This window comes from Pocillopora damicornis, chromosome 11, assembly GCF_964200805.1.
Source record: "Pocillopora damicornis chromosome 11, jaPocDami1.2, whole genome shotgun sequence".
NCBI lineage: Eukaryota > Metazoa > Cnidaria > Anthozoa > Scleractinia > Pocilloporidae > Pocillopora > Pocillopora damicornis.
In genome coordinates, this window is record NC_142680.1 from 8,270,055 (window position 1) to 8,322,974 (window position 52,920).

Genomic DNA, 52,920 nt, shown 5'->3' on the forward strand with positions numbered 1-52,920 from the left:
TCACAAAATATACACCGAAACAATGAAAGGAACGTAAAATAGAGGTAACATCACTATAGATGCAAGTCAAATTATTGCGTTTGATGTGTGGTCGCGAGGGAAACAGTTGTCAATGATGTTTTACCAGCGGATTCTAGGCAAATTCTAGCAAGGCCACTTGATCACTAATCAGCCAATCACAAAGGTAGTAAAAGCAGGGGATATGGAAGATTCGACTCTACTGGGTGAATTTTACATTGCTTATCACCTCCAAGCCCTGAACTGATAAGAACACGCGAAAATCACTATTCACTAAATATGTGGTGTTACTTATCTTACGGAAAGTTCTAAGAAAGTCTAGTGGTCGAATTTTCATCTCAGTCGTGGGAGCGCTTCCTTTAGCACTGGTAAGAACTAATTCTCCCCAATGAATATCGGCCAAGGTTTCATTTCCACAACGTGGGAAAACACCGTTGAGATTTGAACGAACAGCTCAATCTTTCCCAATGCCATAGCACCAGCCTCCGCCTCTTTTTCGAGCACAATTATCAGGATCTCTATCCCAAGTACCAAAAATGAGATCTCTCTGAGGAATAAGGTAATCAAAGAGAACAGTCGCATCTGTTCCAAGAAAAAATAAATTTGCATAATTCCAATATCAAGATAACTTCTTTGGAGCTTCAAGCCTGATGTTTGTCGCAAAAAAGAAAACAGCCAAACAAGCAAAGAGACAGAACAAAACTCAGTTTAAACATAGCGATATGCTGTTTCAATGAGATCGGAATTTCTCTTAGTGAAATAAAGGTGTTCAATTTTGTGGGCATGCTCGAAAACAAGGGTTGAATATATGGATTTCCCTATCCCACCTAACGAAGCATCTGTTAATGTCTATCATGGGAAAAATAGAGGATATTACATGGCCGCACGGGGATACGAATTTCATCTTCGAGTGAGAGATACTTTCAGCACGAGAAAATGAAATTTGTATCCCCAAGCGACCATGTAATGATCTGTTTATTTTAGAGATACTAATGAAATTCCTACATAAAAGACAACATTTTTTTTTATTCGTTTTCAATGAGTTTTTCAACATCACTTTCCAAGACTTCGGCAAATCTTCCTGAATGTTCTCCAAGCTCGGAAAAAATTATCGATGGGAAAATTTGGCAGCTCATCGAGAAAGTCACCGGTAACTTTACCGTCTCCGCACCTCTAAGCCATTTTGTAAATGAAATTTCAAAAGAACCGGCCGCGCGCCTGAGCGGGAAGCTCTCTTGTAATTGGCTAATCATGCTAGTAACCATGGCGACACCAATATCCTCAAACGTGCTCACAAGAGAAAATTTTGTCATCTCGAGTCGCAAAATTGATCCTTTAGAACATAAATTGACATCGCCATTCCGCAGAATAACACTCCCGTAATATAGGTTTTTCGTGCGACGAAATTTAATGATTACGAGATGATGGAATGATGAAGACCAGTAAGCAAAGAGAGTCTTACTCTGTTCCGTTTTCTGTGAGAATATTAGCTTTAAATGGAACTTGCGTCAGTTCCTTCATCACTTCTTTCAACCAGACTGCAATGTTTTTTTTGGCAATCTCTTGGGGCTACACGCTTTGATGGTGTGATTTGAAAAATCGCAGAAAGTGCCAGAAACAGCAGAGCAAAACTTAAGTAAAGAGGTCATTATGCGGTATTAAGTCATTCCAGCTATTCTATGTTATGACGCCAAGTTAAGTAATGAAATAATTAATAGGCTGCAAAAGGAAAACAAACAAACAAACAAAAAACCAGAAACAAAAACTACAAGAGAAATAAAAAATATTTTATAATGATGACTATATTTATAATAAAAATAGTTCGCAGAGAAAAAACCCTGCAATTTTGCAATATATAGATTAAACAATTTCTCATAACAAGGAATATCACGACACGGCTAATGAATTCGATTGCGCGAGCGTGCGTCGTAATCTTATTGTGCACAAGTATGACGTCAGCAAAGAAATGCTTCGTGGTTTGAACATTTTAAGATGTCTTTTTTCCGTTCCATCCCGACTTAGATGGACCTTTAAGAGCTCTAAAAGAAAAGAAAATTAATGGAAAGATACTCGATCTGGAAAGCGATGGAAAGCGACGAAAATAACCCTCGAGTGAATACTACAAAGGTTCTCACCAATGCGTTACGAATTAAGGCTGTAAAGTGAAACTGAATTTGCTGACTTAAGTGGGGCTTAGCACTTTCAGACCATTCTTTGGCCAGGTAATATTATTTTTCGATTGTTGTTATATCTTTGAAGTATTGGGCAACAGAAGATTTTGATTCAAATCTTACAACTCTCAGAATTTTCAATACAACACGATGTAATTGTGGGGCCGTGAAGTCTAGCAGCCATCGATTCAAGCGTGTTGATTCTATTGCGAAGTTCCCCATATGCAAGGAACTCAGACTTCTTTCGCTTCTAATATTCGAAATATTTCTTTATCATTTTTGCCCTTCTCTGCAGTTGTAGTTTTCGGTTAGCACGTCGTTATTTGGTGAACCTGACATCTGTGTACGTCTACTTTGAAATCCGATCGCTCTGTGATTTTTATCTAAAATTTTCATTTCTGAGTACATTTCACCCAAAATTATCATCTTTTCAGGTTGAGAATAGGTTGTTGCACTGCCCCTAGTTGAATATATCTTGAAGACGATTTATATGGGATGCATTGTGCGCTGTCTTTCTCTGAAGTTTTAAATTTTGAGAAAGGAACATCGGGACAACTGCGATGACAATGTTATAACACAGTTAGTTCTTACGTTGGCTATTCATTCATCGAGATATGAAGCACACGCCGTGGGAAAGGTTGGAGAGAACTCAAGAAGCTAAAGTTGCTTTCGGTTACGGATTTTAGAACACCACCACAAACTGGATATCAGTAAAATGTTATTAAATGCAGATTTTGATGAGATTGCAAAGCTATTTTGATCTTTCTTCTTTCAAGGCGAAGGAAGTCGGTAAACAGAACCATAACCAAATGCCATTCCGTCGATTCATCGGGTATCAAAAGTAGCTCTTGCTATTAGGGGCCTTAAGCAAACCACGACGGCGAGGGAGAAGAGGACATGGAAAAACAAAAGATCTAATTGGCCGTGCGTTTTAAAACTTTGTACATTTCTTAGCCGTCCAATGCAAAACAACAACGTGAAATCAACACAATTTACGTCGTCTGCGAACCGAAACTGCGATGACAAATTAGTTTAATTTCAATTTGGAGCTCAACGCTTCTTTTATACGTTACGCTGAAGTTGAAGTGTCGCGCCGTATGAGGCGGTAAACACATGCAGCCATTTTCGAAATTCCAATTAAAGGCAGAAATTCATTTTTTAATCGAAGTCTTCATTGCTGTTGCCGTTCTGACTGCTAAAGGTCCCTAATCTTTCATGTTATCCCGACTTCTCGCGTGCTTCATATGTCTATGAAAGCATGCCGACATATGAACCAATTGTTCATTTTCATCGAAAAAAGATGATATGAACTCAAGATTAACAATGTTTGCAATTGCAATGAAAACTTTCCTTAAAAGTAAAACCGCTCATCATAACGAGACTGATATATACATTGTTTGAAGACACAGCTTGCTCAGGCCGGAAAATTTATGAGACAAACCTTCGACATAATTAAAATTAGTCCATCATCATTCAATATACCAAGAATAAGAATTATCAGGAGCCGATATGTATTTCTCTCCAAAGGCATGGACAAACAATTTTTGTGGAAATTTCCGGTCCGATATAATCGAGGTTTACAGCTCGAACAATCGGGCTGAATAAGTAACACTGAGCCGTCACTTCAAAAAGCTTGCATGGTACACAAGCACACGCGACTTCAACAGTAGCCCTTTCAGAGTTAAAGAAATTGCATCTTTGTTCTCAATTACTGAATCAACTTTTATGGGACTTGAGAACGCAACGTGGGCGTCCTTCGGGAAAAAATTCGTACGCACGCCAGTTTCACTAAACACCAAAAAACCAAGCATCAGAAGAAAGCTTGATAAATGTAGTTAACGATAAAAATACAAATTAAGCGACTTTTCCTTTTAGGAAGTGTCAGGAGCCGATAAGGCCTGAAACGACCAAGGATTCTTCTATTGAATATATGGGGTATCTGACGCCTCAGAACAAGCAAAGTGGCTGCACAGCCGTAATCACGAGGCATCAATCAACAAAATGGTGTCGGGCTTTTTTGATATTCTGATTGGTTGTCTAGAGTTGTTGGAGTAGCCAAAAATATACGAGGCGTTTTGCGTAAATGGGCGCCACGAGAGAAATATTTTACATATCAAAATTTTCCGAAATACTTTCGTTTATCATTGTTCCTGGAATGGTTTGGTGAAATTTGACAAAAATCGATCAAATCTTAATACTCTATAAATTCGCTAAAGGTGGATGTTTTCTTGCCAAAATCAAGGGAGAGCTTTCAGCTTATAAGGGTTTGTTAACAACTCGTGCCACGCCAGGAGATTATCCCGCCCCCGACTAAATACATGACACTCAGAAATTGTTCGCAGAATTTTCAACAAGAAGTTCTTTCAAACATTCTGAGGTTACCAAAGATAAAAATGTTGTTGATTTTTTAAGATAAGGAATGTGCAAGCTTTGGTATCCTTTATCAGATCACTACAGAAGTATAGCACGTGTACTGAGGCTACAAAAGTGATATTCAAAGGCTCCATCAAGATATATATTAACGAAAAAAAGTTATTCAAGGAGTAGACCTATTTTTACTTAGTTTCACGAAGTTTCTAATTTAACAAAAACTGTCTATTGATTACCTTTGCCAAGAACTCAAGTGGCTTATCACCTTAATATGTGGCGAGAAAAGAAACGGTTCTTCCTTTTTTCTTTCACCCGGTATCCGCTGCAAACATGTTTTCCCGGATTAACAAATACTCTGTCTCCCCTGGAAACTTTTTAGGATCAAACAAAAAAATGTTCTAATAGCTTTAGTGCATTTCTCCACGCGTTTGGCCACAATCCAATCGACCTTTTGAAAGAATCTTTCTTATAGGACAGTAATTAAAGCTATCTTTGGGTAGGATGCACACCGTGAAAAATCGATGACATCTGCACCAATCCTTATGTCAATGATAGACTTCAATAAAACACCAGATCGTCGCCACGTGAATGACTTTAAACGTTAGACAGCGGTTCAAGGGTTCTTTTTACTCTCCAAAGTCTGAAGACTGCATTTAATTAAATGAAAGCTATTAATGAACATGTTCAGACCCCCGAGTATCGTGGACAACGAACTTTTAATTGCCATTTATAGACGTATCCTAGTTCTACTGTCTACTGACATCTCTTTTACCGGTAAAGCCCCTCGTTCTCCGCGCTTGGAAATGGCTAGGATAACTTTTTGAAAATGTATGTCGCCCAGCACAGGAAAAGTCAAGTATATATGATGTAAAATTCTCGCCCAGGTTTAAGAATGAATTAACATTTTTTCTTTATCTCCACAATTGTACTCTGTATCAGTGCAATCGTGGGATGATTTTTAGCTCGAAATAAATCTTGGTAATGGGCCAGAATTAGCGTCGCAATTTTTGAGGCATTTGAAAACGAGAAAAATTGGACCGCTTTTGAAAAAGGTGTCATTTTCAATTTGACACTTTTATCATTCTCTGTTCCGTAGCATTTGTCTCTTAAAGAATTGCGTGTATAACAGATACGTCTCGTCCGATAGTCGAGGAACGTCATTTTTCTAATAGTGGTGTTATCCGCATTAAAGACTGCATGCACGATAAGAAAGTAATAAGAATAGTGTGGATAATAAACAGGCCAGCAATAATGTATACGACAGGTGTATCTCAGTAGCTTGAAGCAGTATCGTATCAGAAAGCGTACAATTTTAAATAAGTTAGCATCTCGTTTCCGATGATATGCGTTAAAAATCATGCACGTTCACTGGTCCACAAATGTGATGTTTGATGTAGATAACATACCCATGGATCTATCGATTGAATGACTGATGGTGGGATTGCTTGGCCGTCTGACCGTCACTGCAGTCAAATGCATTTCATTCCCTGCTCCATAACAATATGATTACTTGTGACATATATAGTCACTAGATGTGCGCTCTTGCTTTATCAAACCTAATTTATAATCGAATGATGTGGCGTTAAGTTTCTTTAAGGTTTCTTCAAAACCAATTACGAGATTCTCAAAGAGCTTTTGCCATCTGCTTAATATTGCATTGGTGAAGGCATTCTGTTTAATTTACAGAATGTAAATCGTAATAACTGACAATTATATTTTACAATGGGGCGAGTCAAAATGAATTGTGTAAACAGATCTCTTGTCGTGTTTTTACGACCCCTGGGAAAACTTATTTATGTTGGGTAAATTTAATGGAGCACGTACGCAAATAAAACAATTTGTACTGAGCCAGACGTCTATGTTTTCGGCGTCGGTATGAATACCATCGTAACCGCATCGGCCACAAGACAAGGCACTTAACAATGTGAAGTTTTAACAATGTCAGAATGAAACATCGTGGTTTGGTAAAACTTTTCGGTTAAACTTTTTTACCGTGAACTGTTAGGATTAGTCAATTTTTACGCCTAACGGGTAACTTTTTGCCGTTTTACAGCTAACAGTCAACTCCATTGAAATCATCTGGACAGTTTCAGATTCGACAGCCTCATTAGCAAATTTTCTCTCATAAGGAGAAACTGCTGGATGACACCCTTAAGCTATGTACATGTATCTTCTTTTGTGACGTAAAATCAATGAAAATCGAACTTTTGCAATTCAAACCCCTTGCTGCCATGAAACTTATTAGGGATGGTGGGTCAATCAGACTTGTTGGAAAGTAAGGGTTGGCAGACATCACATTATAAATCTCAGAGGTTGGCATCTCTGCAATTATATTGCCGACTCGCGGAAAGCGTACTCCGACATCTGTCAGAAGGAGGTCATCTCGGGTAGATTTCTGTTTACGAAATCCGAGCTCGCCCGATGTTGTCTTCGCGATGAAGGCCCTATTTAGCATATAATTATTAGACCCGCAAAACAGAGTAGAAACGAACATGTGCTTCGTTTTCGCTCATAACTTCGTATTAGCGTCGAGATATTTGCATTTTTTTCCGTTGCTTACCTATATTACAGACTCCCAAAAATTTTTGCGGTGCCTCCTTTTGACGGATGGCCGATTACAACTACAACATAGTGACACCTCCACGAAATCTGTCAAAAGGAGGATGTTAAAACACCAGAGGTCATCTCGGGTAGATTTCTGATGACGAAATCCGAGCCAAATCCAAAATAGAGTAGAAAGGAACACTTACTTCGTTTTGGCTCATGACTTTGTATTAGCGTTAAGATATTTGCATTTTTTTCCGTTGCTAACCTATATGACAGATTCCACAAAATACATTTGACGCCTCCTTTTCACGGATGGTCGATCACAACTACAACGTAATGACATCTTCACGAAGTCTGTCAAAAGGAGGATTTTAAAACACCGGAAATCTTCTGGATTTCTGATGAAATAAATTTAACGCAGTTACCTTCAGAGTTTAGGCGATATATTGTTATTTCTAATATGGTAATTGATTAAAAAATTGTACATTACCTCGATTGGACGGAGATTAAGTTTGAATATAATGTAGCAAGCGATATTACTTTTGTCAACAAGGATAATCCGTGACTTGTCTCACCTATAACATTTTCTCTATCTGCGTTGTGCCATGATCATCATTGAAAACATTCTACGATAATATTTTTTACAATATTTAGATGAGAATTTTCAATTCTTAACGCAAGAGCGTACTTAGGGAAAGATCTACAAGAAGCAGTTTCTCATGAATACATATTAAAAATTCTTTTAGCTGACTTCTACATAGATAAAAATTACTACATAGATATATTTCACTTCGACGATTATCTTAATAAACAATTAACGGGAAGTTCTGCGAATCAGTTTTTTTTCAGTTTTGACAGATTTCGTGGAGGTGTTACTATGTTGTAGTTGTAATCGGCCATCCGTGAAAAGGAGGCATCGCAGAAATTTTGTGGAGTCTGTAATAAAGGTAAGCAACGAAAAAAAAAAGCAAATATGTTACGGCTAATACGAAGTCATGAGCGAAAACGAAGCACGTGTTCGTTTCTACTCTGTTCTGCGGGTCTAATATGCTAAATAGGGCCTTCATCACGAAGACAACATCGGGCGAGCTCGGATTTCGTAATCGGAAATCTACCCGAGATGACCTCCTTCTGACGGATGTCGGAGTACGCTTTCCCCGACTCGCTTGCCTTTAAGCGAGTCGGCATTGAAAAGAGCTGTTTTCAAAAGATTTCCGGTTGTCATTCGCTAAAGCACTAAAAACAATGCCCGTGAAAGCGCGGCGTGTGTTTGTCATCCGTATTTAAGAGTTTGTAATCCTTATTTGTAAGATAACAAACAGGATATTTTCAGTTATGGTCAACTTTAATCAATAAGACGGTTGTTTGGCTTAATCAAGAAAGGAATGTGTTTTCATAGCGATATTCATAGTTTTTCATGCAACTTAAAAAATGGTATTTATCACTTTTAATATGCAATGACTATCAAAACCATTCAAGAATGAGAATTCGTGACTAGCTGAGAATACGTCTCAGTGATTCAACATTTTAGATTCCAGTTTGTGAAATATTAACCAAAATTTCACTACCAATTCTCACGGACTCTTCGATCAAAGGTCAACCCTTAAAAGTTGTAGTTATCCAGTGAAGAATGTCATCTTTTGCTGCTGCGGAAGTGCGGTGAAAGTTTCTAGTTAGTTTCCAGTTGCGAATGTTGAAGAATGAAAACTATTCAAATTTAACCGCGTTTAGGTTCAGTCTGGATATGAAACATTTACTACAGCTTCTTGATGTTCTTTTCGGTCGTTAGCAAACATTACCCTTTGGCATCGTGGTGCATGCATCACCCGGAGAATTCGACAAGGAATAGGTACGTTATATCCAGCTATTAGCTTTAATAAAAATGGTGCTTGAACCCGCTTCTTACCTCAAGTTTAAAACTTCTCATGAGGCATTTATGTCATTCTATACTACTAACAGCATTTCAACTTGAAGAGGGTGAGAGTTGAACCGATCAATAAGCAAAGGAGTTTGTATGCAATGTATCAAATCTTGCAAACAAGAAGAACTCTGAAAAAGCCTAGTCTATGATACCAATGTCATTGCAAGTAAGATAGGTCGCACTCCAAACGTTTCGGAATGTCTTTCGATGCTGGTTCAGAATTAAAATAAAGTCAATTTATCGTACTCGGTCGAACTTTCACGCGCATGGTAGTCGATTGATTTCCACACTTGTTCGGCCTATTCAATCGCTTCATTTGAAAGTTTGAAAGAAGAACCTTTTTTTTTTTTCGCTTCTGCCTTGGAAATGGCAAGTCAATGTCCAGTCGTTGGGCAGTTAAATCAACGATTTTTGAAAATGGCTTCCCTAACAAGTATCATTACAATATTTACTTGATACATCGTCTTTCCTGACAAATTTTGTCTGTTCTTAGATTTAAGAAAGTATATTCCGTCATTTACAATCCGGCTATTTTTTAAAATACAAAGAATACTTGAATTTTTTGTTTGGGAGTGGTTTGATTCAGTTAGATATGAGAATTATCTTCAGCCATTTCATTACGAAAACGTGGGTAAAGTGCCTTAGATGGCAGATCTTTAGTAAACCATAAGGTCTGAAGAGAACAACGATCAGAATGCTGGTCTAAATACACTGATATCCAATGACAGTGCCATTAGTATTACCTTTAATCTACTTAAAACGAGTATCTCAAAGAAACTGACAGCAGTAGGAACAATGAGGTCGGGTTGCCCCTTGTTAAGGAAACAGTCTCATGCATCACGTAACCGCTACAAACTCAGGCCTTTTTCTATCAGTTTTATAAAATACGACTTTACATGGACGTTTCTTTCCTTTCCTTTGAATGTCTGTGGATTTAAGTCTGAGTTCCAGAAAGCAGTTAAATGCACCATGTTTTACCGTGAACTACAGGAAGCCTCAAACACAGACTCAATTGTCAAAATTAACACTAAATCCAGACCTACCACTATCCCTAAACATTTCCTTCGTATCCTTATATTTGTTGAACTAATCCTTGCCTCACGAAATGCAATCAGAAAGGTTAGAGTCATTTTAGTTGATCTGGTGGAAACTTACGAGCAAGAGTATTTGAATCAATTGATTGTAACATATGTTTCATAGCTATTACAAAATTAGTTTGTCTCATTCTACGAAGGAATCTAACAATTTGTCATCACAGAATTATTTCACTCTCAAAAAGGAAGTCGAAATCAATGTAAATCACGTTCGTCGATGAAATCAAACCCTTCGTGAAAGTAAAACTGCCACGTTACGATCATAGATTGTAAATTCACTGCGTTGTGAAACTATCATGTTTTCGAAACAGGAGAAATACCGCTATTCATCAATAATGTAAATTCTCTTTTAGATTTGAAGCATGCTGAAACCTGAAGAAAGCTGATCTGGCCATCCGAATACATTACTTTACGATATTGCACGATATACGGGTCAGCCACGCAGTTGTCTTTTGCAGTTGATCAAGTTTGCTTGCTGTGAAACGAGGATCTATAGAGGGCTACTTCCATCTTCATGTTTTGCGTGACGATGCAAACATATGGTTTGTGAATGTAAGATTCTCGGAGGAGAAGATGTCGGATCTCGGCTGAGAATTGCGTGAATTTTATCCGGAAAAACTGAAACTGATCAAATGGCCTGGAACAGGCTTAGTAGCAGTGGTATGATTCTGGTTTCTCGTTTTTTAGTTCGCTCATTACAGTCACGGTCAACATCAAGTGACGTTTTGAAATAATTTGAGTAGCGACAAAAATTTCTGGTATTCTATTCTTTCATAAAATTCATGATTAAGTCTGTTTTAAATGATAGTCGAGATTTCACCAGTCTTAATTGGCGTTCGCTGTACCCAAAAATAGCTTTCATGCCTCTACTGGGATATCCTGTATTCAGATTATTGCGAAACACTTGAATTCCAATTTACCTTTCTATCTTAACCCTTATGAGTTTTCAGGGGAGACTGAATATATTTGCGGTTGCAGGGACAATGGTGTCATCAAGCACTTTTGAAGTGTCAAACATCGATAGATAACACAGTTTGAGCGCTCTCGTCTTTTGAAATAAATATATCGGAGAGAATTTCTCAATGTATTGTATCCCATTTAACACATGATGGATACTGTAGTGTAACTTGAACCGAGGTATCTCTAATACGATACTGAAGCAAGCCGCTGGGATACAGGTATCGAAAACGAGATTCCTGGGAGGACCGAGTGAAGCAAAGGTCGCAGTCTCATCTGTTCCAAAACAAAACAAAACAAAACAAAAATGAATCAGCATGAGGATGATGCTAACACCCATGTTTTTGATAAAACAAACAAGCGAAAAAACAGACACCAAACAAAGCGAACAACAACACAAGCAGAACAAAACTCAATTTAAACAGTAGCAACATGCTGCTTCGATGAAATAGATTTCTCTCAGCATAAAAGTCATGAATTTTCAATCCCAGATGACGATAATTAACCAGTATTCGACGAAGCAGGGTAAAATACAGTGACTATGTTATAGCGGGCAAGTCAGATAGTAAACAAAACTGATATTTTTCTAGAGCTGAGTTGAGTAACTATATCATCATTCAATTAATTTAATTGCATACCCCAAAGCAAACTACCATTTTTAACAGAGGAACTTGGACTTGACCCTGCATGAGTGGAATAATAAAAAAAATAGGTGAACAAACCTTTATTGTTATTTTACACTTGATCGGAACACCGCTGTTCTTTGAACGGATATGTACAGCACAGTTTTTAGTTGTTAAAAATAATAACGATAATGATAATGATAATGATAATAATAATAATAATAATAATAATAATAATAATAATAATAATGATAGGAAGAAGGAGAATAAGAAGAATAAGAACAATACATGAAAATGAGGAAGGGGTGTCAACACCCGAACGAGAATAGACAATCTTACTTACACGTCTCCGGTGTCCTGTTATATGTCATTTCTTTCGCTACCTCTTCTTCCTCTGCTTCTTTCAAGTGGACAACAGTACTAGTGTTCTTTTGGAAATTTATTGAGGCTGCACGCCTTGGTGGTAGAATATCAAAAGTCAACGAAAGTGTCAGAAACAGTAGAGCTGAACCTGAAGGAAAGAAATCATTATGCGGTGTCAAGTCACTCCACCTATGATATGTTATAATGCTAAGTTACAGACTAAAATAAACAAGAGATTGGGAAAAAAAACTGCAAACATGATCCAATAAAACAATGGCATCAAAAGGCTGAAACAACTTAGTAAGAATATTACAGAGCCTTTTGGGGGGATCAGGGAATTGTTATCATGACTCAATTAACATCCTTGCTTTTCTAAATCGCATAAGGTCAAAAAGGCTAAGTGACGTTGTGAACTTGTGCACTGAGTTCTACCAGTTTAACACTTGTGGGTGTCAAATCTTTCTTTTTCCCTATCAGAGAAAAGGCGCGAATTTGTAACCATATTTGTCTTGTAATTATTCCGCACATATTATGTTGCTTTCAATTCCTTTGCATTTTCTTTCCTTAATATGTTTATGACAATGTTTTTTTCAGCATGAGCAGAGGTGCTGTGGAGGACGTGATATAGCTAGCATCAAGACAATTTTCAGAAGGCAATTCCAACACAAGCATGAAAGTTGAAAGTATAGCTAGGTTCGTTTGTCATAGAAAGTACGTGCAACATAATCACAGGAACGAGATGTTTTCGGCCTGTTTTCGGCCTGTTGCAAAATACTTTTCCATTCGACACACGAAATGTTTTACAGATTCCAAACCGGAATCTTCGGTCGAATGGAACTTGCATAGGATACCAAAGAGGATCATCAGTTCATAAGTTTATGACGCACTGTTGTTTAAGAAATCGTTTTATCAACTGATACGAATCACTGTTGTTTTGTCTGTTGTCTCACGAAAAATCCCTGTTTGAGGGCTGCTTGTCAAGCCGCTTCATTCTTTGAAAACAACTTACATTCTTCTGTACACATCAAGATCTCTCAGCAGTTTCTGTCAAATTGTGCGGGCTTACTCGATCTGTAGTAAACATCCCTTAATTTGATGTACGGACTGAAAAGGTCCGATGGAAACACAACTCTGTCATTTCTACAGACTCTCTTCAGTTTGATGTATAAATTAATTTGTGCGCATTTTGAACTCGCTCAGTTCTAAAACTCATTTCTAGTTGTGTTGTGTGCACTTATCCGGTCGGTTGTAGCGATGATACCCTGAAAAATAGCTAACTTTCTCTGAAAATGGTCAAAAATTTGTATTGTAGTTTTTCTGAAAGATAAGCAAAGAAAAAACAAGCAATTAGCAATGTCGGGTTTACTTTATTACGTATTTTGTTCATCATCCGTAAGGATATTAGGTCAACGAAGCTCATTCTCAGAAAAAATAAAACAAACAACAACAAAAACAAAAAAGAAAAAACAACAATAAAACAAAGAATTGAGGAATCCTTCAGCTTGATGTATTAAAATTTCACTCCCATGAGTGACCAGTACTGAATTTCACCTTACCAAATCAATACAGTATCAAGTAAAAGTGAGAAAAACAGAGAAAAATATCTGTCGGAGAATCATCTGTTGATCTATTACAAAATTCTTTGAAGTAACGTCGAAGAATTATATGCCAGGGAAAACACTTATGAGATCTTGGAAGTGAAATGGTTGAAAGTGAAAGCTGACAGCTCTACGGTTCAAGTCCTCAATATCTCGCGTTGGCTTTTTCCCAAAGTATTCTTTTCTAAATGAAAAATATCTAATCAAATCTGACCAAGAGATCATATGGCGTCTTGATCAGGCTGATTAAATTAAACCAAGACGACGAAGAGCTTTTTTAAAATGGACACTTGCCGCTTTAGATTAGTTCAAGAAATATAAACAGAAAGCCATTTTGGCATTGAAAAGGATTAGAAATGAATAGTTGGGAATAGCGGTAGTGTAGATTTAGAGTTAGTTTTGGCAACTGAGTCTGCTCAGTTTCAACTTTACATTTCAAATGAAACCATGATCCTCGTAGATGAACGGAAATTCTTAGCAAATACGTACCTCTAAGATACTAGGTAAGCGTCACTACCAACGCAGCCACGAAACTACGCGTTGGGAGCTAAAATAATGAGTTTTATACCATTACCAGTTGTGACATATTCCACCACGGGAAAGAAAGAACCCCCTAAATGTGTGGTTTCGTGTGGCTTCGTGTCTTTTTTCAGGATTGTCGTTTACAATTACCATCAAAATTGCAGAGGTCCGGTGATTTCAACACGTTCATTAATAGCTGATGTTTTGTCAAATGCAGTCTTCAGACTTTGGAGAGCGGAAAGAATCAATTAAACCGCTCTGAGAACTTTAAAGTCAATTACGTTGTGTTGATTTAGGGCTGTTTCTCTCTTCCGTTGTTAAAAAAAAAAAAGAAAAAAAAAAGAAAGAAAAACCGCAAAAAGTCTTATGCTTCAATCCATGTGAGCTTTAAACTTTCAATGGTCAAAACAACATTTTCTGGTATTTTACTCAAGTCCATTGCTGATATGAAACGATGGTCAACGTATCAGCTGACCAATCGTAGTGTTTCACAGTATTGCACACAAAAATGTGTTTGCTTCAATCTAAAATAGAAATATTCAAAGTATCGTTTGTATGGTATTCAAACGCGTGAAAAAGTGTACTGAAACTATTTGACCATTTTTCTTTCGATACAAATTAGTTTCCAGGGGAGTAAGAAATTTTTGAACCAGACAAAAATGTTTTGTGACAGATGCCAAATGGACGAGACAGGAGGAGTCGCTGCGCTTAGGGGTGATAAGCCACTTGAGTTCTCTAGCCAAAAAACTGTTATTGAGTTAGAAACATCTTGAACCTAGGTAAAAATAGTTTAACTTGTGAATAACTTGAACTTCTTGATACATAACTTGGGCGGAGCCATTGAATATCATGTTTGTGACCTTTATGCGCGTGCTATATCTCAAACGATATAGGAAATCCAAGGTCGCATATCTCGTAAACTCTAGAAATAAACATTGTTTCTGGAATCCCTCAAAATCACTAAACTTTGATACTTTCAAGAAGTTCAAAAGAACAATTATGAAATTTGGCCAAACATTTCCGGCTGCCGGCCAATTAATCCATTCAAGACCGTACTTGGCTCCGGGTATGTGGCCACGGCGTGGTGTGTAATGATTACTGCAATGTGACTGAAATTTTGATATCATTTCTCTTACGATATTGCTGCGAACTGCAAGCCTTCATTCTTCGTCGGTAACCTAAATAATATTACGCATGTTGTTCTAATTATCCTATTTACGTTCTCATCTCTAGACCAGAGAACAATACATATTATTAGCGACATGCTGTTCCTCAAATACCACACCAGAAATATCTTTAGTATACGCAGTACCTTAAAGGATCAATACTATAGCACAGAGAGTGATAACGGTTTCAGTCAAAATGAGGGCAAACGAAGCGATCGTAATAATGAGAAGTTGTAGTAAACATTCGTAGTAAACTTCACAAAACTAACTCTGACATTCATCATGAACTGAAACAGGAAAATACTGTAGTTATGTAGTCTGCGTCACAGCTCTGAGGATTGACTGACATTTTCACCATGTAATATTTAATGCCATTAATAACCTATTACTCTTCACCATAAACAATTCTCATGAATTTGCATTTGGGAGCCAATGATGCACTCTGCAACTACTACAAAACTCGACAGTTTAAACAACAAGAAAAATCTTCTTTTTTTGTTTCTTAGCTCTGAAGACCAAGTAGCTAAAATGTTACTATTTAATAACGGATGCCATGTGAATACGTGAGAGATACTGTATCTCTGAAATACGGTATCACGAAGTTACTGGGATAGAGATGCGATTGTGTGTTGAACTGTCTCATTCCCAAATCGTAATCCTTGATCTTCTTTTCATTCTCGTTCCGCCTTAGGGAGCCATCGTAAATGTAGATAACACGACTATTTGAAATAAATTGTGTTCGTAAGCCACATGACTCGAGTGAAAGATATCCCCGGATGAAAAAGTAAGCTCATCAAATACTTTGACATAAAACAGTTTATCGGTACATGTTGTACATGGATTTATCGATTTATGATGTGATTGCTTAGCCCTCTCCATTGCATGCTTTGCTCCGCAATAACATGAGTATGCCACTGATGGCATATATAGTCACAAGATATCTTTCAAAACTAATATTTAAATGGAGAGGATTGAGGGTTCTTTTGAAACAAAGCACCGGAAGAAAACTCTCTAGTATCAAACAGAAGATCTTCAGCATCTTATGGCATCTGCTCGATGGCAGATAGGGGAAGACATGTTATTGAATTAATTTATTTGTTAATGATTTAATGGATAGTTTTGATAGACTTTTCAGATTCCGGCATATGAGAGATTAACTTCTTTTCATTATTTTATCACAATTGTTACGATTGACATCCATTCGCGAAAAGGTCATCCCTAAAAAGATGTTGCAATCTATTTTAGAATCTCGTCTTTCATTCCCTTGAAGAGTGGTGTCTGTTCAAACAAAACGTCAGTTACCCCCGCTAACGTTTAATTCTCACGAACTCGCACGTACTGAAAGGAAGGTCGGCCTTAAAAAAGTGTTCCAGTTAATTATAATATCCTTCTAAAAAACCACAAATTTCCCTAGCTTCCTTTTAAGAGAGGATTCGCCGAAACGGTAATCAATTTAACGGGTAACTCTCGACCATCATTCCCGAAAAACTTAATATAATTAGTGTTGTCTCTGACGATCGCTGAGGCACTTGACTCTCTCGACTTGGAGAGGCATTGATGCATGGAACATGTGCGCGCGCAGCTCCATCAAGCTTCTTATAACTCAGTAGAGAGTCGAGTCCAATCAGTTTTGACAAAACCTCACCATCATCCATTTTTTGGCAGCATTTCTGAGTGATACTGCATGCAACACCAAAAGAATTACAATGAGAGGTATTCAACAACAAACGGGTATGTGAAGTCTAGCTCTTTGATGAAGAATTTGCATCTTAAAGAGACTCGTCCACAACTGAAGCAGTGATTAGGTGCAATGCTTACTCTTTAAAATATGAGATTGTTTGCACATCTATGACATTTATAACTAATTTCTAATCCATGGTATGTGACTCTTAATCTTGCAAACAGGAAAAACTTTCGAAAAGTTCACTCTGTATTATCAAACGTAAGAAACAGAGGTCGAACTGTAAACATTTTGGAATTTCTTTCGATGGTGGATTTGAATAAAGAATAGTCGGATTGTCTGACATAGTAGAACAGTCGAACTTTCGTGCTCGTGGAGGCCTATTCAGTCCTATAATTTTCGTTTTCTGAGCCTATGACAATTCTGTTTTCCAGCTCAATCGTACATTCGTTCTATCGAAAATATCCTTTCAGTTTTAAGTCTGTTTCTACCTTTGGAATGGCTATTCAAGGTCTAGTCAATGTCAAGATGGATAACTATGATCATTTTTTGAAAATGACTTTCCCATATAACAAGTATCATGCGAATATTCATCATCTGATTCGTCGAATTTCGCACGGTCTAAGATTTAAGTCCTTTCCATCTAGCTGGAAAGGACTGCAGTCCTTTGTTCCTTTAAAGTTTACTTGCGTTCATGTTGCTTCTGAAAACATGCTGATGATTACGGTCCTGAAATCGCTGCGTTGCTTTTTGTACGGGAACGTCAAGGCGTAAAGTTTATCTGGTGCAGTAATATTTAAGGATTCTCTGACGGAATTTTGCTAAAGAACAAGGCTTCAGGCGCCTTCTCCTTCTTTCATTCAATATTGCTCTCTGCCGCCTTTTCTTGTCTCTCCAAAGAATTAATGCACTTATTCTGTTCCTCAAGTTCGTCTGGCTCAAATTTTTGGCGACGGCTTTTCTCAACAAACTTGAATGTTGATCTGGCTTAAAAGATGAAACAGAAACGTTAAACTGCCACGTTGATAAATGCGGTGATATATCTTGATATTTTTTTGTATGTGAAGTGCATGAATGGTGCTTTCCTTGGGTGCAGGGAAACCGGAGAAATTCAGTTTTTTCATAAATGAACAAAATCTAGTTGTTGCAGATCGCCGGTTTAAGGAAATTGGCGAAGGATTTTCAGCCCTTCAGTTAGGCCAAGCAAGTGTTCCGAATCATTGAAGTTCCCCTGCATTGATCGTTCAGTCAAGTAATTTACAATCAATCGCCCAACGGAGTGAAAATTGACCTCTCCGAAAGAAAACTTATCGCCAAAGTAACGTAAAAAGAGAAATTTATCGTCACCGAATCCCGACCTAAAAGACTGAAAATTTCCCGATTTGATTCTTCGATTTAACTTTTCCGTATCAGTACTTTCGTAGGAATGACTCTGAATTAAATTCATTCCACGTGGAATCGGTTGGAAGCTTGATTCAGAGATTATGTTAAAGAAAAGAAAACGCACAAGGAGCAACGGCAATCTCCCAATCTTTAAAAACGATGAGTACTCAGTAAGACAAACATCCCATTTATCTCTCACATCCCATGAAAGTTGATTCGGTTTCGAAGAAAAAAGATGCGGCGACTTCATGGCCACACATCCCATATTTAGTGGCAACATAAAGGTGAGTGATATAACAAGACAATCCACGTACCTTAGGGTTTTGTTTTCTCCAAAAAATGAATAACCACAACAGAAAGAAATGCCAGTAACCTTCAAAATTTCGGGATGACAGGCAAAGCTTTCCACAAGATTCCTACGCTCTCCCGGAACTTTTTTTTGCAATTAAAAGTTCATTTATGAAATGACAATACGGTGTTTCTTTTGGAAGTATTATTCCTTGTGGCTTTGAACGTTTCTTGGATTTGAAATAACTGTATTTTGTGAATATTTGGAGATCGGAAGCAGAATTGACTTCTGGTCGTTTGCATTTGAAAAAATTTGAGTACAACAAATTTAATGAGCTCACAAAGTAATGCCGAGGAGCGAAGAATTTAATAAAATTGTTATTCCATTTGCGCTTGATGAATGTGGGATGGTAAATAGGCACTTTGTGTTAGATGAATAATTGTTAATTATTATACTCTGGCAGTTTCCCTTGCTCTACACCCGATTGTCATTGACTGATAATAAACACATGACCCTGCATAAATTTAAATCCCGAATACATTTATGAAGTATGATCAATGTTTAGGTTTTGCACTTGATCAGAGCATGGCTACGGTGGGTGGTGTGATTGTGGCGCGATGTTTTTAAGTGCTCTTATCGGGAAATTCCTGTCTATTTTAAAAAATAATGACTCGTAACTTGCTCACAGATTATTCTTGAAAATGTTATAGAGAAGCCTGTGGCTGAAAAAAGTAGCTTTTGTTTACTTTATCAAAAGACGAAATAGAAAACTGGTGGAGCAGAAGGCCTCCAAAACTATGGTTCTTTAAAGGAACATCTTGAGTTTTACTAAGAAAACAAGTTATAGTGTTATAAACGCACAACTTTTGGTCTTTTTACTTTGTGCAATTTCCGAATCAAAAGTACTCGTTGATTGTTAAGTTCTCTCGGTTGTTCAACTCATTCTGTAAAGTGCGTAGCACTGACCATAAAATATTTCAGCTGGAATGACTTCACACCGCTAAATGACTTCTACTCTTCAGGTTCAGCTTTGCTGCTTTTGGCACTTTTTGTGAATTCTCAGTTTATACCATCAACAAGTGCAGCCCCAATAGATTGCCAGAGGAACACTGCTGTCTGCTTAGAAGAAATCATGAAGGAACTGACTCAAATTCAATTTGAGGTTAAAATTCTCACAGAGAACAGAACATTGGTGCGATGTACGTGCACTTTTTTTTAATTGTACTGGTTATTCCATTTTATCTTTATCATTATACAGTGTATCACGAAAAAGGTGGTCTTATGCAGGGCGATTTCCATTTATTTTCAGAGGAATAATTTTTTGCGAATCGAGATGACAAAATTTTCAGCATGCTTGGAGCTCTTATCTTTAGCAACTCTTTGTTCAAGCTGCTGTGTAGCTGAACATTGACAACAGCATAATTTAAATGTTCCAAACTTTCGAATTTTGGTCATTTGTCAAGTTTTTTCAAAATAATTTTTATTCTCATCTTATGATTTGATGCGCTTTAAAAAAATAAAAGATATATGAAGAATCCAAGTCCGTAGTCTTCTCTCCAAGACAGGTACTTTTTCGGATGATATAAGCACATTCATACCAAACCCCCTCTTTGAGAGCATGCCCAAAACGTCAAGCATCTTTATTTTATCTACAACAGCCAAGAACTGTGCTGAGCTGTACAAATCTGGACGAAGGATTAGTGGTGTTTACACTATCGACCCAGATGGTTCAGGCGCTTTTGATGTATATTGTGACCAAACTACAGCCAACGGGGGATGGACGGTGATCCAGAAGAGAATGGATGGCTCCGTTGATTTTAACCGCACCTGGAACCAATACAAACATGGCTTCGGTAACTTGGTCGGTGAGTTTTGGCTCGGACTGGACAAGATAAACCGCCTGACTCGAAACAAGACAAAGAACAAGCTTCGGGTAGATCTGGGGGTAACTACTGGCAAAACTGTTCACCCTGAGTATGACTGGTTTGGGATTGGGAACGAGACAGCTAAGTATCGGCTATATATTGGCAATATTACAAGTAAGTTTACGGTTTTTTTTTTCAGCATTTATCATTCGATTTATATGTATTGCTGGTTTTCAGTGTCACGCCATTCAAAATAGATCAAAATAAAAAATAAAAACCGTTCAATCGATTTAGTCTAGAATCTGGAAATAGAAAGAAGCTAGATATGTAAAGACTCTCGCCAAGATTCAGGTCACAGCAATTTTTCTTACGGAAGATATGAGGAGAAACGTTTTTCCCAAATTTATAGAGATTTGTATGGAGCCGCCATGCTGGTGCCCACCTAGATGGGCACCAACATGGCGGCCAGAAACCAGCAGAAACATCTGTCACTGAGTTTTGCTACAAAAGCGTGAATTTATCTCTCTAAGAACTCATAAACGTAACAATAATACTTTATTCTAATACAAGAACTGTTCAGATAGCTGAATTTCCCTAAATAAGTCACCTTTTAAACCAACATAACAGCTCTCTCGCTCGTCATGTGAAGGCCACGTCACGCAAAAGCTTAGAAATTCAAGAGTAGTCTATCACTAAACCAAGAACCCATTTGGAGTGAAAATTTGTCTGAATATTAGTTTTTAGCTGCTCTAATACATCATGAAAGTAAAATCTCAGGAGGATCAATAGTTCTGAAGTCTGAAATTTAGTGACGTCACGTGAAAACCAGCAATTAATTCACTCTCATTTAAATCTCAATATTTTACTCTACTTGGTCGAATAATGGTATTATAAGTTGGCAAGGTAGTCCTGAGGTAAACCTGAATGCCTGATTGGTTCTTACTCGGTCTGGAGCTAGGTCTTTGTGCCACGTAAGGAACTCACTTCTTACTAACCTTCATTTTTTCCTTTATTTCCTTTTTTGCGGAAAACAACAAGTTATTCGCGGGAAAAAGGCGTTATACAGATCCTAGAATTATGCGAATTTCTTTTGTTCTGTTTTGAAACAGATGCCACCGTTTCCTCTGATTCCCTCGGTCCCCACAGGAATCTCGTTTTTGGTACCTGGGATAGAGAACCTGTTGATTGTGCTCGAAGAGGTGGCAGAGGCTGGTGGTATGGCAACGGTATTAAATGTGCTGTTTTGTCAAATCTCAATGGTATTTATCCGCGTTGTGGAAGGAAAACTTCTGCAAATATTCACTGGGCAGAGTTAGATCGAACCAGTGCCGAAGGCAGCGCTCCTTCATCAACTGAAATGAAAATTAGACCGGTGGACTTTTAAAAACTTTCTTAGAGATAAGTACACAGCACATAAGAAGATAGTGATTTTTTAGCGTGCTCTGATAATATCCACCTCTGAGCAACTAAGGCGACGAAATCGCGCGTCAAAGTTTAATTTAGGTTATGAATTGGTATATTGTCAGAAACAAACAATCTTTTTGGTTTCTTTGTAGCAAAAATTCCAACATTGGCTTTTGGTAAATACGCCCCATTGCAAACGTGCCCCCCTACCTTCTTCACGGGTTCGTCAGAAAACGTAAAACAAGTTCGCCTGCGTATTTACCAGTTACCCCAAATCTTTCGACTCGTTTCCTACCACAGATTGTGTTAAAGTTTTGTCAAAATCAAAATATTTTGGCGACTATCCCCTGAATATCTACAACCTCGATTTATATCTCGAAATGTTATTACTTCGTATTGACTAAAGAATCCTGCGTACAAATTGGCTATTCTACTACCGAAACCAGCTATTTGAAGAGGAGTTTTTCCTTTAGGGGTGCCATGCTATGGAACATACTTTGGCGAGAACTCTGCTCAACAGTTTCTTTAAGCGAATTAAAAACTACGTCATTATAGATTTTAAATGAGACACAGTATCTTAGAAAAACAGCTTTCATGATATAATGGGTTTTTAAACTTTTAATGCTGTATTAATCATTAGTAAGTAAGCAGAATTTTTATATTTTATACTCCTAGATTGTGTTGACGAATTTTACCGTGTAGAAATAAAGTTGTCTATCAATCTTTCTATCTATCTGACAAGCGCTGCCCTTTCACGTGTTAACGTGGAAAGTTATCGAGATAAACAACAACACTGAAGTGGATTCATTTTCCATTTTTTTCGAGTAAATTTGCAAATCAGCGTCCAAGTGCAAATTTTTACCTTGCTTTACTTATATAGGAAAAGATTATGAGCGATTTTTGAGTAAGAAGAGGACGATGTTGGATTCCGAAGCTAGATTTCAACGTACACGCGGTTTCTTCTTGCATATGTGAAAGAATCGCTGCCAGAAACAACTAACTTTAATTTAACTGCTGCCAGAAACAACTAACTTTAATTTAACTGCTTCGCAGCATGCGCACCGTTCGCAAAGAGACCGAAAGTTGAAGGCAGACAATCCTCTTGGCCCAAGTCCATTAAGATAGTGCACCTGGTCTTCTAAGAGAGCGTTAACGGGCGGCACAATAAATATAGTGACCAGTTTATTCCAGTGAAGCGAGGCGATCGATCACTTGCGCTGCTTGATATATTAAAGATTTTCCATAGCCACTTGATAACGAAACGGAGACTCCTTTACCTTCGAAAAACATATTAGTGTCATCAATTGCAAAATGCTTCCATTCGATAGAAAAAATTTCCGGAAATTCCAGTAGAAAATCGAATGTAGAAGAAAGTTTCCGGACGGCAGAAAGCTATTTTGGATACAATGTACGCCATGAATGGATTACTGGACCCTTGACCAACCTTTTATGTTAATGATAATCTTTGATAAAATACCAGGACTCCTTTGTTCAAAGGGCAGATAATGCTATCCAACGGATAAATCGTTATTAAGCGCTTAAGCGTTAACAAAACGTACTGTGTTATCACAGGCGGCCCAAGCTCACGTCTCGAGAAAAAGCCAACGATGAATTCATGAACGCGTCACGCGTTGTGTGACTCGGTGTTAAGTTACGGGAGGAACCGTTGAAAATTTGAACACGTTATAAGGAATAGTATGGGGAACGAAATATGGTCGATTTACAACGATGAATATTTCGAAATATGAATATTTTACGCGTAAAATCAATAAAACTTACTCATGCCCTGTGTATCCGTCGTAGTTTCTGGCGATTTCTGCCGTTTTAAGCTTGCTTTACCATCACTGTTATCCATGTCAAAAGACGAAGTCAAGGCTGCACACTCAGATTTCGACCGTGGTCCACGCGGAGGTGGTTTCCTCCCGATCGGCATTTTTCTCGGCCACACTTTACGATCTAAGATCACTGCACCCTGGGACATGTCTCAATACCAAAAATTCGCGCGCATTTCCCTGGAAACGAGCGTTTTCTACCTGAATTTCCAAGTTCGCTTCTTTCTGGCTATGCTTTGAACACGCAGACTGGACACGGCCGCGAAAGAGACTAGGTACGAGGTCTATTTTCTCTCTACCGCGAGTGGTGCGGTCGATTAATATACAATACTTACCCCATCCCCACAGAGACACCTCGCCTTAACTACCAAACTACTCTACTGAATATTACAAAGAACGAATTTTCACAGGAAGGAAAATTATGAACACTAACACAATGAACTTCATTTGACAATCTGCCTGCTCACAATGGGCTGAGCTAATCGAAATTTTATTTTAAAATGGATTTCCGGTGGCTAAATAGACATTTACTCCCACGTAAATTTGGGGGGTAGATCATGGGTAATTCGGTCGAGTCTTGAGGGTTTTTCCATTTTTCCATAACTTTAGTGACATCAACTGGCAAAACATTGTAGTTTGATAGGCCATGCATGAAAGGGTAGATGCAATCGACGTTAGGACATTATGTGGACAATGGTATTTACATTGCAATATGTAAGACTTCACACACAACGTTCGCTTTAATTAAAGTCAATTTCAGGTGGCGAAATATTTCACCTCCATGAATTTCACAAGAAATCTACGCGTAGGAAAAATAATATTCGTCTTTTGACTTGGATAACAGTGATGGTAAAGCAAGCTTAAAACGGCAGAAATCGCCAGAAACTACGACGGACACACAGGGCATGAGTAAGTTTTATTTATTTTACGTGTAAAATATTCATATTTCGAAATATTTATCGTTCTAAATCGACCATATTTCATTCCCCATACTTTTACAATAATTCAAATTTTCAACGGTTCCTCCCGTAACTTAACACCGAGTCACACAACGCGCGACGCGTTCATGAATTCATCGTTGGCTTTTTCTCGAGACGTGAGCTTGGGCCGCCTATGGTGCTTTTTAAAACTTTGTGCATTTCTTAGCCATCCTATGCAAAACAACAACATGAAATCACCACAATTTGCATCGTCTGCAAACTGAAACCGCTACGGCAAATTATTTTAATTTCCATTTGAAACTCAAAGCTTCTTTTACACGTTATGCTGAAGTTGAGGTTGAGGTGTGGGCCGTATAAGACGGTAAACAAATGCAGCCATTTTCGAAATTCTAATTAAAGGCAGAAATTAATTTTTTGATCAAAGTCTTCCTTGGCGTAACATTACTTCCTTACTAACATTGTTTCTAAAGATAAAAATGCATTAAAATTTACTTGGAAGGTAAGTCTTAGTTTAATTTAGTGGTTTCACTTTAAATAACGTTTCGATGTAAGGGAAGATAATAAATCAAGGGGTGACCATAACCGCTCAGTACAGGACGACTCTACGGAGCACTGTATGTTCATTGTCCTAGGTATCACTGCAATTCGCGAGGAATTCTTGGTGGTGTTATCTGCATTGAAAACTGCTTGATAAGGACGGAATTTGAATATTGTGATAGCATACCTAATATTTCTCGACTCAGCGATATTGCATGGTATACCTCTGTAGCAGTATCTCATTAGAAGGTGTATATCATTAATAATCATTAATATCATTATATTTCGAATAATTCGCTCGGAAATCTGCCTCGTTCCCTGAAGCCACAGTGTGATATTCAATGTGGATAATAAACCTTATATTTTTTGGGTCGATAATACTGTATACTGAAAGGTATAACTCAGTAGGTTGTCGCAATATCGTATCAGATGGTACACATCAATCAATAGTCATTATATTTCATATAATACGCACAGAAATCCAGCACGTTCATCGAGGTAACAAAATCTAACCTAAATCCAAGGAACAATGTGCGGAAAATTAGTTATAATATTGATAATAATAGTGATAATAAAGACAATTTTAAGGGGGTTGCGCTGACTAAGGGTAACTGAGTACGCAATTTTTTTTTTCTTTTTTTGTTTCTGTTTTTTTTTCTTTTTTTATCCATCAAAATTATGAAGAGATTAATGATAACTTTGCCGTTTCCGAATATCTAAAACAGCTTCATCGGCAAAAATCAAAATGAGAAATCAGTGTAGGCTTGGAAATCCTCGACAACAGGAGAAGCTCTCCTGGGTTTACCATGGCAACCTTTACGTTAACCAATCAGTCACAGTGATTGAATTTTGTCTCACACCCAAACTATCCGGCCATAGTTTGGGTGTAAGACAAAATTCAATCATTGTGGCTGATTGGTTAACGTATCATTTTATGGTGCAAAAGTATCATGTGCTGGAGTCCGTAATTACTCGATCATTTTATGGGTGATCTGACAAACATGTAAAGGTGTAATTTGGACACCGATCGATCAAACCCAGCCGTCTCCATTGGCTTTTCTTTCGGTTGGACCTTTGATTTTGGGGAAATATTTTGCAGGGGCTTGAGGCGTGCTTTATGCTTAAGAGCCATTAAGTTCACCCCCTTTGTAATCCGTGTCTGATATTACCTGAGAGAAGAGAAGTATGATCAGTTGCATCTTTAAAAACGTTGATATCCCGGAAAATGAATTTGCTTGAATCTGCATCATTCTTTGACGAAGCGCTTATTCTAGAGATGCCTAAGAGTATAACTGCTCTCAGGGCCCGACCTACCGAGAGTAACGTCTGAATGAGTATTTACTTTCGTCTATACGTAAGGGTAAGAAAGCTCGTCCTACACAAAGGCGTTTCAATTATTTTGTTTAACTGTCCACATGAATTCGTTGTCCTCTCATTTTAGGTGCTTAGGTTTTTTTTTTTTTTTGCTGTTAATGTCTATTGTCTGTACAAATACGCTCGAAAGTTGTAGTAAAAGCGATCTTTTTCTTTAAAAGCCTCCATTTATTGTCGTCCCAAAAGACAGAACTTTTTCTTTAGGCTCCTCTTTTGGACCAAAATCTCCATTTCTAACAGAAGTTTTCGTTGTTTTAGAGTTAAAAATAGGTGGACGTGCCCTAAAAGGTATGTGTTTTCAAATAGAAAATCATAGGTGTGGCCTATACCTAAGGCCTGGCACCTTTAAGGAGGAGATCGGACAGCGCTCGCTCTAGTAAATATGGCACTGTATGACACTTGTAAGGGAGCCTTGCGTGTTAAAGTCAGAACATCAATAGTTAGCAATTACTCACCGAAGTGTAATTACATATCCACCACTTTCATCAACACCGAGGTAAATATTTTTTCTACTTTATACCAGTATGACCATTTTCTAATTCTCAATCTTGTTATATGTTTACTTTCTTAGGTAAACCTGAAAAAACTAATCACGAGCATTGTGTTGAAAACATACTTTCTTTATTAATGAATGTAGGGTAGTTGAATTAGACCAATGAAAGGTATCTTTTGACCTATGAATGGTCTACAATAACAAAACAGAAAAATGGCTTTTCAGTCAGTATACCGAGAAAAAGAAGAAAAGAAGTCGACTGGTCTTATTTTCATTTCTGCTGATCTGGGAATGCTTTACTCTGGTACGGTACTCAACTTACTCCAGTAGATTGCGCGCGAGGTTTTATTATCAAAGTAAAGCCCGTTGAGATTTGACCAGACAGCACAGTTACTATCACTATACCACCAGCCTCCGCCTCTCTTTTCATCACAATCACGAGGATACCTATCCCAGGTTCCAAAAACTTGATTCCTGTGAGGACCGAAGGAATCAAAGGTCGCAGTCTCATCTGTTTCAAAAAAAAAAAAAAAAAAAAAAACGAAAAGAATCAGCATTGGGATCATGCTAACGCCTTCGAAGCGTCAAGCTTAATGTTTGTGACAAAACAAACAAACGTTCAAACAGACAAAACAAAACAAAAAACAAAGCAAACTAAAAACAATCAAAACAAAACTCAATTTAACCTGTAGCTACATGCTGCTTCGACGAAATAGATTTCTCTTAGCATAAAAGTCACGAACTTTCAATTGCATATGACGATAACTGATTAACTATTATTCGACGAGGTGGGTAAAATATCCTGATTTTATTAAAAGTGAGCAAGTCGGATGGTTAAACAAACTATGGTATCTTTCTAGAGCTGAGTTCAGTAACTGCATTGTCTTTGAACTGCAGACTCCAAAGCAAACTAACGTTTTCAACAGAGAAGCTAGGACTCAACCCCGCGTGAGTAGAATAGTCAGACGGTTAGAAGAACAAACCATTATTCCTATGTTAATATGGGAAGGGGGAAGGGAGAGGGGATTCTTAACGGATGAGGAAAATAATAGATAAATCTAAACAATGAAAATTAAAAAAATGTTTTACGAACTAGTCTTATTGCCAATGTACAGCTGGTATTTAACCATTTCGTTGCCAATCGCAAACCAGTCATACTTAGCGTGAGCAGTTTTGCCAGTTTTTACTCCCAGATCTACTCGAAGCTTGTTGTTTGTCTTGTTTCGGGTCAGGCGGTTTATTTTGTCCAATCCGAGCCAAAATTCACCGCTAAAGTTACCGAAGCCATATTTGTAGTCATCCTAGGTGCGGTTAAGTCAACAGAGCCATCCATTCTCTTCTGGATCACTGTCCATCCCCCACCAGCTGTCATTTGGTCACAATATATATTAAAGGCGCCTGAACCATCTGGGTCGGTTGTGTAAACACCGCTGATCCTTTGACCGGATTTGTACAGCTCAGCACAGTTTTTGGCTGGTAAAAATAATAATGATAATAGTAATAATAGTGACAACTGTAATCATTATGATAATAATACAAATAAATGAAAATGAATAAGAGGTATCAACACACGTAAGAAAATAGAGACTCACTATTACTTACACGTCTCTGATGTCCTGTTATTTGTTACTTGTTTTGGTACTTCTACTTCCTTCACTCCTTTCAAGTGAACAGTAGTGTAGTTTTGGAAATTCATTGGGGCTGCACACGTTGATGATAGAAGTTCCAAAGTCACAGAAAGTGCCAGAAGCAGCAGAGCTGAGCCTGAAGGAAAGACGTCATTATGCGGTGTGAAGTCACTCAAGCTATGGTATGCTATAAGGCTTAGTTACAGACTTAAATAACCTAGTGATTGGGGGAAAAACTACAAACATGATACACTGAAAGAATAATGACAAAAAGTTCGCAACAACTCAGGGTTGGTGGCGAAGAAGGGGGGAGGGGGGGGAGAGACATAAGAATATTACAGAGCCTTCTTGGGGAATCAGGTAAGTGTTATCGAGACACAACTCCTTCAAACCATTTTCAAACCATTCCCCCCCCCCTTTCCCCCCCCCCCTTTTTCCTTCCCGCTAATGACCGACCAACCGATCAATAGGGGGAGTCTTAAGACTTAAGATCCGTTAGGAAGGACTCCAAAACTGCAATCAACCAATCAGATTGATTTGTTACCGGTCTTTCTAGCGCTAATATGTTCCCATTTTCGGAAAAGGAATTATACCGGGTGTTGTCGTGTGATCAGGGTAAAAAAGAATTTGTCTTTGCTTTTCGAAATCGTGACTGAAGCAGCGCACACAAAAAAGTATGAAGGATCTATCTCTCAGCTCCTTTAATTCTGATTCTCAGCGTGTTAATCGATTGAAACCTGCTCAAATCTATGTAGGTTGTGCTCATTTTCAGTAAAAAGTAAATGAACTCATGAAAGTTGTTCAAACTGCCATAAACACATTATTCTACTCGATTTTATTTTTTCTATTTTGTGTCATACGATTTGTTTGATTTCATAGGTTAAGCCTGGGGATTCTATTTCCGTAAATATTGATTTCCACGAAAATGCATTGATTTTTAGATAAGTAAAGACTTAATCTCGACTTTAAGGGCAACAAACCAGCCAAAAACTATGCACTAACTGATCATTTAGGAGGCCATTTTTTGAAAAAAAAAATTAAATGTGGCTGTCGATCATACCATTGACCAGACACTGACTTGCTATTCCTAAGGGACCAGCGAACTTTATACTGAATGTACTCATAACAAGGAAATATTTTCAATGAAAAGATTGAACAAGCCGATCGAGTTTTGAAATTGAATTGTACAGAACTCAGAAAAAAATAAACAAATAGTGTTATGTGCTACCATTAGCATTAAAAGTAAACTGACTGTTCTTTTTACTGCATGAAGCAGATGGTGAAACATTTTGAGACGTATGTTGATTTTAGTTATATGAAATTCATATATTTGCGATGAGGTAAGAGATGAAATTAAGAGATCCTCGCGGCAGAGAACACTACTGAAACGAGTAGTTGAAAATAGGACCCGAATGAAATTAAAGTCCGTACGGGATTTAAACCCATGACCTCTGCGATACCGGTGCAGCGCTCTACTAATTGAGCTAACTAGCCAACTGGGAACTGGGTCCAAATAAACCATCCGAGTGATGAATGATGATTTTAGATATATTAAATTCATATATTTGCACTGCGGTGAAGAGATGAAATTAAGAGATCCTCGCAGCTAAGAACACTACTGAAACGAGTAGTTGAAAATAGACGTTTTGAGATTTATTCCTTGCCGTCGATTTTTTTAGAGCTCATTCTGATTACTAAATTAAGAGCCGCGTTTAAGCCCCGCTTACAGTCCTTTATTAAAAAAAATAAGCAGTAGATCTTAGCGCGTAAGTCTACACTGAAAATTTTATACCGACCATCCAGATGTTACATACCTATTCCTTGTTGTTTGCTCCTCATTTTAATTCTTCGGGTCTCTCGTTTGCAATGTTATTCACAAAGGCTGCAAAAAAATTTAAAGAATAAAAAATAGAAAATGAAATGGTAATAATGATAATAATGATAATAACAATTTGACAACTTCAAGAAAATTAAGAATCAAACCTTTTCATAAAAAGTATGATGGCAAGGACTGATAGGACTTAACTTATTACCAAGTTCACCTAGACCACTTATCAGTTTTTCTTACCGCACTCTTTCTTGGCGTTCCGTTCAAGAACTGACAAAGTGCGTGCGAATTTTAATTTAAGACATATGCAAAGGAAGCAAGGGGAGATAACCCTCTTTTGTTTCAATTCACGAAAGCTTAGAACTTCCGTTACCACTTAATTAAAAAGAACTTATATTTCTTATCATATTGCGAATTTCTGACACAGGGTTTTAACAAGGCGCACCTTTGTTTTTATAGTTCGTCTCTAGCCAGTCATGTGAGGAGTTCACAAGAACTTGTACGTCTATTATATTACCGGAATCTTACACGGGGTCGGTTCGCCTATTGTCAGGGAATCAGCTAGTCTAACACGATTATCCTAAAGGGCATGTAAACCCAAAAAACGTTCATTTTCTTTTCACATAGATGTTTAGTAAATATATCAAGTACACCAAAGGTACCATTCGTTTTTTCTCAAAAGTCCATTTTCACTTTGTAAAAGCCCTTCCAAATTCGAAACATTCGCCATCTTGAATGGCGCCATCTTTCCTGTGACGTCACGGGTGGATCCTCCAAAGTCTCGTTTTATAATCGCGTGAGGCATGAAGGAGTCTTTTCTACAGCCGTTGTTTGCTGGTCTCGTCATGATTTTTTTTACTTACATTTTGCTTCAATATATTCAATATTTTCGTAATGGTAAAGCGTTGTGTCGTCCAGTTTTGTACTGATTCAAAAAAAACTGGGCATACAATGCAAATATTTCCAAATGACGCAAATTCGAAGCGACAATTTGTGAAATTTGTTCAAGTGAAAATAGCCGATTTCGTCGAGCCGTTCGAACGTTCTGTTGTTTGTAGTAGTCATTTTTCTTCCTGGTGCTGTACCGACGATTCAGGCCTCACCAGAAGCAAATTATTCGGAAGTATAAAAACGACCCATACAGTCGGCAGACGACGAGGATTCGAAAGTGGCCGACCGAACTGAGAAAGAAGTTGAGCTCTTCAAAAGTTAGAGGTCAACAGAGAAAGTACAAAATCGATTTACATGAAAACGTTTTGTTAATTAAACAACAAAAGCTATTGGTTCTCTAAAAACATCTTTTTTCTCATCTAATGAAAGATTATGGGGAAGCCAGTTGTTCGGGAGCCAGCGCTGAGCCCGTAAAAGACACTGACATGTCTGAACCTTCGCCTGAATTCGAAACACGTATCAAAGAAAGAGAATTCGTTGATATCAGTGTGTAATAACGTGATCTGGAATTTTGTCGGTTCGATACAAAGAATTCTATACAGGATCCCATAATCAACCCTTATGTTCTATAAGAAAATCCATGCCAGTCCCACTTGGTGCTTCCTTTGAGAAACCCTGCAGAGAAACAGCAGAAGAATTTGTGTCACGGTTTTCACAGCAGTGAAAATACATTCAAAGGTCAGTAGGACAAAATTCATCATTTTAAGTACAACTTAAAAGATCCTGATTTCAGCTTGCAAAACTATCTTTTCAATATTTTAAATCGAAGCAAACACAAACAGGGTTGGATAATTATGAAGGCCACACAAGGAAATGTACATGATACAACTTGTTTATCGATGGAAATGCTTCTGAGATGAAGGATATTGTTTACCGCACAAGATAGCACAGCGACCCTAAAGTGTTTGCCGAGATATCCCCAACACCAACGAACAAGCTATCTGTAGGCAATTCAGCGAAATTTCATGCCAGGAAAGAAGCGAAAAACAACTAGCTCTAGTACTGTATTATTAAATCAATGGCAGAAACAACTCAAGTAAATCGATCTCAAAATGTAACAAAACAGATGAAACAGAAAATATTTAGCTTATTCGTTTCCGGTGTGATTAGCTGTGCTTTGCTGCTGCCTGTACGCGTAATTGGCCGTCTCCAGCACCCAGAAATCAAGGCAAATTGACTGAAAACCTGGATACTCAGTGGTACAACTTATCTGGGTTTCAGGCCATTTTGCCAAAATTGCCCGATTTCCGTACAACAAACACTTTCATGAGTTGTCGGCATTGGTTGACAAGTTCCACACTCGCACCTTTGATAATTTTATATAAAACACTCTCAGAAGCTCAAGTTTAAAAAAATTCTGTTGCATTCCTTTAGATTGTACCCTCGCTTTATTGCATTTTCATGTTAAATACAAATAAATCACAAAGTAAATTAAATACCAGTCTGAGTTTCCGAGACGGTCGCATCGCTGTCGACATGTTCTGTACTGTCTTCGTGCGGATCGCTTCGGTGAACCCTACGCGGCTCATATTGTTAAGGACGTGGCCCAGACTCTCCTGAAGATTCTGGATTATCCCCAGCGCTGTCATGTACTAAGCTTAAGGCATTCGAGTCGCTATCTTCTGAAATAACATCTTCAGAACTACCGCTACTTACACGAACTCCCACACCAGTTTTACTGGGGAATATGTGTTGCGCAATATTCTGGTTCCACCGCTTACGTCACGACTTCTCGCTATTGTTTTTACCGGAAATGGAATTTCAGTTGAAAATGCCGATTTTCTCCTAAAATAAGTCGAATTGGACAAAACTAATTTCAAATTCGTTTTCTACGCCACTTTTTACATAGTATAAGAAAAACATGTATTTTTGGGTTTACATGCCCTTTAATTTCACCTTGTTTCGACATTTCCTGTTCAACAGGAAATATCTAAAATATGTGAATTTTCATATATCTAAATTCTTCATTCACTTGGATGTTTATTTGTACCCAATTCATTGACCAGCTCCCAGTTGGCTTGTTAGCTCAATTGGTAGAGCGCTGCACCGGTATCGCAGAGGTCATGGGTTCAAATCCCGTACGGGCCTGAATTTTTTTTCAGGTCCTATTTACAACTACTAGTTTCAGTAGTGTTCGTAGCTGCGAGGATCTTCTAATTTCATCTCTCCACCGCAGTGCAAATATGTGAATTTTCATATATCTAAATTCTTCAACCGTCAATATCTTTATCTGATAAATGTGAATTATGTGCTGACATGTAGGTGAAATACTAGTAAAAAGACTATCCACACAGGTGAGCGGCACTTAAAGCAACAGCACAAAAGAAGTTCCACTCGAAGTGGTGCCTTCCAGATACTAATTGGGCCCTAAACGACAGAGCGAGAGGTCGGAAGCGCTCCCAATACCCGGCTTCGAGCAAAACTTACAAAGTGGTCATTACATAATTGGTCAGGGACCCAAAAGTGATGAATATTATTTTGATAGTTGGACCAATAATTCTCAATATCGCACAGCAAAAATATTTCTCCTGATACAGTACTTTACTGAGATGGACGGGAGAAATCGAACCGTTTCATCACTCAAAGTTGACACTTACAAATCTTATTTGTTATCACGCAATTATGGATTACAAACTCTTAAATGTGGATTACAAGCACTGGCTGTGTTTTCACAAGCATTTCTTCAAAAGGCTCAGGGAATGGCTAACGCAAGATCGAAAATTTCGTGAGAACAATTGCTTTTCTAACTCGTGTAAGGTCAAGAAAGCTAAGTTTGCGCACTGAGTTCTTCTACTTTGACAATAGTGGGTGTTAAATCTCTCTTGTTCCCTATCAGAGGAAAGGCGCGAATTTGTAACCATCTTTGTGTTGTAATTTTCCGCTGATGTTATGTTGTTATAGTTTCCTATACATTTTATTTCCTCCGTAACTTGTATTTGATAATGGTTTTTGTTTTGTTTTGGTTTTTTTTGTTTTTTTGTTTTTTTAACATGAGCAATTGCAACCGTGTAATCTGAAGGAAATTCGCCTATTGAAACAAATGAGGGTTTTTTGGCTATAATTCAAAGGCAAGTTGTGATGAAATCTGGGTTTGGTTTTCTTGATGTCACAAATTACAAAATAGTTGTATTCAATAGAAATTTCCGGAAATTCCACGTAAATATCGAATATAACAGGCTCTCAAGGTCGTCTATTTTCGCGGAAATTTGAAAATTCCGACAATGAATTTAAACCTGTAATTTCATAGGTGTTGTGGAAGACGTGATATAGCTAGCATCGATTCAACTTTCGGAAGTCAGTTATACACAAGCGGTAAAAGTGGAAGGATATCTAATTTCTTGTGGGGATGAAACGAGATATTTTCGGCCTGTTTTAAAATACTGTAACTGTAAATAATGAAATGGGGCGTAGTTTCATGTTGCCTTAAGAGCCACTATAGCAGACCACTTATTATAAAATATTTCCAACTATCGAAAGTAGTCGTTGCAAAATACGTTACTGGCTTACGAATGATCCATTTCCTTCCTTTCCTATTGTATAATTTATATCTCCTAATGAGAGAGGATTTACACTTTGGGGAACGGTGAAACACAGAAAACACAGAAATACAGCAGGCGGTCCTTTTCATCGCTACAGCGAAATAAGACGAAAGATTACGCGTTTTACATCTGAGAAGTTTTTCTTCCTAAAATTTTCCATCGCTGAGTGTACCATTCAAGGAGAATTGAGTTTATTTTAAACTTGGAAATGCAAAGTATCATGCTATATTCAAAAACCTTATACTTCTCCCGCCTTAACTGAAGATTGATTTTGCTTTTCTTAAATTACTCTACCGAAAAATTAAATATAATTTCATCTGGCGACGTTAGAAAGACGGCCACTGATTGTTGTTAAACCGATTCAATTATCTCGCACAATTAAAACAACAAATGAGTTACAACTAAATTATTTAAACAGCTTGTCTTCACTGATCCGCCATAAAGTGGACGCCATTAGTTATTTGAGGATCTCGTGTTCGATTCTAGAGAGTTGTCTCCTCATTTGATTATTAGCTTTGATAACACGAGGGCACATAACTTGTGAATGTGTCATAGCATACCCAAATTAAATGCACTGAACTGCAAGGACAGTAAGAGAGCCATGCAATCTCACCATCGACAAATGAATCAATCAATAGATCCATATATTGATCAATTATTGAGGTCAGAGTATTTAATTTTATGAATTCGCGTCCGGAGTTATCTTTCACTTGACAGTTAAGGAACAGGACTGACTCTTTCTAGCGGATCAGTTTTACCTGCGTTTAAGATAGCTCGCTAAGATCAGAATCAAATGGATAAGGACAAATATACAATATGCAGTTATGACAAGAAACAAACCTTTTTTTTCTGTCAAATCGTGGGATAGAAGATATTTTATCGCCAGAGGAAGAGCTAAGGCTTTGTTTTTATCGAAAGTCAGGATAACTTAGATGCTCAATGTTAGGCAGTTGTTGATCAGTCTTAGCAGATTGTTGTTGAACGCATTTCTGCAAAATATATCTTAAGATTCATCTCTTCATTCTAAAACTTAAGCAGGGAAAGCTACCAATTTATTGGAGCAAATCAACTGGCACTGATAAATCCACTCTGAAACATTTATTACATAGAGAATAATACATGGGCGCGCGTAGATATGGAATTTCTCTTCGAATGTTTAACTCGATAGCTCACGAGTGAGCGCAACGAACGAGTGAGATGTCTACACTTTACACGTTTTAGAGCGGTTCCAGCGGATCTTTCCGGTCGCAAGAGTCTGAAGACTACATTTGACAAAATTTAGCCATAAACGAACATGTCAAAACCAACGAATAAAGTAGACATCGACATTTTGGCGTCGGGCAAAACCGATTATTATCATAAAAATTAAAGAAACGTTATGAATTCAAACTAAAGGCAATTTTTAAAGCAAAATTAATCAGGATGAAGCTGAAGCTTTTTAATGGAAGGTCCTTTCTTTGTCATCCTTCAACAGTGCAAGTTCATGCAATAAAATTAAGATGTGCAAAACGCCGGTTTCCGCCACATGGATATGGGTATGCCCTCCGCGGTCAAACTATCATTCAAACTTTTTCAGCTAATGGTGCCAACCTGCGATATATTTAGTGTTGGATTTGATAAAAAACTCAAAAAAGGGGACTCTTATTGTTCTGGTAAATCTACTCATTACTATGCTTGGAAAGTCTACAAAAACCGGCTTATTCACAACAACGACGTTAATTCCATTTCTATTGAGACAGATGGGAAATAAGTGAGATAGTCCGGCGACAATATTAACAAAGGCTGAAATTAAAAAAAAAAAAAAAAAAAAAAAATAACATTGGGAAACTACAATTAGATAAAGGAGGTATGTTTCTGGAGACATTGTTGTGCTGCGTCGGTAGGGGATGCTATCGGATAAATTGAGTTTTATCAAGTGAGTTGATTATGTAAATTAACTCTTTATTACTGCTAGTAATCATTCAAAGATGGCAAGGAATAGCCGAGATGAACGATGATTAACGCTTGTTGTACCCGTAATAGCTAATCGGGCGTCTAAAAAGATATCCACATTCAAATTTTGGCCACTGAAACGCATTGAAAATTACTCTTAGACAACTTTTATAACTTACCTTTTAAGCTTTACGAGTATTTTGGAGAGTTTGATTATTTTCGGGAGTTCAAGAAAAGTTTTTGTGGGAAGAGAAGAATAAGAGACGAGTGGGCTGTTCTCTCTCTTAGTATAAACTTGATAGGCCACGCAAATTTGTGGCGTGAATAATTGGATTAAGATTTTGGATGAGTCAGGAGCATGATGAAATAAGGAAAGAAAGTGCTAATCCGCTAAACTGATAAACCTAACGGATCCATTGCATATTGCATTTGTGGCGTCGAAGAACGTGCTGGAATGCTAATTGTTTCATATGGAATGGAATGATCATCGACTGATGTGCACTTCTTCATACGATATTGCTACAACCTTCAGAGTTGTACCTGTCTTCTACATTATTGCTGACCCAATATCTATAAGGTAAGTTATCCAAAGTGATCAGACTTGTGGTTTCAGTGAATGTGCCGGATTTCCGAGCTCATTATATATCGGAAATATAATTATTACTGGTTGGTATGTCACTTAGCTTCAGATATGATGTTGTTACAACCTACTGAGGTAAACCTGTATTATTCCTTATTGTTGACCCAAGAAATATTATGTATATTACACGTTATTCTAATTGTCTTCTTATCGTGCAGTCTTGCTTGCAAACAACAAAACTTTGAGAGAACTGCTATTCCTCAGCTCTTATATTAGATTTATTTATTGTATTTAGGATTTTTGATTCCTTGATGACTCAATTTTGTAACAAAGAGAGTGATTACCGTGTCAATCAAAATGGGGGAAAGTGAAGATATCGGAAAACTAGTTGTCATAAAACGGGATCACGCGAACAAATGTCGCAAGAATAATTTTGACAAACATCAAGTGAAAAAGTTTTCGGATTGTGTAACGTGTGTGCCTATTTCGGGCCATGGATTGAATACAAAATTATCCGCTCACCATTGATAACTTTGCAACTTTTTGGTGTATTTAGAAGTACACCCTATAATGTAAGAGTCAGGTGCCTTAAAAAACCCCCTCGGGGAAAATCATCCGATTGCAGTGACTGAGCGATCGACTGGTTGCTGTCATTACTCAGCCTCTGATTTTCATAGGTTTTCAAAATAGCCGGCAGAATGCCTCGAAACAGCTGCAAAGTAGTTTCTCCCGACTCAAACATCTGTCGTGAAAAAAAAAAATCGCAGCCGAATGAAAACATCCCTTTTTCTAATCATCATAATTATTCATGACACTGTACATCTTTTAAGGCTGATTCTTACGGCTATCGAGCCATCGAGTGCTTGTAGATGCATTGAAGGCAATTTTTGAGCAACTGGAACATAAATCCAAAATGTGTGTCATCCAGACCTCAATGAATGCCGATCCATGTGGTTGTCGTGTGAAATCGTACTCCATTGTCGCCATGATGTCATTTTAATGATGCTTTACGTTTTCTCTTCAACTTAATCGCCCATCAATATCCTGTTCTCCCTTTGAGCGATCATAAGGCAAATTCATTATAATTTACTTCTTCGAGAGAAGTTGTCAAGAGGGATTGTCAAGGTCGCGCACGTAGGCGGCGCTACATCAGCATTAATCACGCAAAGTAGAACTTGTCGTGCAGGGATTGAAATGCGCTCTTCGTTGTTTTACCAACCTCTATTGTTGCACACTCTCACAATGGGGGTTTGCATCTTACATGGCGAATAAAGATCTTGCCAGTAAAATGAATGGTACGCCTGAGCTACAACTAATCATCAATATGAAGTAAAGCTTCAGCTCCTTATTGATTATGTTGATAGGGCTTCAAAAGTTTAGTTTGGAATGCAGACACGTTCATTAAGAGCTAATGTTTTGTCGAATGTAGTCTTCAGACTATGGAGAGCGGAAAGAATCACTTGAAGAACCGTTCTTCCGTTGTTAAAAAAAAAAAAAAAAAAAAAAAAAAAAAAGACGGGGACAAGAAGTCTTCTGCCTCAATCCATGTGAACGTTAAATTTTCAATGTTCAAAGCAACAATTTCCGGTATTTTACTTAAGTCCATTGCTGACATGAAACGATTATCAACGTATCAGCCGACCGATCACAGTATTGTAGACAAAAATATGTTTTCTTCATCTAAAATAGAAATATTCAAAAGATCGTTTGTATTGTAGCCAAACGCGTGAAAAAAAGTACCGAAACTATTTGGCTATTTTCCTTTCGTTCCAAATTAGTTTCTAGGGGAAGTCAGGAATTTTTGAACCAGACAAAAATATTTTGTGACAGACATTAAGTGAACAAAAAAGGAGGAGTCGCTTGTTCTCTCGCTATGCTTGGAGGTAATAAGCCACTTGAATTCTTAAGCCAAAAAAAAAAAATATATATCATTGAGTTAGAAACATCGCGAAACTAGGTAAAAATAGTTTATCTCGTGAAGTAACTTGAAGTTCTTGTTACATAACTCGGGCAGAGCCATTGAATATCATGTTTGTGGCCTTAGCTCGCGTTATATATATATCTCAAGCGAACTAAATAAATTAAGGATATCCAAGGTCGCACATTTCGTAAACTCAATAAATAAACAGTTTCAGGAATCCCTCGACATCACTTAACTTTGATAACCTCAAGAAGTTCAAAAGAACATCTATGAAAATGTGGCCAAACATTTTTGACTACCGGCTACTTAATCTATTCAACACCGTACTTGGCTCCAACCATATGGCCACAGCGTAGTGCTAAATGATACATGGAATTGAGATATCATTTCTCGCACGATATTGCTGCGAACTGCAAGCTTTAATTCTACGTCGGTGACCCAAATAATATTACACATGTTATTCTAATTATTCTATTTCCGTTCTCATCGAGCTCTTCTGAATGAATATAACACCAGAGAACACTTTACATTAGTGGCGACTTGCTTTTCCTCATACCATAACAATGACGTTAATTCCATTTCTATTGAGACAGATGGGAAATAAGTGACATAGTCCAGCGACATTACTAACAAAGGCTGAAATTAAAAAATAAAAAAAAAAAAAATAAAAAAATAACATTGGGAAACTACAATTAGTTAAAGGAGGTATCTTTCTGGAGACATTGTTGCGCTGCGTCGGTAGGGGATGCTATCGGATAAATTGAGTTTTATCAAGTGAGTTGATTATGTAAATTAACTCTTTATTACTGCTAGTAATCATTCACCCTGAAATAAGACAAAGATGGCAAGGAATTGCCGAGATGAACGATGATTAGCGCTTGTTGTACCCGTAATAGCTAATCGGGCGTCTAAAAAGATATCCACATTCAAATTTTGGCCATTGAAACGCATTGAAAATTACTCTTAGACAACTTTTATAACTTATATTTTAAGCTTTACGAGTATTTTGGGGAGTTTAATTATTAACGGGAGTTCAAGAAAAGTTTTTGTGGGAAGAGTAGAATAAGAGAAGAGTGGGCATACCATATCATACCAGAGATGTCTGTAGTATACGCAGTGCTTTAAAAGATCAATACTATAACACAGAGAGTGATAACGGCTTCAATCAAAATGAGGGCAAATGAAGCGATTGTAATAATTTAAAGTTGTTATAAACACTCGTAGTAAACTTCACAAAACTAATTCTGACATTATTCATCATGGACTGAGATAGAAAGGTCAAGAAATGTCGTTTACAGTTGTAATGATTTTAACATTGATAGGCGCCATAACTGTGTGAGTTAGATAATGATTTAATTTATGGATGATAAAATTGATTAAAGAAGGTTAGAAGAAGGGAACTATTTTGGTTGAAATAATCTCTACGTGTGATCTGCATTTAGGGGTGCTTGGTCAAGGGACAGAATTAGGACGATGACAGTGCCATCAAGCACTTTTGAAGTGTCAATGGATAACTCAGTCTGATCGCTCTTGAAAAACACGAGATATAAAACTAAGTCAATTACCAGAGCAAGTTTTCATTCCTATCTGGGAAAGATTCTGACTGACTTAAACTCGAGCATCTTTTAAAATAGGATTTCTACTATAATTAACACTTAATTGTATAGTTTCAAAATTTTCGGGTTAGTTATGTCGTTTAGAGAGAAATTTCAACATATTCGTTACTTTAAAACAAAAACAAAAGACTGTGCTTTACGAAGTCAATATTCCTGTCAGGTATCGTTTTCAATTTGTGAGTAATATCCTTGACAACAGCTTTTTTGACGTGTTGCAGTCGGCAAAAGGTTTTGAGTAACTTTAAAAAGCTAGCGCATTTAGTGGCACTTTTCACAAATTTGGCTGTTCGTCGCAAGATAAAAAAACTTTTCAAGTCTTTTCCTTTTTGGCACAAAGTCTGTGAGAAAAGTTAAGAGTCCTGAAGGGAAAAAAATAAACATCTGGGCCCATTTGTCAACAAATAGAGCTGGTAGCGACAGGCTTTCCCAGGTGTAAATTTCATTCTGTCAGCTAAAGTTTATTGCGTTTTGTTAAGCTTCGTTAAATAACGCGCCGGTCTAAGGTATTGAACGGTTCCCTTGTGTTTGCTGATGAAGAATTAGTGGTCTTAGTGGCGGGCACTTTATGATGTGTTAATGATGTACTTATGAATTGTTTTGTAACAATTTGTTTGAGTATTTTTTTTTTTTTTTTTTATGTTCCTATGAGTAAACCCATCAACTAACGAAAACACGGGAAACTTTCCTAAAAAAAATTCATTAAAATCGTGTTATGATGATAGAGTTTGGGAAGTCATTGCACTAGTAGTTAATTTTTGACACGAGTGAGCCTTCCAATGTAAATCTCAGGCAATAACGAAAAGAAAAAAACGTATGACGTCATCTATACCTTCATTAGCTTTGTGGCACGAGCGTTCTCTCGCCCGCGAGTAAAGAAAAGGTATTAACAGTTTAACCCCTAAGAGGGTCTAGCATCTAATTTCTCCTCACAATATCACCCTGAATCACACACAAAGGTCATGTGAACAATCTTTAGCTGTAGAAGCTCTAGATCTGGATCGTTAAGCTAATTTTCCTTGCCAGCACCTTAGGAAATGTATAGAGAACAGTATGGAGAATATGCATACTGATGTTCGGTTGTTAAGGCGTTTAGCAAACCGAGCCAGGAGAAAGCTGCGAGGGAGCTGGCTCATCATGAGTGTACGCCGCTAGCAGACTTCTCACCGGCTCGCGGGCCTTGCTCATGGCCTCAAACGTATTCGTGAGTGAAAAAACGGTCCTACAGAAGCAATAATAATGACGGTCTACTCGTGGCTCATCAGCTCCACTGCATTAAGATGATGTCTGTCTTGATTAAAAGTTAACGCCATTTTACTTAATCCTCAATACACTACGTTATGGAGCTCTGGACTGGACTTAAGACCCGACTTTCGACTGATTTAATAACATGGGGGCTAAATAAGGTTTCGAATATGTACTTGATAATTAAAGAAAATTAAAAAAAAATTAAAAAAAAACTCTTTCTATTGTTAAAATTGACAGCCATACAAAATCTAACCAGTTGGTTGGAAAGCGAAACAAATTTACATTTTTTGAAGTTGACATAACATTCTGTTCTACCTTTTTTTTCCACTATATTTAGAACGATGGTAAGAAATTTGAAGTTGTTGGTAATCAGGTCAAGTGACTTCGCTAGAAGTGTTCAGTCGATCTGCAAGTAGCGTTTGCGTCTAGAGATTCACGTAAACAGCCATGTATGAGCATATCGAGAGTTCTGTATTACCATTGTGCGAACTTAGGTTATATTTTATACGGTGTTAAATATTCAATGTCCAAAAGAATTTGCAATAGTTTCGAGGAGCCTGCCGTTTACACGTTGTATTTCGTGACCATTAACAACGAAAACCAAAACGCCTCTTGGCGTAAAAATATCTACTGGTCTGAGCGCACATAAAGAATGTTTTGGTACCAATATGGAGAGGGCTTTTTTGTAGATAGGATGGGGGTATAAAATTAAGACGAGAAATAGAATTGTGGGTAAAAAGTCACGATTTAATGAATGGTAATAGGAGTAAGGGGGTCCAATTCGGTTTGTAATCAAACGAGTGATGACCAAATCGGACGTTGCGTAGCGGGAGTCCGATTTGTTCATCATGAGAATGATTACAGACTGAATTTGACGACACGAAGTCTCATTACCAATTAATTATAAAAATTACAATTTCCGAGAAAAGAAGAATTGCTAAGTTATGAAAGAAAGAGAAAATTTGCATGTTTAGTTGATTTAAACTACAACTTTGAACGTGATTGGCTTATTGAACTATCCGATAGTAAACTGTCTGATAACAACTTGGCAAGCGAATTAGTGGAAAAAAGGAGTTTTTCAAATCAATCACAAGAGTCTTTCAGGAGGGCTCGCGCTGGTTTGTAGTCCAGATTGAATAATCACTGCCAAGGCCAGCCCTTGGTTAGAGTAGTTAAGATTTTCACCTTATCAACCTCATTGAGACCCATCGGTGACCCAGCGAAGGATTGTTGAGAATTGTTATCGGAAACTGTATGCGTCAGATAATTAGTCTGAAATGCAGATTTAGTTTGATTGAATTTCGCTTTCCGACTATCTGTCAGTTTTTTGCCAACCATTTGATCGATCCACTCTAAATTACAAAAATGCTGAGGGAAGGAGGAGGAATGCATGCTTGAGTCTTTTGCCTTCGCAGAGATTTGTTATGGCCTGCCAATAAACTGTCATAACGGCTCTCATAATTTTGGCTTTCTCAAACACAAGTTCAGGTAACATAAAACTCTGTAGAATCTATTTTACGCTTTCGTTTTTTTAGACAGCAGGTTGACTTCCGAAATCAATGAAGTGAAATGAAGAAAAATAACGTGATAAGGTATCATGCACATCGATTCTTATGCAAAGATGGGTACCTCTGGCACATAACGCTATCTAACGGATAAATCGCTATCCCGGCAGCGGATAAGTGTTAACAAAAACGTAGTGGGCGGTCCACCGGATAGATAGTTGTCCAGAAGATGGCGTTATTCACCCTTCGAACTACCGGGACCTAATATCATATACTGTTTGCAGGTTAGCAAACAGTATATGATATTGGTTACCAATTGTTGTAGGAAAAAGCTTTAAATTGCTTACAACGTAAACAAAAACTGGGAAAAGTAATCAGTTTTCTGCTGCAGGAGTATCTCGCTTTAGGAGGCTCCATGAGGTTTTTGCTCGATTTTGGCGCGCGCGCCAGAGTCATGTTTTTCTAGAAAATTTTGATCTTTTGGTTTTTCAAGGCCACTAAAAGTCATTAAAAGGTGATAAGAAAGGTGCAGAATATCATTTGCTGTAGTGAATATTAACAAAATGATTTTCGTTATTAAGCTAAGGCTCCAAGAAGGGAGGCGCTCGCCAGTGACAATTTGGCTTTCCCTTTGATTTGTTTCAATTTCCTTTATTGAAATCTCTCAAAAGTTTCACGATTTGTGAAATGTTTCCTGCCGATCATTTAAAAGCCGAAAAAAACAGGAGTTTCCAAGGTTGTTTCCCCGCTATTTGCAATTTCGTGTTTTCTTCTTCTATCAAATTCGGTCTTATGATTTTTTTTTAGTCAACAGCCACTAGGAAGGGCACAAATATATTTAACGGTCCAGCAAATCTTAGGAAATTCCATCGAGGGAAACGCAATAAATGTTATTCGATGGATCCCTATTTTCTTTGTCGCAAAAAATTACGTAATGGAATAGAACTTCGCCAAGATCTATATCTGCGCATACTTAAAATTGGAACCTATTGTCTTTTGGCAATCTTTCCCACCGTGTTTTCTTTTCGGTTTGCTTCTTTTTCTTCCCTAAAAAAACCCTATTGATTTTACAGGTGCTATCACTGGAAACCCTAGACTCCATCACATAAAAACTGTATGGTTTTAAACTGTTTGAACACACCTTTCCAAATAACAATCGTTTCATTGTATCGAGGCGCCAAGTTTGTTTTTCATGTTGTTGCTTTTAAAGCTCCCGCTATGTTCGCAACCAGATCTCCCGCGGTCAAAACACCCTATGGAGCCTCCTTAAGATGTTTATTATACAAAGTGCAACTAATTTGACAGCAGCTAGTAGTTGATGACTTTGTTCTTCCAATTCTTTTGATTTAGGGGTAGGCCCGCCGAATGTTTATGTATCTCGTAACGGGATTGACTCCGAGAGTCAAAGAAGTTGCTCGATCCAGTTTACAATTCTATCTCTTACTGTAGAACCCAGTTCATTAGCAATAAAGGTCCTTTTATCAGTGTCAACGTTCCAACTGCGGTTACGAACGAGATTTACAGAGATATAAAACTACATCACAACCACTTCAATCTTAAAGACTATTTTCTGAATCTAAAACCAGAAGTTTCTTTGCTTGAGCGCAGCTTGCTTTCTTCTCATTCGAGGGAAACAAGAGCAAAGTTCATTAGGTTAAATTGCTATTACAACAAGAATGTGCGTTGGATCAAAATTGAGTCTTCCAGAGCTAATATAGACATTCAAGATTCCCGTCTTAGTAACCTGGAGGTAACAAGGCACAGAGGTTGAAGCCTATCGTTCATGACTTATATAAACGCATCTTTGAGAATTACGAACTCCCACTTTCGTAAAAATAAAGCAGACATTGGAGGACCGCTTTTTGCGAACAGTCCCAAAGGATTCTTGAAAATTGAGCACATTAACGTTACTTTTTCTTACTGCAGAGCAAATAACGGATGCACCATATTTGTCGAATATAATCGGTCAGGTCCACACAATTTATTCTTTGGCCTTAGAAATGTAATCATCGAGCAGAACACAAATGTGAGGCTGTTGAAGTTTTTCTTAAAAATGGAAATGTCGTCATAGAACGGTCCACGTTTAAAAGGAAGATGAAAATCACTGTGGCTGGTGCTCTGCGCGTGATTACCACACAGGGTAAAACCAATGGGACAATTTAGAGATGCATTTGTGAGGACACTGCTACAGAAGCAAGACAAGGAATCTTTGTCCCAATACTAGCCGGGAATGGTAATGCAGGCATGGCAATGATTTCAGACAGCTTGATAGTTAGCAATATATAAAAAAGGAGATCCCTGTTGATAAGTCCCAAATACTGCATCAAGATGGTAAACGTCACGCTAATGTCGTTTAAAATCGGCCTGCATATAGAATCTTCACAACCGAAAAACTGCTCATTTCCGATTGATATCCTCATTGAAAACTGCACTTTTGTTAATAATATTTACGACACGATACTCACTTTTTTTTACAACATTCCGAAGATGTATCTTCCGTGACAATTTTGGCATTCAACAGGCTGGACACGTGTACTGTGCGTATGGAACTGGTGGAGTAGATTTACTTAATTGCTCATTTTTTTCCAACAAAAAAGACGTGACTATTAGTAACATGGCTACATCAAAGACAGGCACGTTCATTTATCCTGAAAGCGCAGGTTCGTTATAGCTTATAAACACATCTATGATGTCTATGGTCACGAACAGGAACACCTATCCGGTTTTTGACATCGTTAGTGGAGGATTTGTCGATATAGACCAGAACTCTGAGATAAAATGCTGTGAAGGACAACAGCTTCTATTGGAGAACAATACACATCTTCAATACACGGAAAAAAATAAGAGTGCTTGCATATTGAATGTTACTTCTCTGAAATATTCTTGCAGATCCTGCGCTCCTGGTTATTACGGCCTAAAAAGGGGAACATCTCGAGGACTAGTTGTGGCATATCTTATTCACTGCCTGCGATGTCCATTTAGAGCCACCTGCATTGAAAACAACATTGCAGCAAAGCCAAAGTTTTGGGGCTATCCAACGTCCACACATCCACGGTCGCTAGAGTTTTTAGCCAGTCCGGAAGATTACTGTCCTTCAATTGCAATAACATATTACAACAGTTGCCAGGGGAACAGGATCGGCACCCTCTGGGTACAATGTGCAAAAGGTTTCACTGAAACTCCTTTTCTCGACTGAATGCCGCAATTCAACAGAATGCGGCAACTACTTTGTGTGGATCGTGACAATGGTGCTAACAATCACACTGGTGCTCTATCTATTGATAAAGCCTCCGCTACTTATCATCCTTAGAAACCAAATATTTTGGTTTATCAACTCAAAACAGAATTAGGAAGAATACAACTAAAACAACATCGACGATGGTGAACATCCCGACAGTGGCTATCTTAAAATAACATTTTATTTCTGTCAAGCGGCTGAGACTGTAATGGTTGGTGCGATGGATAAACTTATTGGAAAGATATCTTTCATTCACTTTGTAATTTCAGCCTATAACTTCCATGTTCAATCGATCAATGAAAGCCTTGGCTGTCCATTTGTAGGACTCACCGTAGTAACCAAAGAGCTTCTCCTCTCTAGTACAGTGTTTTTGACAATGGCCAACCTTTTCCTTATTTATGGCGTGGATCATGTTTTTAATGTCGTTATGCGCAAGGAAAAGCCGTCCCTTATCCATTAGATGGCCGTTGTCATGGAAGTATTGTTGCTTGGATACGAAAGCCTTGCAGAAACGGCTTTAAAGCTAATGAGTTGTGTCTCCATTGGATCGGGAAAGTGGTTGTTCATCGATGCCAATGTTCCTTGCATGCAATGGTGGCAATATCTTCTCCTTGCTTACATCGCAATATTTTTAATCCCCTTCATCATTGTCCTTTACTACGGATCCTACCAGCTCCAAAGATCTTCCACAACATGAGGTGAGTTTATAGCAGCCTGCATGATCCCTCTGCCATTTCTTATCTATTGGTTTATAAAGAAATTAACGAAAAGGCCAAGGCAAGAGTCTACCAGAGGGCAAGTCGTCAACCGCGATGTTTTGGAAATACTCCATGGTCCTTTCAGACCTCCAAGTGGCAATGACTTCTTGGCATTCGCTCCAGCGTTAATGTCCCCTTTGGTCGCATTTTCTGTTTTATCTCAGCTGGTAAGGTTGTTACGTTTCCTTACCAGTCGACTTCGTTACTGCTTTTCGATGTTTTTTTCTTTCCCTTGGATAAGGACAAGAGCGAAGACCTCTTCTACATGTTGCTAAACAGCACTGACACTGAGAATGAAAACAAGGCATTGCTAAATTTTTTCAAAGTTTTCTGTTTATAAGTGCCCTAGTTTGCAAGTTTAAAACTTTACTTTTGATGAGTCAAAACCAGTTTTGAGATTTTAATCTGGAAAATAAACTTCGATATTCAATAGTGAATTCTTTTTTTAGTTAATTGAAATAGAGTTTTATTTGAATGTGCTCGCCATAAAAGTTCTTGTTCACAGATCTTGTGAGAATTTGTTCGAGGTTTTCAATCACGTTAGTCATTACCTTAGATGTTGCTGCGCTCAGTCTGTGCTGCTTCGACCTCAAGCCAACCCAGTAAGGGCCTTCGCTTAGTAAGAATTTAAAGATTATTCTCGATTCCTGAACGGTATCTTTACGTTTAGCTATAACTGTTAAAAGAAGGCAATTAGTATGGTGCTGATTAAATGACAATGATTATTCGATCATTTTCATATATAATAATTTGATGTCTTCCTCTAAACTAAAAGGCGCCTTTTCCCTATTATTAATAAATATTCCCTAACCAGCCTATTCGTTTACTTTTCCCTTTTCCCTGTAATTTAGAAGGCGGTAAAGGTTATTTTCCCCTTAGTTATAAAGGTCTTTATGAAAATCTAGTGGAACTACAGAAAAGCAGAAACCTTTTATTTCCGTGATAACTCTTTCCAAATCGAGATTTTATCTCATACCAAACATCATTTGCAGTAAGTAGTAGGCAACCTATGAATGATAATATTTTTGGTCTACAATGAATGGTAGCCCAGTATTCCATCCCTTATGTAAAGCTCTATACGTGATTTGTTTTATGTTATGGTGTCATCCAAAAGTCCACAGATATTCAACCTGAAATACTTCGTCCATCCAGTTATACTTTTTTCAGTCGAATAACTTCTTAAAACTTTCTCAAAATTCAATTATCATTTCTGAAACTGAAATGATTCTGACTTAGGTAAAACAAAATTAGAGACTCCTCTTTGATAGTGAAAGGATCGTTTCCCTTAAAGTCATGTTCAACGATGAAACAAAACTGAAACGGACCTCACTACTTTAACATGTTGGTCAGATTACGTGTAAGATGCTTTTCTGGCAAAAAATTAAATGAAAAACCATTGTAGGCTTGAAAATATTTGAGCTTAGGTAAAGGTCTACGATCTGGTGGGTTGCCATGGGAACAAAATCACCAAGCTATCGTACAAGCTATCGTATAAACAGTTTATCGCTCTGACGAAAGGCTAACGCTCGAAAATGCATCTTTGAAACTTTTTACGGTGGCCAATTTACTTTATCAACTCAGTTAATAGAACGAAATTACCCTGTTATACTATCCTAAAGACGCAACACCACAGTTTCTTTAGAACCTTACCCCTTTAGTAATATGATCCAAAATGGTTTTATTAATAGCATTAAATAACAAAAACTTTAAATATCATTAGATAGGTAGTATTAGAAAGGCAGAAAAATAGAGAAACATAAATAAACTTCAACTAATAGCTTACAACGCTACATTGTCTAAATAAATCCTTCAGAAATAACTTTGGTGCAATAAAGGGTTCGTTTGTTATATTTTCATTTGACGTTCAACTAATATAATTTTTAAACAAATGCTATAAAGTTCGGAAAAAATCAAACATTCGTAATACCAATTACCTTCATGGCTAAGTCTGATGTAGTCCTTTTTCTAATCTGCATATTCTAGAAATCTGAACCTTTGCAATTAAAAGAGATTGAAAAAGTACACAAGTGTTTTCTTGTAGTAAAGAATAATTCTTAATAGGGACCTTAGAAAAAATGAATGTTTATTGTAAGTTAGAATTTCGCGAATGGCTTCATGTTTATACCGTCTCTTACTGCGCTTCAACTCTGCTTTAGCATAACTTAGGCCCACTTATATGGTCTAGGGTACCCGAGAAAACACTCTCTCCACGAGACAACTTTACAGAACGTTTACATGGAATTTGACATTTGACAAAGTGGCGGACGATAGGAGAAAATTGCTGTAAACATCCTGGTAATGGCGTGCGCACGCATTTTCTATTCCAGTTGCCTCGTCTCGGGTCGGCCAGACAAGATGTTTACATGAGAAGAAGTTGCCCCACCTGTCCGGGCTACCCTACCTGCCGAGATGAGACAACTCGCCCCCTCAAGTTGTCTCGCCCACCAGAGACGAGTTTACAACCTCCTGCAAACGGTCGGCTGAATTTTGTAAAGAAATGATTGAAAAGGTAGCTCGTCCAGGGTAACTCGGGGGGAAAGGTTGTCTCAGGTACCCAAGGCTATGTAAATGGAGCATTATTTCTAGGCGGCATCGCGTTACAAACGAAAACTTAAATCATTTGAATTTGGGTTTTTTTGTCAGAACGCACAAAGTCTAAACAAAGGTTTAACGTATGCACTAACTATTATAATTACTATTATTATGGTAATAATAACATTAAGTACTATTTTCTGTCAACGATATCCTTTATTTTGACTTCCTCGTTGCCATTACCTTATAGTTTTCTTCACGTCCCTATCGTTTAAAAACAGCACAAATAAGGCCGGTGCAGATTTCACCTCTGTAGAATTCATACCACGCGCATAAATCACTGAGTAAGATATGAGAAAACTGGATTCAGAAATATTTTGGCTACTTCCGAGAGCAAGCGGAATAATTTTTTAATTACAGCATTTTCAAATCATAGTTCACAAAGTATACACCAAAAGAATGAAAGGAACATAAAATAGAGTCAACAGCACTATAGATGCAAATCAAATTATTGCACTTGATGTCTGGTCGCGAGGGAAACAGTTTAAGATGATGTTTTACCAGCGGATTCTATGCAAATTCTAGCATGGCCACTTGATCACTAATCAGCCAATCACAAACGCAGTAAAAGTAGGGAATATGGAAGATTCGACTCTTCTGGGTGAATTTTACATTGAACTGGTCAGAACACGCGGAAATCACTATTTACTTAATTATGTGTTGTTATTTATCTTACGGAAAGTTCTAAGAGAGTCCAGTGGTCGAATTTTCATATCAGTTTTGGAAGCGCTACCTCTGGCACTGGTAAGAACTAATTCTCCCCAGTGAATATCGGTCCAGGTTTCATTTCCACAACGTGTGAAAATACTGTTGAGATTTGAAAACGCGAATAATAGCAGAATACCAAATATTGCGGTTCATTATAATCTTCTTCATCCCATACCAGCCTCGTTACATATCTGTTTCAAATGAACCATTTTTTTTTTAATTTTCATTTTGGCAAACTATAAAATGATTTTATGGTTTCGCTCAAGTCCAAGTAAATTTTCATTACTAAGGAAAACAACTTCGTAGCTTTGAGTAAGAAATTTACGACTTTTTCATCGTTCGTTTTGTTCAATCAGCAGCTTCCTAAATTCTAGGAACAATGTGCAGAAAATTAGTAGTAATATTGATAATAATAGTGACAATAAGACAGTTATAAAAGGGTTGCGCTGACTAGGGTAAACTGAGTACGCAAATTCTCTTTATTCTTTTTTTGTTTCTGTTTTGTTTTTTGTTTTTTTTTGTTTCTTTTTTTTTTTAAATCTTAAAATTATGAAGAGATTTATGATAACTTTCCCGTTTCCGAATATCTATCTTAGTTTTGGACATATTTGTTATTGTTTCTTTTTTCTCTTTTTCGATATAAAAAGAAATAAACAACTAGTGATGCCGTTCACTTGATCCAGTTTTACATTAAAAGAATATAAAAGGAGCTATATCGGTCAAGATGCTGCAACGAACAATGAAACAATTAAAAATCACCGAATAAAATATTGAAAAATAAAATGTACTAAAATATATCTTGGTTTAATTATGAATGCAAGCGAACTAAATTTTGGAGTATAGGCTAGGGGTTGTGGGAGGCCAGCAGCACATACCCAGCAAAAATTGGCCCATGTACTAACCCCTCCCCCACGGATCACGCAAATACTGTACTTCATGTCTTGTTGTGAGGGAAAAACTGTATGATGGCATTTCCCGGGTGGAATACATTCAAACACGCGATCTCTAATCAGCCAATCACAATCATAATAAGATAAAGGGATAATTTGGGTGTAAGACAAAATTCAATCACTGTGGCTGATTGGTTTACGTATCATTTTATGGTGTAAAAGTATCATGTGCTGGAGTCCGTTATTACTCGATCAAACCCAGCCTTCTCCATTGGCTTTTCTTTCGGTTGGACCTTTGATTTTGGGGAGGTATTTTGAAGGGGCTTAGGGCTTGATTTATGCTTAAGAGCCATCGAGTTCACCCCCTTTGAAATCCGTGTCCAAAATTACCTGAGAGAAGAGAACTATGGCCAGTTGAAACTTAAAAAGGTTGATATGCTAGAAAATGAATTTGCTTGGATCTTCTGGAAAAAGTTTTTCCCACACTCATGTTTTTAAATTCCCTAAAAGTGCATCATTCTTTGATGAAGTGTTAATTCTAGAGATGCCTAACAATATCACTGCTCTCAAGGCCCCGACTTAACGAGTGTAACGTCTGAATGAGTATTAACTTTCGTCTATAGGTAAGGGTAAGAAAACTCGTCATGCACACAAGCGTATAGATGTTTGGTTTTTTAATGCTTTTGATGTCTATTTTCTATACAAATCCGCTCGAAAGTGGCGATAAAAGCGATCTTGTTCTTCAGAAACCTCCGTCTATTGTCGTCCCAAAAAACAGAACCTTTTCCTTAGGCTCCACCTTTGAACCAAAATCTCCATTTTTATCAGCAAGTTTGGTTG

At 37.6% G+C, this 52,920-nt stretch overlaps 2 protein-coding genes, 2 long non-coding RNA genes and 1 pseudogene across 5 annotated transcripts; 2 read left to right on the plus strand and 3 right to left on the minus strand.

Moving 5' to 3' along the window:
- Positions 1 to 1,313: 1,313 nt before the first annotated feature.
- LOC113686042 (angiopoietin-related protein 7) lies at positions 1,314 to 22,701 on the plus strand. The gene is made up of 6 exons (XM_089187585.1): positions 1,314 to 2,240; positions 16,042 to 16,134; positions 17,016 to 17,081; positions 19,726 to 19,902; positions 20,362 to 20,742; positions 21,678 to 22,701. Exons 3-6 carry the CDS (start codon positions 17,057 to 17,059, stop codon positions 21,950 to 21,952), a joined length of 858 nt encoding a protein of 285 aa, XP_089043711.1. The 5' UTR covers positions 1,314 to 2,240; positions 16,042 to 16,134; positions 17,016 to 17,056; the 3' UTR covers positions 21,953 to 22,701.
- Positions 19,986 to 21,699, minus strand: LOC149037291 (uncharacterized). The gene is made up of 2 exons (XR_016181137.1): positions 21,564 to 21,699; positions 19,986 to 20,530 (listed from the first exon to the last, which is right to left on the minus strand). It is a non-coding gene; the product is annotated as an uncharacterized LOC149037291 (long non-coding RNA).
- A 2,522-nt stretch (positions 22,702 to 25,223) lies between the features above and the next one.
- Positions 25,224 to 30,660, minus strand: LOC149037292 (angiopoietin-related protein 4-like). The gene is made up of 4 exons (XM_089187590.1): positions 30,592 to 30,660; positions 28,752 to 28,913; positions 28,239 to 28,622; positions 25,224 to 27,660 (listed from the first exon to the last, which is right to left on the minus strand). The coding sequence occupies exons 1-3, from the start codon at positions 30,614 to 30,616 to the stop codon at positions 28,387 to 28,389; spliced, it is 423 nt and encodes a 140-aa protein (XP_089043716.1). The 5' UTR covers positions 30,617 to 30,660; the 3' UTR covers positions 25,224 to 27,660; positions 28,239 to 28,386.
- Positions 30,661 to 31,859: 1,199 nt separating this feature from the next.
- On the minus strand, positions 31,860 to 33,236 carry LOC149037293 (uncharacterized). The gene is made up of 2 exons (XR_016181135.1): positions 32,996 to 33,236; positions 31,860 to 32,171 (listed from the first exon to the last, which is right to left on the minus strand). It is a non-coding gene; the product is annotated as an uncharacterized LOC149037293 (long non-coding RNA).
- Positions 33,237 to 46,138: 12,902 nt separating this feature from the next.
- LOC149037294 (uncharacterized) lies at positions 46,139 to 49,579 on the plus strand (annotated as a pseudogene). The gene is made up of 2 exons (XR_016181377.1): positions 46,139 to 46,165; positions 46,269 to 49,579. The product of XR_016181377.1 is annotated as an uncharacterized LOC149037294 (transcript).
- Positions 49,580 to 52,920: the final 3,341 nt, after the last annotated feature.

Bases quoted from the DNA above. Each gene is read 5' to 3' on its own strand.
- LOC113686042 (XM_089187585.1), top strand. From the start codon at position 17,057: ATGAGAGGTATTCAACAACAAACGG. The intron at 19,903-20,361 runs GTACGTGCACTT...TATCTACAACAG, and splicing joins GAACAGAACATTGGTGCGAT to CCAAGAACTGTGCTGAGCTG. The intron at 20,743-21,677 runs GTAAGTTTACGG...GTTTTGAAACAG, and splicing joins ATATATTGGCAATATTACAA to ATGCCACCGTTTCCTCTGAT.
- LOC149037292 (XM_089187590.1), bottom strand. From the start codon at position 30,616: ATGAGGAGCAAACAACAAGGAATAG. The intron at 28,914-30,591 runs GTATGTAACATC...TCTTTCCTTCAG, and splicing joins GAGCAAACAACAAGGAATAG to GCTCAGCTCTGCTGCTTCTG. The intron at 28,623-28,751 runs GTAAGTAATAGT...TATTTTTACCAG, and splicing joins TAACAGGACATCAGAGACGT to CCAAAAACTGTGCTGAGCTG.